This window comes from Camellia sinensis, chromosome 14, assembly GCF_055761805.1.
Source record: "Camellia sinensis isolate YWXY chromosome 14, ASM5576180v1, whole genome shotgun sequence".
NCBI classification, from domain to species: Eukaryota; Viridiplantae; Streptophyta; class Magnoliopsida; order Ericales; family Theaceae; genus Camellia; species Camellia sinensis.
In genome coordinates this window covers 88,067,860-88,139,948 of record NC_138974.1, presented here as the reverse complement: position 1 = coordinate 88,139,948, position 72,089 = coordinate 88,067,860, and the positions used below count along the sequence as shown (strand labels likewise).

At 36.4% G+C, this 72,089-nt stretch overlaps 5 protein-coding genes and 1 long non-coding RNA gene across 6 annotated transcripts; 2 read left to right on the top strand and 4 right to left on the bottom strand.

Annotated features, from left to right (window-relative positions):
* The first annotated feature begins 19,431 nt into the window (after positions 1-19,431).
* LOC114285353 (uncharacterized) lies at positions 19,432-22,558 on the top strand. The gene is made up of 5 exons (XM_028228399.2): positions 19,432-19,573; positions 20,227-20,584; positions 21,128-21,238; positions 21,984-22,064; positions 22,160-22,558. The coding sequence occupies exons 2-5, from the start codon at positions 20,333-20,335 to the stop codon at positions 22,232-22,234; spliced, it is 519 nt and encodes a 172-aa protein (XP_028084200.1). The 5' UTR covers positions 19,432-19,573; positions 20,227-20,332; the 3' UTR covers positions 22,235-22,558.
* Positions 22,559-28,767: 6,209 nt separating this feature from the next.
* Positions 28,768-56,987, top strand: LOC114308814 (uncharacterized). Its single transcript, XR_014350626.1, has 4 exons — positions 28,768-28,990; positions 51,577-51,646; positions 51,747-51,813; positions 56,760-56,987. It is a non-coding gene; the product is annotated as an uncharacterized LOC114308814 (long non-coding RNA).
* Positions 33,762-43,760, bottom strand: LOC145807480 (uncharacterized). Its single transcript, XM_082905795.1, has 10 exons — positions 43,631-43,760; positions 38,200-38,485; positions 38,073-38,102; positions 37,733-37,983; positions 37,450-37,656; positions 37,281-37,370; positions 37,097-37,183; positions 36,660-37,001; positions 36,476-36,559; positions 33,762-34,006 (listed from the first exon to the last, which is right to left on the bottom strand). The coding sequence occupies exons 2-10, from the start codon at positions 38,477-38,479 to the stop codon at positions 33,992-33,994; spliced, it is 1,386 nt and encodes a 461-aa protein (XP_082761921.1). The 5' UTR covers positions 38,480-38,485; positions 43,631-43,760; the 3' UTR covers positions 33,762-33,991.
* Positions 39,217-42,424, bottom strand: LOC145807479 (uncharacterized). The gene is made up of 2 exons (XM_082905794.1): positions 39,568-42,424; positions 39,217-39,479 (listed from the first exon to the last, which is right to left on the bottom strand). The coding sequence occupies exons 1-2, from the start codon at positions 42,279-42,281 to the stop codon at positions 39,368-39,370; spliced, it is 2,826 nt and encodes a 941-aa protein (XP_082761920.1). The 5' UTR covers positions 42,282-42,424; the 3' UTR covers positions 39,217-39,367.
* LOC114308813 (flavanone 7-O-glucoside 2''-O-beta-L-rhamnosyltransferase) lies at positions 52,886-55,360 on the bottom strand. The gene has a single exon (XM_028254482.2). It carries the CDS (start codon positions 54,426-54,428, stop codon positions 53,085-53,087), a length of 1,344 nt encoding a protein of 447 aa, XP_028110283.2. The 5' UTR covers positions 54,429-55,360; the 3' UTR covers positions 52,886-53,084.
* A 7,877-nt stretch (positions 56,988-64,864) lies between the features above and the next one.
* On the bottom strand, positions 64,865-67,539 carry LOC114308798 (flavanone 7-O-glucoside 2''-O-beta-L-rhamnosyltransferase-like). The gene has a single exon (XM_028254466.2). The coding sequence runs from the start codon at positions 66,551-66,553 to the stop codon at positions 65,222-65,224; it is 1,332 nt and encodes a 443-aa protein (XP_028110267.2). The 5' UTR covers positions 66,554-67,539; the 3' UTR covers positions 64,865-65,221.
* Positions 67,540-72,089: the final 4,550 nt, after the last annotated feature.

The window sequence follows — 72,089 nt, the reverse complement described above, 5'->3', positions numbered from 1 at the left end:
TATAGCTCATTTGGACACGTGTGTGCGGTATGACTCGTGGTTAAGTATCGCTCTGATACCACTCTGTCACGACCCAAACCCGGCCCTATGGGTTTAGCACCGTAACCGGCCAGTAATCCGAGATTACCGAAGGCCTGCAGAACAGTAGTACAGTAAAACAGAGTACAGGGCCTGGCGGAAGCCACTACGGTAAATAAATAATGTCCATTGAGCTGTGACAGTCTGTATGCCAAAAAGATTTTTCATGCATTCGTATATTCACAACAGTACAGGCTAGACAAGCATTTACAGACATTCAGTACAGGGATCTAATCCCTTGATAACAGTACAGTACAGTGGCTAACAGTCTATACAGTAATACAAAACAGTAACAGGGACCAGCGGGGGAAAAGACACCCCAAGCCATAACATGGCGAACTCGGAACCTCGCAGTGAGGCACGGTGGTTGGCTTGACAAAACTGGAATAATCCTGATGCCTCTAGCTTTGGTCCGGTGCCTGTACACCTACATATATATATGAGCAGTGAGCTAAAGCCCAGTGAATAACATAAAGCGTAAAGGGGTTTAGAATGAATGTCCTTACAGTAATGAAAACAGTTCATTTCAATCAGTATTTCAGTCAGTACAGTCATATGTGGTACATCCATTAGCATAACAGTACAGTAAACAGTAGGTCTTAAAAGACCGAACAGTAAATGATGGCCATCAATCAGTAAACAGTAGTGGTTCCACGAGGGAACCGACAGAGATCTCTGTAACAGTGACAGTCAGTAACAGTAGTTGCTAAGGATGCCACAATACAGTTCAGAATAGAGGACATACATTCATTCAATTAACAGTAACAGTTCAGAAAGCAGTGCAGTTCAATTGTTCAGAAGATAATCATTTTGAACATATCTTTACACAGTTGTTACTCACAGAGTTTGGGTTACAGTATGCTAGAGCGTGCCTCCCCAGTCGCCAACCCTACACAGTTAACAGATTGAACACACTAAGCTACACAGTTGCGAGATAACACAATTTAACCCTTAATGCCTCGGTGTGTTCTACATCTATCCTCAACAGGATGTCTTAAACTAGGCCTAAGAATGCCTAGAATGGAATGAGGATACAAAGATGTGATCAGAAGACTGTTTCAAGATTTTCAGAAAAACAGGGTCCCGCTCGAGCACAGGTTTCCCCGCTCGAGCAGTCATGTGACAAAGGTACACGCTCGAGCGTCAACTTTCCCGCTCGAGCGTACTGTAAAAGTACTGGATGGGTGAAATCTCCGCTCGACGCCCGCTCGAGCTTGAGACATGACTCCGCTCGAGCGTCCAATCCTCCGCTCGAGCGGACTGTAAAACAGTGCAGAGATACTGGATGCTCGAATTCCACGCTCGAGCGGCACTTCCCCCGCTCGAGCGGAAGTGCAGAATCTGGGAATTCCAGATTGCACCTCCAAGCTCCAACTCACATTCAAATGCATCAAAACCAATCCTCTTGGGCCCATTTTCTAGAAAACATTTAGAAACACATAGAGTATCATAGTTCAAAGCTCAATTTGAGAAATCAAAGCCCAAGGGTGTTTAATTCAAACCCAATTTCAAACCATTTTCATGAACATGGAGAACATGCAAACATGCATGAATTCAAATCAATTCAAAGCTTCAATTTGATGCTCTAAAGAGCCAATTATTTCCAAAACATAATGAAATCATGGCCCACACTCAAAACATGGACGTGCATGCAACAATTAAGCTCCAATTCAACATGCTAGAACTAAATTATGACTTAGCTCCTCAATTAGACATGAACCAAGCATGAATCAACTTAAAGACACAATCAAGAGGATGAAAATACATACCTAGGTTCCTTAATTACTAGTCTTGAGGTTCAATCTAGCAAGAACTCCTCTCAAATCCTCCAATTCCAAGCAATTCTAAAGATGAATCAAGTTGAAACACTCTACTCCTCTTACTCTCTCTCCCTAGTCGGCAAGGCAAGGAGAATGGCTGAGCAAAATGTGTTTTGATTCAAGTGTAAGGCTCTCATATGTGTGAGATAGTGGATCACTAGGGTTAGTTTGGTAAATAAGACCAACTATTGCAATTAACTCAATTGAATCTAATTTACTCATACCTAATCAGTTTTCAGATAAATATACCATAAATTCACATTAATTATGATGATCATAAAACATCAATCAATTGTGGATTCGGCCGCCGATAAGGCCTTCAACTTACAGTCTAAACATATAAGCATGAACAGATAATCATACAGTCAAACAGATAGAATGCAATTTAACTAACATATACTCAATCAATTCGGTTTCCAATTTCAGTCAGCCAGTTCCGTAGTTTATTCAGTTCAATTATCAGTCATAGTCAGTCTCGGTTAACAGTGATTAGCAGTTAATCAGTCATTAATCGGTAAACAGTGTGAGGGTTGTTACAGTGACTGAGTTTGAACAGTTGAAACAAGGTACTATGTCAGTGGCAGAGTATGAATCATAGTTTACTGAACTCGCCAGATACGCGCCACACATGGTGGACATTGATTACAAAAAGGCCAGGAAGTTTGAAGGCGGGCTCAATGTCGAGACACTTGATCGAATTAATGTTCTGAAATTATTGAAATATGTGGATGTTCTTGATCGAGCAATAATAGCTGAGTCAAATATCGAGGCATTGAAACGGACTAAAACACCAGCGTCTGAGTGGCGTCGTAAGAGACGGGGCTTCAAGTTTAAGAAAGGCCGAAATAACTCGTCGAATAAGAAGCAAAATACAAGGTCAACAACCAGTTCTAGTCAGGGAAATAATTCCATACCACCCTGCTCTGAATGTGGAAAAAGGCATAAGGGGGTTTGCTATAAAATCTCTAGTGCTTGTTATAGGTATGGCAAAGTGGGTCACATGGTTAAAGATTGCCCTTCCACTTCTCAAGGCAATAGTAAAGCTACAGCTAGCGCCGTAGCATCAATTGTTGCACCTAAACCCAACCCCAAAGCGACTGGAAAAGAGCCTCTAAGGCAAGGCCGAGTGTTCATACTTGTACCGGGAGATGTGCAGAATACCGAGACCGTTGTGTCAGGTATACTCTCAATCTGTACTCAAAATGCTTATGTTTTGATTGATTCGGGGGCTACACATTCATATGTCTCGCACGCTTTTTCACGAAAATTGAATAGACCACTGGAACCTATGAACTATTTGTTAGCTGTATCTTCACCCGTTGGGGAATCCATGACTTGTGCTTATGTGTATCCTGCATATGAGATTATTATTGGGGATGTACATTTATATATTGACTTACTGTCATTGAACATTGACCATTTTGATGTAATTTTGGGAATGGACTGGTTAATAAAATATCATGCTACCATAGACTGTGTGACAAAACAAGTTATTTTCTGTCCACTTGGATTGCCTGAATTTGTATTTAACGGAGTTGGTGTAGTGCCTCCCCCATATCTGATTTCGTCTATAAAAGCTTTTAAACTAATTAAGAAGGGATGTAAATGTTGTATATTGACTGTACCTACTGATGCTAAAACTAATGTGGACAGTATTCCCATAGTCAGAGAATTCCCAGATGTTTTTCCAGATGATTTGCCAGGGGATTTGATTGACAGGGACATAGGGTTCACCATTGAAGTATTACCGAGTACACAGCCAGTTTCTAGAGTTTCGTACAGAATGGCACCTACTGAACTGAAAGAACTGAAAATCCAGCTGCAAGAATTGTTAGATAAGAAGTTCATCAGGCCCAGTACTTCGCCGTGGGGCGCACCGGTTCTTTTTGTGAAAAAGAAAGACGGCTCACTAAGACTCTGCATTGACTACCGTGAACTGAACAAGGTAACAGTGAAAAACAAATATCTATTGCCTCGAATTGATGATTTGTTTGACCAATTACAAGGTGCCCAGGTTTTCTCTAAAATTAACCTTAGATCTGGATACCACCAATTGAAAGTCAAACCAGAAGACATTGAAAAGACTGCCTTTCGAACAAGGTACGGACATTATGAATTTCTTGTTATGCCTTTCGAAGTTACTAATGCACCTGTTGCATTCATGGACCTTATGAATAGAACTTTTAAACCATTTCTCGATGAATTTGTAGTTGTTTTCATAGATGACATTTTGATTCATTCCAAAAATGAAGAAGAACATGAACATCATTTGAGAATTGCCTTGCAGACCTTAAGAAAACAGAAACTGTATGCAAAACTGACAAAGTGTGAATTTTGGCTTGATAATGTTATGTTTTTGGGACATGTGATTAGTAAGGATGGCATTACAGTTGACCCACAGAAAATTGAAGCAGTGGTGAATTGGCCTAGACCGACTAATGTTACTGAAGTTCGAAGCTTCTTAGGTTTAGCCGGGTACTACAGAAGATTTGTGAAGGACTTCTCCAAAATTGCCCTACCATTGACTCAGTTGACTCAAAAAGAGATATCATTTGACTGGACTGACTAGAGAGAATCAGCTTTTCAAGAGTTAAATACTCGACTTGTGACTGCACTGATTCTTACCCTACCCTCAGGTACGGATGGATTTACCATATTTAGTGATACTTCTTATAAAGGTTTGGGATGTGTATTGATGCAGAATGGTAAAGTTATTGCATATGCTTCCCGACAACTGAGACCGCATGAAAAGAACTACCCAACCCATGACTTAGAACTTGCCGCAGTGGTATTTGCATTGAAAATTTGGCGTCACTACCTTTATGGGGCAACGTGTGAAGTGTATACAGATCACAAGAGCTTGAAATATTTTTTCATGCAAAAAGAATTGAACATGAGGCAGCGGAGATGGTTAGGACTGATAAAAGATTACGACTTGCAAATTTTGTACCATCCGGGAAAAGCTAACACCGTTGCCGATGCACTGAGTCGGAAATCAGTTAGAAATTTAGCCTGTTTACTTACCGGGCAAAAAAAATTGTTATGTGACCTTGAAAAATTTGAAGTTGAGATTGTTTTGCGTGAACAAGGTGGAACCTTAGCCGCTATTTCTTCTCAATCGGCACTAATTGAGGAGATTAAAGAGAAGCAGCAACAGGATGACTTTTTGAAAAAGGTCATTGATGAACGGGGGTCCAAACCGAGGCCGGACTTTAAATTTGAGAACAATGTGTTGAAATTCCAAGGAAGGTTGTGTGTACCGAATGATTCTGAACTGAAAAGACGAATTCTGCAAGAGGGCTACAATTCGAAACTGTCTATCCATCCAGGAAATACAAAAATGTACCAAGACTTGAAAGTGAATTTCTGGTGGCCGGGAATAAAGAAAGAGATTGCTAACTTTGTATCGAAATGTCTTCATTGCCAACAAGTTAAAGCTGAACATCAACGACCCGCAGGCTTACTGCAACTCTTACCAATACCGGAGTAGAAATGGGAATATATCACTATGAATTTCATTGTTGGTTTACCTCGCTCCAGTAAAAGTATGGACTCAATTTGGGTTATTGTTGATAGATTGACTAAATCTGCTCACTTCTTACCTGTCAAGACAATTTACAATGCGGACAAATTGGCTATAATTTATATTGATGAGATTGTTTGATTCCATGGAGTGCCTGTGTCCATTGTTTCTGCTAGGGACTCGAAGTTTACATTGAGATTTTGGCAAAGCCTACAGACAGCATTGGGTACTGAACTAAGACTGAGTAGTGCATACTATCCTTAGATAGATGGCCAGTTAGAAAGAACCATTCAAACTTTGGAAGATTTACTGTGAATGTGTGTCCTTGATTTCCAAGGAAATTGGGAAAGCCATTTACCTTTAGCCGAATTTGCCTACAACAACAGCTTTCACTCGAGCATTGGTATGGCGCCTTTCGAGGCTTTGTATGGCAGAAAATGTCAATCTCCTATTTGCTGGGTAGAAGTTGGAGATGGGCCTTTGCTTGGGCCTGAAATTGTACATGAGACTACCGAAAAAGTGAAACTGATTCAACAGAGACTGAAAACCGCACAAAGCCAACATAAAAGTTATGTGGATGTCCGAAGGCAAGACATGGAATATGAAGTAGGTGATCATGGTTTTGTTAAAGTAACACCAATGAAAGGCCAGACCCGTTTTGGGATTAAGGGAAAGCTAGCGCCGAGATATGTCGGGCCGTATGAAATCATTGAAAAGATTAATCCGGTGGCGTATCAAGTAGCGCTTCCTCCTGAAATGGAGCATATGCATAATGTCTTCCATATTTCAATGTTGAAGGATTATCTTTGGGATCCCTTCCATGTGATCGAGCCTACCCGTGTAGTGCTAAGTGATGACTACACTTATGAAGAACGGCTTATTCAGGTTGTAAATTGACGAATCAAGAAGTTGAGGAATAAAGAAATTCTGTTAGTGAAAGTGGACTGGCAAAACCATGGTGGCGTTTATGCCACTTAGGAAAGGAAAGACTATATGATGAGGAGATATCCTGAATTGTTCCCACTGAATCTGGTATTCTTTAAAAATGAAGGTAATCCGAGTTTGGAGGACCAAACTCTTTTTAAGGAGGGAAGACTGTGACAACCCTCACCTCTAATTAGTACTAATCTCTGATTAAGCATGATAAGTAACTAATTAGGATGAAATCCTGAATTGATTGTAGGAGTGTATTATTTTAAATGCATTTCTATCTGTTTGATTTCTGAATGAATCTGTTCATGTTTTAATTTCGAACTGCAAATTGAAGGTCTTATCGGCGACCAAATTAGAAATTGATTTGTGTTATATGCTAATTAGGATTTATGTGATTTTATGGTAGATTTAATTAAAATTTGATTTGGGACGATTAAATTAGATTAAATAAAGTTAAATTATATTAGTTGTAATATTTACACAATTGTCACTTAGTGGCTTGATTCAAGACCATTCTTTTTCTACTTCACTCATGTTTGATATGCCATCCATTTCATCTTTGAGACCAAACGTGTGAGAGAGAGAGAATTGGAAGGAAAGAATTGATTCAACAAAGTTTGGCTTGGAACTTAGGAGAAATTGAAGAGGGATTGTGTAATTGAAGCTTCAATACTTGAAATTCAAGACCTAAGGAAGAGAATTCATCCTTTGGTTTATGTAGGTAAATTGTTTCTTGCATGGTTCATGATAAATTAGTGATCTAAGTCAAGAATTGGTTTAAAATGTTGAATTGAGAGTTAATCATTGCATGCATGTGCATATTCTTGAATTTTGGAGTTGTTTCATGAGAATTTCCACATACAAGTTCATATTTTTGTTATGGTCCATGAATTCATCATGATTTTAAGCTCAACATTGCATTTGATCTTGTTTTGAAACACTAGAGTTCATGAGAACTCATGCATGTTTGATCTTGCAATGTTCTTCGTGCTTGCACTTAAATTTTGTGTTCAATTGACTTACCTATGGGCTTTGATTTTACAAATTGATCTTTGAAACATGTTGTATTATGGGTTTTCAAGAGTTTTCCAGAAAATTAGCCCAAGAGAATCGAATTTGAAGCTTTAAAAGTTGAATTTCATGCTTGAGGTTTAATCTGAAAATTTCAGATTTTGGACCCACGCTCGAGCGTATACTCTGAGTACATGCACTTCCGCTCGAGCGTGGAAAGTCACGCTCGAGCGTGAAATGCATATGCCCAGAAGTTTATGTGTTTTACAGTTCGCTCGAGCGAGAAAGTTCACGCTCGAGCGAGGACCTAAGTCTCACGCTCGAGCGGGGATCGAGCGTCCGTCGAGCATGAATTGCATGCATCCAGTACTTTTCATGAAGTTTGCAGTCCGCTCGAGCGTAGCAAGTCACACTCGAGCGGAGCTCCTTTGTCTGCATGTCTGCTCGAGCGTAGAAAGCCACGCTCGAGCGTGGAATCCTGTTTCAAAAAATTTTGAAAAGTGTTTTAAAGTGCATCCTTGTATCCTCTTTCCATCCTAGGCATTCCTAGGCCATGTTTAAGGCATCTTAATGAGGATATTGATGTAGAACCACACCGAGTCAAGATAGGGACTAACTTGTTGATTCCCAAGTGTATAACTTAGTGTGTGCTCGTTCTGTAACTGTGTAGGGTTGACACCCGAGGACGCCCACTAGCTGCTTATAGCCCAATGCTCTGTGAGTAACAATATTGTAAAGATATGTTCAATTATGATTATTCTCTGAATGAACAACTGTTCTGCTTACTGAAACGTTATTGTTTAATGAATGAATGTTTGTCGTATTTGTAAACTGTATCCGTGACATCCATAGCCATTTGCTGTTACTGTACTGTTACTACTATTGACACAGAGATCTCTATCGGTTCCCATGTTTGGAACCACTACTGTTACTGTTATGATGGCCATCGACTGACTGTTCAGTCTATTAAGACCTACTGTACTGTTTTGCTATGGGATGTACCACATATGGCTGCTACGATTTCTAAGTGACTGATATGACTGTTTAATTACTGAAAGGATATTCATTCTTAACCTCTTTACATAACTGTTATTTACTGGGCTTTAGCTTACTGTTTATATATATATATATATATATGTAGGTGTCCAAGCACCAGACCGGAGCTAGGAGCATCGGGTTAGCTCTTATTCTGTCAAGCCAACCTTTGTGCCTTGCCTCAAGGTTCCAAGTTCGTTCAAGCTACGGCTGTTTTGGGGTGTTCAGATTCACCCTTCTGTCTCTGTTTTGTAATAGATGTTATAGACTCCTACTGTACAGTTATGGTATAGGGATTGAATCCCTAACTTTTATGTATGTATATTTGATATGTAAATGTGTTTTGGTTACGAATGTGACTTGTTCATAAAAGTCTTTTTGCATTAAGACTGTCACAGCTCATTGGACATCTTTTATTTACTGTTTTGACTTTCGCCAGCCCCTTTACTCTGTATTACTGGCATTACTATTAAGCAGGCCTTCGGTAATCACGGATTACTGGCCGGTTACGGTGCTAAACCCATAGGGGCGGGTTTGGGTCATGAAATGTGCGTTGAATTAGTCACGTTGTGTGGTTTAGGAACATGCATGTTTTCTAATCATTTTTCTCTATTTGGCTTGCCTTGGAGTACTAGGTGAACACTTATTGTTTTAGCATATCACATTGGATGTTTGTGTTACCATATCGAGCATGCTTACCATGAGGCTAAGTGCTTAATTGATATATCTGCTTAAATGCCTGTGGATGAAGGCTAATTGTTTAAATTGGGACGATTTGAGTAAATGTGCACATGAGATCACTTTTTTTTTTCTTTTTTTTTTCAAGTGGTACATATTTGAAACAATTTTAAAAAACAAACATGAAATCAAAATGTTTCAAATTTTGCAAATTAGTTTATACTTGTGTGCGTCACATAGTAAATTAGCTAACAATCAGAACAGGAGCATATAATGTAAACAAGAATCACATCATAATTAGTAGAGGCCGATCTTTGATCAGGCGAGTGGGGTGCTTAATTCATGACCTTCCTCTCCCGTACCTAAGTTCTCGAGCCGAGACAATCTTGGTGATGACGGGCACGTGGCCTTTGGCACGAGTCATGGGTTTCCTAAATTTTTCAAAAATATTTAGGTGGCGACTGTGTATCTGGCAAAGTAGTCCATTTTTGGCATTTTGATTCAAAATCGATTTTCCAAAAGATTTTCTGAATTTGGACTCTTTTGTGTTTTTCTATTTCACATTGCACTTGTAAGATCAGATTCAGAATCATGGGAGTTCGACTGTAGGGCTAGTCATATCCGAAAGGAGCACGAAAAGTCAAGTTACATAATTAGATTAGGTTCCTATTTTCACAATCACTAATCTTCTATGATTTTTTATTAATTCAATTAATTTATATTAAATGATAACATTTTAATAGTTTTTAAACTTAACCCAACCCATTATACATTCAAAAGGAACCAACTACTTCATTCCTTTATTCTTGCCCCTAATGTTTGTGTCCAATTGTAACAATACTACATATTCAGAAAAATGATAAATTATATTGAGCAACTTTTCACATTCATTAAATCTCACTTTCGTCCATTCAATTTAAATTTATAACAGTTAACTCTCTATACTTTAAATAAAGTTTCAATCTCACATTTCTATCCATTTATGAATAATAAAGCTAACGAAAATTGAGAGTGGAGGAACTAAAGTGAGATTTTGATGAGAGTGTAAGACTAAAGCGAGATTTTAGTAAACATGTAAGGGTGCTAATGAGATAACAAAAATATCACACACGCTTCAAATGACAAGTTCCGCCAACTTTATTAACGGTAGACGAATAGAAGGGTTAGATTGCAACTTGACTTAAAATATAGAGATTGACTGTTACAATTGAAAGTAAAGGAACTAAAGTGAGATTTTGATAATAGTGCAAAGGTTCTAACTACTAAGTGTAATTGTGGTAGCCCAAAACATACCAAAAAATCCCCAACTTATTGGGGTTAACCGAAACGAGTCCTAACAATGGACCCAGCCCAAGCAAGGAAGCCCATCAAGCAAATGTCTAGAACAAGTCACATCCACCTCTATAAAAGAAAAGTATCCCATAGAAAATAGGTATGCCTCATCTCTACAATACACACAAACACTTTTTAAGTTTTTTATCTATTCTCTTTGATTCAAGAGTTCTAACTTTATCATTGGAGTGTCCCTAGTCGGCAACCTCGGTTGGATGTCGTCAACCATGTTTATCTTTGTAGATCTACAGGGCAAAACTCATCTCTTCGTTGAATCTCTTCAACAATCCAGGTGAGAGGATTTTTAAGGTCTCACAATTGATGCCGTTTGTGGGAAAGATCGAGAGCATTCAACGAAGTAAATAGCAAAATGTTGTTGTAAGTAAAATTCAGCAATACTTTAATGGTCGAAACATCAAGGTTAGTGATCTTTCTTTTTGTAACAAAAAATTTTAATTATTGTCAAGCTTACACCAACATAGATCATGCTAAATTGATATAGTTAATCTGAGTCTCTAGAAAGTAGGGCCCACTGCTGGACGGCTGGACTTTTATCTTTTTTCTCTCTGATTAAACATATTTTAAAATTACTTTAAAATAAGTTCTTGATGTATATATACGTGTGTCTGTGCTTACAGATTGCTTGGGAACCTTTGTTCATTGTGAATCTTGATGAAAAAGTTTTAAAACAAAATAGAGGTCACAGATCTATTTTTGTATCTTCATTTTCTCTCTAAAAATGGGTTTTACACTTTTCTTTGTGAGAGCAACTTGTCAGTAATACAAGGGCTGCTTGGCCAAAACCACCCTTAGGACTTTGTTTATTTATTTATTGTCTCATAGACCTTATTTAAATATGATTCTTGACATGTACATGCATGTACCTATGCTAGCAATTCTATGGAAAATTATTGTTGATTGTCAGTCTTGCTAAAGAAAAGAAATGATATGATGTTCACATATCCAAAGTTGGATCTTTACTTTCTCTCTCTAAAAGTTGTTTGGCCAGCAAGCTAATATAGGTGGACGACGAAGAATAGCGGAAACGTGGTCCAATCAACATGGATGATTTGTTAATCAAGAGTTATTCAGAAAAAATCATCTTCTCGGCAAAATGTGGTCAAAGAGACTGTTTAACCAAAAGTTCTGACTCAACTTTAGCTCGATAGCTCACAAGCGCAAAGACATCTTGAAAACTCAACATCTTTTTTTCTGAAACACACCTCGAACACTCAATTTAACTTGGCAACGCCACAAGCATTATATGTATTGCGGTTCAATAACAAATAACTAAATGACCAATATAACATCGCCCAGGGGGTACCCCGTGCATATTAAACAGTTTGGACCCTCGATTTTTTCGATCTAGTCTCACGAGTGCAATGTGAAACATAGATGAGAGTTTAGATTTGCCAACTTTTATAAAAAAATCTATTTTATTACAAATTCTTTTGCCAGAAATGGACTGCGTCATCAGACCTCAGAGTCGCCACCTAATATTTTGAAAAAATTAGAAAACCTGTGACTCATACCAAGGCCACTGTTTGTTGTAACCAAAGATGTTTGGCTCGGAATCTTAGGTATGAGAGAGGAAGGTCATTAATTGAGTACCCTCCGCTCACCCGATCAAAAGATCGGCCTCTATTAAGCCATGATATGAATTTTATTAACTTCGTATGTTCATATTCTAATTATTTATAAAATCCTAAAATTTACTATGTGAAACACACAAATATAGACTGTGTGATCCACTTTGGAACAATTTGATTTCATTATTTCAAAAAAATTTTGAATAGTGCAATCATGAAAATCAATTTTATTCTGAATTAAATAACACAACTTTCACCCACTGGCATGCATAGAGTATATCAAATAAGTAACTAGTCACATGGTAGAATGCTAAACATAGTAGAAAAACACGCATAAGCGGAATGCTAAAGCACGAAAACTTATATATTTACTGACGCCTCGCAAATAATTACAAAACAAAGTTAGTAAAACATGCATAATCCTATATACAAGATCCTAATCCAATTCACTCATGAAATACAATTAAAGACTCGGCTTTTATTATATGGCATGTGAATCATCTCAAGATATGAGGTAGCGCACAAAACCACTTAATAATCAATTAAACCCACAAATGCAAATTTAGCCAAATGTTAAGGCATGAAACATGGATGCAAAGTATGGATATGATGACAAGACAGTATAAGATGCATATGTACAAATATGGAAAGCAAATAAAAGAACGAGATAGAAAGACACGGGAGTGGGAAATTATTACAAAGCTTTGAATATTACAAATCCGAATAGGGGGAAGAGGAAAAATATTACAACAAAAAATATATCCTCACAAACACTCTGTAATTAACAGAAAAATGGAAAGCTTCAGGGGGCCTTGGAGACCATCGGAGACTATTCTGCTCGACACCGGGAGACTGCTGGGTTCTGTCTAGGAAAAAGTGGCTGACTGGCCAAAAGATAAGCTGGCTAGCCCAAAAGTTAACCGGCCAGCCAAAAAGATAGCTGGCTGGCCAATCAGGCCAGGCCAAAAACTCTGTTTTGCTTCGAATACCAGAAAAACAAATGGAAAATATGTAAGTGCCTCAACTAATCACTTCCAGTTAGCTTACAATAGGTTTATAACATGAAATTGAAGCAAGAAAAATAATATAAGAAAGAAAATGCAAGAAAGTAAAAGAAAATGAAAGGTGTGCAAAATTTACCTTCCAATGAAGGATTTGATTTCTAAACTTCCTTTTGATCATCCTTAAGTTTAGGAAGTGTGTTATTTCAATTCTCAGTTTGAAAATCCGAAATTCTAGTTAGAATGGTGTTTTTCGGTTGTTTAGCAATGTGTGTGGGGGAGTTATATAACTCTCTGCTTTTCTTTCTTTCAACAACACTCACTCTCTTTTGGATCAAGGCTCAAGAATATGGCTCTCACAGAATTTCTGGGCTGGTTTTGATATATGGAAGATGGTATATCAATGTATGGAAGCTTATAGCTCAAAATGTTGAAGACTTCTCTATTTCTCTCTCTCTCTTTCTCTCTCTCTCTCTCTCTCTATATATATATATATATATATCTCTTTTCTCTTCATTGATTCCTCTCTTCAATCCCATTCCCCTTACATTTTGATCCTCTCTATCTTTATAAGAAATCAGGGAAGGCTCCTAAGTCAAGGAGAAGCTAACAGACAAGGATAATGGGGTGACAAGGGTGGTTGAAATGGATGCCCTGTTTTGGAAAGAAGACATTTCCCTTTTTTACAATGGAGGATAATAGAGGGAGGGTGGGTGTGTATCTCGGGTATGAATCTATCAAGAAACAACTATAATGGCATGACCCACACGCATTCAATAAGAATTCTGTCGAAACTATCCTGCTTTTGGGAAAATTATCCGGCTGACCAATTTATTGGCTAGCTGGCTAAAAACTTGGCTGGCCGGCCAAAAAAATTGGCCGTGGCTTACTATTTTGCACAGAACAAGATTTTTGACAGAATTATCATCCTTTCCTCCTATTTCCACATAGTTCTTTGCTCAATTTTCTCAAAAAAAGTTTCATTTTGAAATTATAAAGCGAGCCTCGGAACACTACAAAAATATTTGGAACAAAAAATAGAAAGAAGGTTTCAAAAGAGAGTTTTGAACAAGACTTAAACAATTGGCCAAAACAGGTTTAGGGTTGGAAATAAAGCACAAATTCCATATTTTTTATTGAGAATTCTACGAGAAACACATTCTTGTTTTCATCATCGGGTAATCAAAAGAAAGCGCCCAAGTTTTACGGCCTATCAAAATAGGGTGTCTACAACTAACTCGCTTCAATTTCAGCTCGGCAACCATAACACTTCTATTCTCGGCAACCACAACACTTCCGTTTGAAAAATCCATTGATAACTACAGCAAGCTTGCCGAATTACTAACATTGCGAAGCTAGCTTTCCTCATGTGGCAATCACGAGATGATAGACCCATGATCAAGCTTTCATCAATACTCTTACTCAGCAACATTGAAGAGCTTAAGCACATCAATAAAGCACGGTGATGACACTACATTCGCACATCAGCCACTACCTTGCCAAGATGTCTCAATTAATTGGCTCTCATCCATGTTCCTTGGCACCAACAAAACCATCAACTTTGCCTTCGATGGTTGCTCAGTAAGCCCACACATGATTTTTTGCACTTTTTGGAAACTATTTCACGATTAAGCGGTCTTTAGAACTTTCATTTACACTCTAATATTGCAAGTTAGTCAAACTAATATCCATGACTCAATCTTGTGGGTTCAACTTGGTGACTAATTCCTTGGTGAAGTTCAACGCAGAGATGATGGCTAGATCAATTCCCGAGCAATTTCCATGCTGAGAAGTAAATCGGCCTCAATTATTCATTGTTGAATGCAAATTTAACGACCTATCGTGAGCTTTATCAAGCTCTTTTGCCGAGCACATTCCTCTGCAAGCACACTCCGCCAAGAGCACCTTTTGCTGAACACCTTCCTTCAGCTAACTACACTTTAGCCGAGGATAAGAGCCGAACAATACCAAAAAAAAAAAAAAAGTGAAACAATCTTATTTTTGGTCAACTTTTGGAGGTCCAACGACATCCAAACAGAGACAGAATGATGGTATGAACACTAGGCCATGAGATGAATCCAACACTGCAAAAATGAGGCGAGTCGGACTTCTGATGAGGGAGATACAAAGGCTCAAAGTCAGGGGTTTGAATCTAAAAAATTCTACTTTTAACATTGTGTTGTATGAAGAAGATAACATGAGGATTTATCATGTGCTTATCGGCACAAGGTACTCTATTGCATTTTAGCACGTTCGGGTTAATTGGGTAGTCTAGTAACTTCGGAGATGACTACCCTAAAGTTTTTCGCCGTGTAGAATCCATTTTTGGAGTCCAATTCTACAATTTCCTAGTCTCAAATTGGGATCAACAAACCAAAAAATCATTGAGGTTAAATGATTGATCAACGGTCAGATCTTGTCTAATTAGTATGCAATTTCAATAGCAGGATCGTGGAGTTAGACCACAATCTCCATCTGTGTTGATCATTCATTCGTCACGTTGGCCATAAACCACCAACTAGGGCGTCTCAGCCATTCCTAAACTTGCCAATGAGGGCAATAAACTAATAATCATACTGCAAAATGGCTTAATAGCCAAAGGGGATTCTACCACACAAATGCACCATTATATCATTGCCAAATCAATATGACACAACTTAGCCCTCGATAAAGATCAATGACACAATTTTTACCTCAACTCCCATTCACCAACTTGGCAATTGTGATCACGACAACAAATGTTGAAGGCCGAGAACTTGAACGTAGCTTCAAGCAAAGTAAACTATGCAGGCTGTAAGATCCAAAAATAATTATTGCAAATTACAATAACAATATATATATATATATATATCTTCCATCCTCATGAGTACTAAGCTATTGTCAGAAATACACGAGTTCATTCAAATCACTCAATAGGTCTGAGTCGCTAGTGTAACCGGTCGTTCAAGGCACTCAACAAGTCTTAGTCCGACCTTACGACTCTCATTCAAGGCACTCAGTAGGTTTGAGTGCCTCGGTAGCAATTCATCCAACGTACTTGGTAGTTCAAGAAACAACATTTCAACCCTCTCAGCTGAGTTGCCTAAAAGCTGAACAAAGTAAGGTGTAATTTTAATAAAGTTATATTTTATAGTCGCATATATTTTTTGTAGGAAAAGCCTCTAAATACGGAGTAATCTCCGTACTCGGCACAAAGTGCCATCAGCAAAAGCAAATACAGAGCAATTTTTTGTGCTTGGCACAAAGTGCCATCAACAAAAGCATTGAAATTCAGAGCAATCTTTGTGCTCAGCACGGAGCACCATCAGCAAAAGCTTTTGAATTCGAAGCAATCTTCGTGCTCTACACGGAGCACCATCAGCGAAAGTCTCCAAATTCGGAGCAAAGCCCTAATTTCCTAGGCATACATACATACATTCATATAGTCATTCATTCATTTATCAAAGATGTTTTTATCAAGAGACCTAACTAGGGATGGCAATTGAAACCTGGCCCGACGGGGACCCGATCCCCCGACCCCGAATTGAGTGGTTATTCTCCGAAAAATACCCCCGACGGGCCGGGGATGGTATTAAAAATTGAATCCCCGATGACATTCGGGCCAGGGACGGGGATACATGTTTCAACCCCGGACCCGGCTCGACCCCATCCTCGATCCTCGCCCCCGGTTTCCCCCGATGTAAAATTATTATTTTGCCCCTTTTATATAATATATGTGTGAGAGTGTGTAGGGTTTGGGCTGTTGGCAGATGCAGAACACCCACACACAAACTTCTTCTCCCTCTCTCTCTCACACACACGGTCATTCCTCACCGCCTTTCCTTCACCGTTTTGGTTGACAGCGGTTCTTCCCTCACCGCTGCTCCTCACCGCAGCTCCTCCTCTGGCGGAACTCCCTCACTGTCCCGTTTTGGTCGGCAGCGGCTTCTTCTTCTCTCCCTCTCACGCTATCGTCTCTCTCTCATGGTATCTCCTCTTCTCTCTCTCTCTCTCTCTCTCTCTCTCTCCCCTCCTTGGTTTGGTCGGCAACGACTCCTCCATCACCGTCGTTCCTCACCGCAGCTCCTCCTCTCTCCCTCTCACTGTGTCTCCTTGTCTCTCTCTCTCTCTCTCTCTCACGGTATCTCCTTCTCTCTCTCTCTCTCTGTTTTTTTTATTTTGTTTTCTATTTTTTGATTTTGTTCTTCAAATCTGAAAATGATGAAGATGAAGATGAACATGTTGATCTGTGTTAGATTTTTTGATCTGTTTGTTGATGAAGATCAAGAAAATGAAATCTGTTGTTGAAAATCTCTCACTCTCTCTGATTTGTTGTTGATCTGTTGTAAAATAATGATCTATTGTAAATGTGTTGATGAAGATCAAGAAAATGTGTGGATTTGTTAGATTTGTTGTTGATTAATTCTTGTAAATGTGTAGAGTTGATTTTTTTTTTTTTTTTAACTTTTTGGTCGGGGAATTTCAGGGTCGGGGAAACCCGATCCCCGTTAGGGGACGGGGACGGGGGAGGTTGTGGGTTCCCCGTCGGGGATCGGGGCCGAGAACGGGGGTATTTCCACCATCGGGGATCGGGGACGGGGAGTGTGATCCCCGGCCCCTCCCCGCCTCGTCCTGTTGCCATTCCTAGACTTAACATCTATTTGAACAACATAGCTCGGCAAGGTGATCTGGGAGTAAGGCCTATATCAACTGCATGTTCTCTATCAAGGATGTTATTTTCATCAAAGATCTAACATTCGTTTGTGCCACTAACTTGGCAGTAAAAACTCTCATTCCTTCTACTGAAGAAAGTGAAAGTTTTTGGGCAATTGTGATAGCCCAAAAATATCAAAAAATCCTAACTTATTGGGGTTAACCGAAACAAGTCCTAACAATGGACTTAAGCCCAAGCAAGGAAGCCCATCAAGCAAATGTCTAGAACAAGTCACACCCACCTCTATAAAAAGAAAGCATCCCATAGAACATAGGTATGCCTCATCTCTACAATACACATACAAACACTTTTCAAATTCTTCATCCATTCTCTTTGATTCAAGAGTTCTAACTTTATCATTAAAGTGTTCTCGGCCAACAACCCTGCTTGGGTGTCGTCAACTATGTTTATCTTTACAGATCTATGGGATAAAACTCATCTCTTAGTTGGATCTCTTCAACAATTCATGTGAGAGGATTTTCAGATTCTTACAGTAATTAACCCCTCAGAAAAATTACTTAAAAAATTGTCCAAAGGACTACATTCTTTGTGGGTGTTGCCCACACCCTACTAGCTTTCAGTTTACATCACAAAACTATTTTCGAGGTCAAATTCAGGATATATTATTACATTCTGGAACCTCTAGAATGTTTTTTTGGATGTACTCTCAACTTTTGACTATTGTACTTTTTTTTTTTTTACTATTGATCCTAGAGTGCTTAATATAATCATATATATTATTAAGGTAAGGGTCTTAAAAATTTGGAGATTTATTAAAATATGGAGTCTTAAACGTTTGTCTAGCAGAAAAGCTAAAGGGAGACGATTAATCATGGAGTTGGAATCATAAAAGTACAGCAATTCTACCTGTTTGGAAATTTCCAAATAAGATCTGGCATATACTTTTTTTATCAGTTATAATTATATGTATTCAAAACTGAAAAAACAAACAGCTCACAAAGTATGGGCTGCGAGTTCCCAAACATCTTCATTCGAATTTTTTATGTTTCGAAATTCTTGTCACTTTGCATAACTGAGACTACATTGGAAATAGATATTTGGGGATAGAAAATCCATGACTGTTTCTTACAAATTGTACTAGTCCTTGACCATACCAAATAAAGTAGTAGATAAAAAAAGAGTATATGTTCTTTCTTACATGCCCAAGCTGGAAGGGTAATCATATGTGATAAAGGCAGCCAGCAATTGCACCTCTCTCTCTCCAACTCTATCTTGGTCCTTAAGGGTCTCTCATTCATGATGAGTCATGACAGTGTAGGTGAGCCCTTACTTTCTACTCCTCATGGAAACTTTCACACAAAGCACCCCCACACACCAAGGAAAACAAAAAAAGAGAAGATTAGCCAATACTCTTTGGGACCTCTCAACAGATAATTATTGTACATATTGCATCATACCCATAAAAAGTAATGATTAAAATTAATTTCAAACTGGATAAAGTTAGATTCTGTCTTGTGGTTTGTTCATATTAAATTTGAAAAATTCAAAATTTTAAGCATCATTAAAGATTTCATCATCGTATAACAATCTAGATTTATGTATTCCCAAAGCCTGGCAAATATGTACGTACTTACTTTGTGAAAGTTATTATAGCAATATGAGAACTGTAGTTGGTTAGCTGAATCTGCCAAATTACCTACTTTAGAAAATAGCTGTTTTACCAGAACAGGTCCATATTGATCCTTTATCAAGTTTTGAGAACATTTTGTAGAAGAATGTGTTAAAGAATTCTACAATGTATTCTGTTGCTGAATATTAAAAGTTTAATGAGGAAGTTGGGAAGGTGTTTTTATCGAGTGGGTGTTGGTGATCTGAGAGTTTTCATTAAACAAATCCTCTTTCAACTTTAGGATATTAAGGTGAGTGGGCATTTTGGTCATTTCACCTTCAAACATTTGAAAGTTGGGAGCATCTATTTGCACACTACAAAGCTTCTCAATTCACACTATTTTTTCATTCAGATTTCAATTGCCGAGCAAAAAATCATTGTTTGAATACCAACTGCTAAACGAAATTCTAATTCGATACTTGATATCTAAGCACTTGTTTTTTCTTCAGTAATTGATATTCGAACAAAAAAAATAATGTGAATCGAAAAAAGGGTAGTGTGCAAATAGTTTCTTTAAAATTTCTTTATCAAATTTGATTCTTTTTAGAACTTATTTAGTAAAAGGGTTGGTTTCTCCGTAATTGGACTAGATATCCCGTCCAAATTTTGTTATAGAAGTAGTACTCACAATTTGGCCCACTGTTGTGCCTACAACTTCTCTCACATAATTTGAACTAGATATCGACTCAAACTAGAGATGAACCGATCCCTTTACTAAAACCAAGTTCTTTTATACAAAATTTACAAACCCATGTATATATTTTTTGTTATTTATTTTAAAGGGACTGCATTTGATAAATAAATTTTATAATAACTTGGGGTTTTATAAAAAACTAAAACATTTGCTGTAAAGAATCTAGTTGGTTTCACACCTTTAAACGTAGCCTTGTTTATAAGCATCAGTCACAGAGGAAAGATCACCATCATTGTAAAGCAGAAAGGCAAATAAAAGAGAAGATCACAAGAGAGATTACAAGGAAGAAAGGAAAAAGGTTTGGTAGAGGCACCAATGGCAACCCAAAAACCAGTATTGGAGCAGCAACAATCACAGATGTTGCGAGTGAAGAACTCGGGATTGATCAGTATCAATGGAAGCCCTGTAATGGAAGACAGGGAAGAGGAGATGACAAGGTCGGCTCTGTCTGCTTTCCGCGCAAAGGAGGAAGAGATTGAGAGGAAGACAATGGAGGTGAAGGAGAAGGTTCAAGCTCAGTTGGGCCGCGTAGAAGAAGAAACCAAGCGATTGGCTGAGATTCGCGAAGTAAGTACAAGTATATCACCACATGATCATGCTTGTGTTTGTGTTTTTGGAAACAAGAACAATGGAAAGTTAGGAATTTCATTTTTATTTTTTGCTAATGCTGTGGTGACTAAATTTTGGGTACCACATAATATGCTGGTGCTTCATTTTTTTGAGTAAAAAGGCTTTTTCAGAAATTTATTCAGAAAACAATGTCCTCATCATAAACAGAAAACAAAACAGCATGCAGCAAAAAAAGATTTTCAAATGAAATTTCCAATTTATAAATAAGCCAACCCCAAAAAAAAGAAAAGAAAAAAGAATATTTGGAACTTGGCTATAAATTGATTTGAAATTAGAAAATGAACATGAAATCCATTTGCCCATTTCATTTAGCTGTTCCAGAAAGTGTGAAACTCCAATTTTTCACTAGTTTCATTTTGCTTCGCTTTGTTTTGTTTTTTATTTTTTAGTTTTTATGAGTAAGAACTGTACATATATAGTCTTAATGACAATTTACTGTGGTTTTCTTTATTTTTAAAATAAAATCTAAAATTCCAACAGGAGCTTCATGCTCTGGCAGATCCGATGAGGAAGGAGGTTGCGATCGTACGTAAAAGGATTGACATTGTTAACAAAGACCTGAAGCCACTAGGACTTACTTGCCAGAAGAAGGTGAAAAAACCTCATAATTTTGTTTCAAAACTACATTTTGCTATTATTTGATCTTCTCATTGTGGCTGTGCATAGTGAACAAGAGTGTTCACTACTTGATTAAAGAATTATGGTTAAATCAAGAAATTTGACCAGTCATCTTTTGCTTTACACTATATTTATTTTGGTGATGACAATAGTGATTTCATCTTATACAACAAAGTCATGTGTAAATCATATCCAAATGCAATTATACATAATTTCATTTTCTTGGCTCAAAGAACTCACTGTTAATAGACATGCTTCTTTTGTCATAGTTTTGTTTACAACAGAAATAGCCTTCCAAGGATGAGTTTCGTGTCACTTTAGTTCTCTATATAACTTTCAATTTTGTCAATTTCATTAATAAAAATAGTCTAAATCATACAAATCACCTATGATCCTAATGCATTGTTTCGTGTCTTTATGGTTCGCTCTGAAACATTATGGGACTATGCTTCGTTTTCTTTATTAGTATTGGTGTTTAGGGATAAAGTAACAAAACTGAAAACTGATACAAAATGTGTACTTTAGAGATTATAAGTGTATTTTGTTATCGTGCTGTTAATTATTTAGTTGGCCCATTTGAAATTGGATTAATTTAACTCAAATTAAAAACCTTAGGCGCAGAATTGGCAAAATTAAATTTTAGGGATGATAGATATATTTTATCCATTTCTTTCAAATGAATATTCAAGTAAGCTGATATTTTTTTGGCTTACCACAGGAAAAAGAATACAAAGAAGCCCTTGATGCCTTCAATGAAAAGAACAGGGAAAAGACACAACTGCTTACCAAGTTAATGGAGGTAAAATTCTTAAATATTTAAATATCATGAGACCATGTTTGTAACTTGTTTTCATTTTTCTCACTCTGCTTTTTCCTCTGTGAATCATTGATCAGCTGGTGAGTGAAAGTGAGAAAGTGAGGATGAAGAAGCTGGAGGAGCTCAGCAAGAACATAGATACCCTACATTAAAACCAATACATTCCAATAATTAAAACTGAGTGTTTGTTTGTTCTATTCGACAATCATTATCTTGAATTCTGTTACATTTTCTGTTTTCGGTTTCACTCGCTCTTTGTTTAGATTTTTTTTTTTTTTTTTTCTTCTGATTTTGGAAACAGACTCTCCCTAACTTGGTTTGTTACTTAACACAACCCTGCTCTAGACCTCTGCCACACATCCCAATCACAAAAACGTTGTGCCATATTATTATTGAAGAGCTTGATATGTATTGTTGGATTCCTTTCTTAACAGTTTAATTTTTTTGTATATGGTATCAGAAAGTCTTGGCTTCAATTCTCTTAGTTTGTATTTTATTCCTTTCCATGTTTGGATGTTCGCATCTCCACTTGTAAGACAAGGTTGCATGTGAGGAAAAGTAGTAGAGAGATTGATACGCATTATCTAGTCACTTTCCTAATAGCTCAAGTTTTTAGGAGTCTTGCTTTTTTGTTTGGTTTAATTTTTGAAAAATGTTTATAATGTTATTTTTAATCATTTTTTAAGTTTTTATATGCACCTAGTCTAGTAAAATATTTGGGAAGTAATTTTAAAAAAATCAAAAAATACGAAAATGTATTGATATACATATTCTATTTCTATGTATATAGTTTTTTTTTTCTTGTAAATATTTTACTTTTTAAATGTATACAAATTAAGTGGATTTAAAAATTAAAAAATTGATTAACATATATATAAAAAAAAAATTACTAAAGAAAAAAAAGATACAGACAACAAAAAACTTAAAAATAATTTTTGAATTTCAAGATCAAATGAAGTTCTCTTCCTGTTTAGATGTTTGCATCTCCACCTTTGAGACAAAGTTGCACGTGAGGAAAGGAATTAAAGAGATTGATACGCATTGTCTATCCTCCTTCCTAATAATTTAAACTTTTTGAGATTAATAGCAATGGATATACATAATTGGGACTAGTGGAGAGATTGATATTCATTGTGGGTTGGTTAGATCAAAGCAGATCTATACACAACTTACTATCACATAAATTCTTTCCTTTTCCATAGGGATGCCACCAGGCAAGTTTGGGGCGGGTTTGTCATCCCCTCCCCGCCCTTGCCCCCACTTTTAAACCCCACTCCCGCGCTATCCCTATCCTCACATATACCTGATACTTATGGATATCTGACCACATTTCAAATTGTCAAAAAAATTGAGAACCATTTAAATTCTTAACACATTAAATATTTTCCTATAACAAAATGAGAGGGGTGACATTTTGGCTTCTTATTTATTTATATTTAAACGGAATTATAGACTTTTAGTATTCATTTTTTCTAATTATATTATATATACATGTATATTATTTATTTACATATATTATTAATTATATGGGTCGGATTTTGACCAGGGCGGCGATACATGCTTCTACTGCGGGTGATCAAAATTTAATCCACTTCTGCCCCGCATAAGTGTCGAATCGGATAAAATTCACCCCATTCAAAACAGTATGAACAACGAATCCCGCGAATCGGACTAAAATAGCCATCCCTACTTTTCCACGTCCACTTCCACTTCACGAACTTTTCACCAATTCAATTTCATGTATCATGATTGGTTAGCTTCAAGAGGACCTTTTTTTTACTTTTTCCTTCCTTTTATTTCACTTTAATGAGGATACCTAGAACACTGGCCCATCAGTTCAGTGAAAAAACAGACAATTCTTCTCAAATGATACATAGGATTCTCCAATTAGTAGATGGTTAGGTAACCAACCTCATAATCAATGGGTTGTTTGAAATATTTACCAGATTCTTCAAACTACCGTCGACAATAAGCAATGAATTTTAAATTTCATTGCAAATACGTTATTTACATGAATCAAAAATTAAATTTCATCACTAAAAGTGATAATGGAAAAACAATTAGCAAGAAAATACTGTTTTTTGAAGCTTAAAAGGACTATCTTTACCGATGAATTAGTTCCGCCAAAATTTCTAATAGCAAGCAAGTTTTAAAAATAATAAGCATTGAAATATAAAATTTTCATGGATTGTTAGACTTGCAGATATATAATCTTCCAGTTTAATGTAATGACTCTCATATTTGTAAGTAATTTCCTATTGATTGACACACAAAAAATACAAAATTTAAACTTGGATACTTATAGAAAGCATTAGAATGCCATACTGTTAAATTTGATTTCCAAAAGTAGAATAATTAAAAGTTGTTGCTATTGCTGGAACATTTAAGATTACTGTTGAAGTAAAAGTACAACCATCTAATACTTAGGCCTCGTTTGTGTTAGAATTTCTCCACACCTACCACCTCCACTATCACACACTCCACTACCATCCACCTCCACTATCACACACTCCACTACCATCTTCTCCTCTATATATAGGAATTGTAATATACAGAAATTCATCAATCAATCAATCAATACATCAATCAATAATACATCAGTTTCTTTACATGGTATCAGAGCCATAAGATTTAGGCATATATTCCTTTCTTTCCGGCGGGCAGCCGGCCGGCAACCATGACTTCGCTGCCCGCTGGAATTTTTCAATACCTCCACAGAGTATGGCTCAATCCCAAGCTTACTTCCATCAAACACAGAAGTCCCAATTGCCACGGATAGCCCACCACAATCACCCCACCTTCTTCAACCCTTACTGTCCGACCCGGCCTCCTCTCCTTCACTTCTCTCGCCGACAACGTCATCTCCCCCTTCTCGAACCCTCAGCTTCAGTTGAATACCTTACCTCATGGGTCGCATTTTGGTGGAAATCTCCCCCAGTATAATACTGTCGGTCTCTCTGTCAATGGCCGACCACAGAACCAATGGGTCAACCAGACTCGTGTTTTTCCCGGAGATCGTTTCAGCCTCTTTGTGCTTTCATACACTCCTCTTCCTTTCGCGATCGCACCAAGGATTTTCTCAGCGTAGTCGGCTCTCTCCTCTTCGGCGTCGGTTGCGGCGCTCTCACCGCCGCCACTCTTTACTTGATTTGGTCTCTCTTTGCCCCTAACCGATTCGATTTCCGTGATTCCGATGGTGAACCCGACGTGAATTTGGATTTACGGGAATTTGTTCTTGTAAGTGTGGGCTATTACACAAGTGCTACTTTATCTTCGTCTGTTAACCTCTCTTGGCCACTGCTCCGTGCGTATCCCTTGTCTTCTCTCTATACTTGATCCCACACACACCACAGCACAGAGCTCTCTCTCTCCTCACGGACAAAACCCATTCTTCTTTTTTATTTAATGGCTTGCACCTCCCAACCAATGTGCACCCTTCTTTTTCCCAGAACCCACCGTCTCTCTCCCTTTCCACCCTCTCTTTTCCTTTTCTTTTCTTTTTTTTATTCTTCACACAACAACCTGTTCCCCATTGCTTTTATATAAACAATAAAAAAAACAAAAATAAAAAAAAAACTAAAAAAAAATAATAATAATCATATATATCTATATATCTATATATTCTGATTCTTTTCACATATATTCTTTCTATTTCTTTCCTTTTTCTTTCTCTTTCATTTTATTTTTCATCTTTTTTTTTTCATTATTATTTCTTTGCACGACAAAAAAAAAAAAAAACAAAACAAAAACAAAAACAAACGAGAGGACGAAGACGAACTGCAAACCATCTTATTTTATTCATGTCGGGGCTCACCCCGATCATCATTTTACACCAAAAAAAAAAACAAAAAAAAAAAAAAAAAAAAAAACCCAACACCCCAAGATTTGTTTTCTTTTCTACAGCCGGCCACCCACCGACCTCACTTCTTCGCATATTCCGCCGGCCTTTTCTTCTTGCCTCCGTCCTGGGCGGCCCTTGCCGGTGTTGCCTCAGTACTTCCTTGTCCACTGGGCATGATCACTACTCCCTGCTCCTCCACTGCAGCATATGGTGGACCTCCAAATCGAAACATCATGGTGGCCTTCCGCTTCAGCTCCTTGTTTTCTGCCCTTAGCACGCTTATCTCTGCTCGCGCATCCTTATACATGCGTTGGAGCAGAGCCAGCTGGGCGTTTAAATGCTGCACCTCATTTGTCCTACTCTGCAGCCGGTTCGACAAATTTGTGACCGCCGTCATGGTTTCCACGCATGACTTCAGAGTATACTGATTAGCCTCAATATCAATTTGCACCGCCATTTTTTGCTCCACCGACCGCATCGGAAAGTTCAATGGAGCAAAACCAGAGGTGTTTGGTTGAGGTTCACTGGCCACCGCACCAGTTATTTCTCCTGTGGGCTCGTTCAGTTCTGGAAAGAGCGTGAGTAGGTTCTGGGTAGCTCGACGGGAAGAAGAGGCCATATTTTGGGTTGCTAAGTGTTTCAGAGCAGGGTTTACAGAGTGTTTCAGACTGCCAAAATTCAGAGGTTTCAAACTGGTTTGCACAGCCTCTGCCTCACCCTTGGTTAAATAGCCAGGGCCGATCCGCGTATCGCGCGCCACTTGCCGACAGCCGACAAACGGGCACGCACGCCAAGGCGCCCACGTGCCTCGCCATCATGTCCGGCACACCTTTTGATGAATTGGGCACGTCTTTTGAAAAATTGGGCACACCTTTTGAGGGTGCAACTTTTACAACGGTCCGACATGACCCTATAAACTGTCCCGACATTTGATTCCGGTTAGCATCTCCAACGGTCCGACATGACCCCATAAACTGTCCCGACATTTGATTTCGGTTAGCATCTCCAACGGTCCGACATGACCCCATAAACTGTCCCGACATTGATTCCGGTTAGCATACAGTGTCCTCTACAACGTTATGACACCACCATACAGTGTCCTCTACAACGTTATGACACCACCATACAGTGTCCTCTACCACGTTATGACACCACCATCCAGTGTCCTCTACCACGTTATGGCACCACCTTTCAGTGTCTTCACCAACGGTCTGACCCGACCATACAGTGTCTCCTATCTTTTTTTATTTTTATGTATTTTCTTGTTTTGTTACTCTCTCCAAACTCAAGTTGGTTAGTTTCTATCCTCCTTGAGTTTGCGGGGGGCTGTTAGAATTTCTCCACACCTACCACCTCCACTATCACACACTCCACTACCATCTTCTCCTCTATATATAGGAATTGTAATATACAGAAATTCATCAATCAATCAATCAATACATCAATCAATAATACATCAGTTTCTTTACAGTTTGGGAACAGGCTAATTTAATAACTTTTTGGCTATTTGGCTAAAAAGGTAGGTAAAAAAACTTGTATGTTTGGGATGACTTTTTGGCTAATTACGAAAAGATGTGCAAAAAGTAGAGAGAAAAGAGAATCTTTAACTTTTTGGTATGGGTTGTTGGTTTTTTGGCTAATTTAGTAACTTTTTGGCTAATTGGTTAAAATAGCCTCTTGCCAAACGAGGCCTTAGAACCTCGATTTTTCTCTCTCTCTTTTTAAGTGCAAACAATTAATGCTTTAATATATTAGGTTTACTATGCATGTGGTATATGTTGAGGGAAATTTTTGGTGTATTTAGAAGTTTCTACGCCAAGAGCATCTATTATAGTGATGCTTGTAAGAAGTTAACCGTTAACAATAAAAAATTATTTAATGGGCTCGGTACACCATGTGTTCATATATGTTCATTTAATAGTTTTTGTATTTTTGTCTATCATGTTGTTTGTTTGTTTGTTTTTTTTTTTTTTTTAACTTATATAATTCATCTTGTTATGAAATTTTTAGAATTCAAGATAGTCACTTCTTTTTCAATATTTGATGATCCAATGATGGAGTTGTTAAGTCAAATGTTAAACATGTATAGTGGTGTTTCCCAAAAAGCAACTTAACTTTTTCAAAATTATTTATTATTGTTTTAAAATTATTGCCCAGTGAAAAAACGTCTTCACAAAGTCGTTGGTGGGGGGTGAGGCAGTTAGGTTAGTGTTAGGATTAGTCACACTCAAAAATCAATTATACATACGAAAAAATGAGACATAAGAGATTTTACACACAGAAAAATGAAACACAAGAAATTTATGTGGTTCGACAATTGTCTATATCCACGAAGAGAGATTACCACTATAGAATTATCTCAGAAGGAGATTACAAAACTCACACCTCACAACCCTCCATAGAACTCTCTCACTCATAGATTACATACACACTCTGTGTTGCTTATGTCTGTCTGTATTGTTTTTGTTCCTTTCCTCCTCACCTCAATTTATACAGAAAAAAGAGGGAAACAAAGTGAAGGAAAAAGTTATTGAGCTTGGTCTGCCACCTGTCCGCTTCCCTCATCCCCCCTACTTCTTGACTTCGAGCCAACCTTCATTAACTCCTCCATGTGGGCTGGAGCTAACAATTCTCCCCCTCTACGCCTATATGGATAACTGACTTCTCACTTGAAAAGATTTATATTGCAAAACATTTATGAGTATTATGACCCATTTTTTTGTGTTTTGTCTTGTCAAACTTAACTTATCTTAGATTTTAATTTATTATCCGTGATTTTTTTCTTCCTAAGGAAACATATAAGGAAATTTATTAGAAAAAAAACTTTTGGGATCATTTCAGATTGATAAATTTACCGTTTTGGAACGTAAGTGTACCATATGTTGGAACTTGCATACCAATAAGTAATTGTTAAGGTATTAGCGTTTTTTGGTAACGTAGGTTAGTATTGCTTCTTCTTGTTCAGTTCCTGTCAAGATACCATTGAATGGTGAGTGGCTATGAGGTGCGAGATGCTTATTGAACTCTATGTTCTATCCATGGTAGAGACAGGGAGCTTATGGGGGAGGTTAGCATAGTTGATTGATATTTGTGGATGCTTTAGTGTGTTTATTTCTGTTTATGTATGTGTTTCAATTTGTAATTATGTAGTTTATGTGGTTTCTTGCCCATATATCTTCCCTAAGTTTTTATCTATTATCTTTGATGGTAGGGGTAACTTGGGAAAAAAATGAGGATATATGGGCAAATTTGGGTTATAGTTGTGGTTTTCGTTTTATTACCTAGGGTGTATCCCTTGTAAATGTGTACATTCTTTGTATTTAATTTATGACTTATCCATCCAAAAAAATAATTTTCATATTTGGCTGGAATTTGCTTGACAAAAACAAAAACTTGTATGCTTATTTTTAAGTTTGCTAGTGAACTACATTGGCATTGTAAATGCACCACTGGCCTTTTTGAGCCAAGAAGACTTGGATTGACTTATAGGCCCAAATGAAATACAATCTAAAACTTATTGTTAATTGATGTTTGTTAATTGCTCAAGTACAAAGTATTGTTTCTAATAAATTTTAGTTTAGACTTGTCAATGGGTTGTGTTCATGTTAGACAAAGCATGGCCCACTAGATTTTTATATGAATCTTATTCCGTTGCTCACTCTATGCCTAACTGGTGTAAGTTACCAAATGGACATTTAGGTCTCATTTGGGAATAGGTTATTTTAGTAACTTTTTAATTTTTTACGAAAAGATATACAAAAAAGTAGATAGAGTGATGTGACAATTTATAGTGACTTTTTAGCTAAAATATGTAATTGCCAAACGAGGCTTAAAGAAGTGATTTTTCTTGTTCCATAGCATAAAGAAGGAAAGTTTGTGTAATTTGGAAAATATGTCCGTATGGTCTTTGTGATTTGCACTTGTTGCATTATTTATTTCTGAGCGTAAAGAACTTGGCATCTTTTTCATTTTTCTAAGATAGTGCTCAAATGGAATGTCGTGCCTAAATATACAAAAATAGAATCATTCATGTAATTGGTGGGTTTAGAGCTATGAATTGTACTCTTTTTTATGCTTTGTGTGTGTGGTATATGGGTAGTTGACCTGTAGGAGTGGAATTAACGAGCCATTCAGACTTAAGATGGGATAGCATCAATTGTTCATGTATGGCTGGCTTCAACTCTGTTTTGTTTCTCCTTGAGTGACATGGACTTCTTTATTTAATAAATAGCAAAAAACAAAATGAATAGTTATTAAATTAGATGCCATTATCTGAATCACTCATAATTTTGAAATGGAAAAATGAAAACATTATTAAAAAATCTGAATGGGTGTACACAACTGATTGTAGATTTGTAGGACTGACTTATGTTACATAATAATGTTTCTGCCTTCATTTTCTATGCTAGTGAGATGGGCCATTTAGCCTCCACAGGATATTCACTATCAATGGGCGGGTGCAATCCTATGGATCTTGTTATGTGAAGCCACCAATTTGGTTATCCAAGCCAATGACCATTTTTTGGTTAATTGTGAATTGTATGTAAATAAAATCCTTTGTCATTGCTTAGCCTTGTAAATTTAGTTTTCTCAATTTTTTTTTGTTTTTTTTTTTTGGTAAATATATTTTTTATTGCTTGATTTTGTTTGCCAAGAGATCTTGAGAAAAGATTTATATTTTGGATCTCAATGCTTGAGATTAGAAAAAAAGGGTTTCTCTTCTTCTAGTCTCCATTGAGACTGAGGCCAAGTTTGGCAACCCAAAAATAATCCATCTTTTTATCTTTTTATCTTTTTTCCATCACATCACCTCTCTACTTTTCTGCACATCTTTTCGTAAAAAAACAAAAAGTATACTTATTTAGGTCATCCCAAACAACTCCTGACTTTCTCTCTCAGATTTTATTGCAATCAAATTATAGTCTTTGTTTGTAGTTAACTTTCTTGTATTTTGTTTTGTTTTCCCATATTTTATTTGTTTAAATTGATATTATTTAAATTTACATAATTGCCTTTCTCCCAATTGCTGATTTTCCTTAATTATATTACTTGAACTGTCGCAAATTTATCAGTGACGGTTTTCTAACTTGATTACTTGATAATTATGTATATACTATGTGATTTTTGTAGTTCTTTTCTTGTCTCACAATTTTTTGTTTTATAGTTTCACTTGATTACCTGATAATTATGTATATACTGTGTGATTTTTGTAGTTCTTTTCTTGTCTCACAATTTTTTGTTTTATATTTTCTTTATTAATTGATAAATTTTCTCAAGTTGTTTGGTTTTCTTTTGATAAATATATTATTTATTGCTTGGTTTTCTTTTATTTTTTGGTTTGTTTGTTTGCCCAGGAATCTTGAGAGAAGAATTCATAACTTTTGAATCTCAATTTTTTGAGATTAGAAAAAACGGATATCTCTTTCTCACAGTCTTCATTGAGACTAAGTTTCTGTTCCAAATTTCTTTGCTCTGTCAAAATTAGAGTATTAGTTTCCAATTAACGTTCTCATACTTTTTCATTTTAATTGATTGTGTTGAAATTTGTATAGGTGTTCTACAAATTTCTCTTTTCCGTTAATTATATTACATATAAACTCTTTTAACTTTATCAATAATAGTTTTCTAATTTGATTACTTGGTAATTTTCTATATATTGCTTTATTTTTTTTTTAGTTCATATTCTAATCTCACAATTTTTTGTTCTATATTTTCCATATTATTTGATAAATGTTATAATTTTTTTTTGGTTATCTTTTGATAAATATATTATCTATTGCTTGATTTTCTTTTGTCTTTTGGTTTGTTTGTTTGTTTGCCAAGGAATCTTAAGAAAGAATTCACGATTTTCAAATCTCAATGCTTGAGATTAGAAAAAAGGGACATATCTTTCTCGCAATCTCCATTGAGACTAAGTTTCTCTCTTAGTTTTCTTTGCAATTAAAATTATGTTAGTTTCTAATTAATTTTTTCCATATTTTGTTTCTTTTTCTCATTTGTTTTGCGTTAGTTGATATTATTGAAGTATATATAGGCGTGTTTCTCCCAATTTCTCCTTTTTATTTATTTATATGACATATAAACTATTGTGAATTTATCAATGATGTTCATGACTCACATTTCTTTGTTCAATATTTTATTTTTTATTTCATTTTTTTCTTCAAATTGTTTGGTTTTCATTTGATATATATATTATTTATTGCTTTATTTTCCTTTGTCTTTTGATTTGTTTGTTTGCCAAGAAATATTGAGAAAAGAATTCATAACTTTTGGTTCTTATTGCTTGAGATTAGAAAAAACGGATATCTCTTGCTGTCTGCTTTGAGACTAAGTTTCTCTCTCAGATTGCTTTGTAGTCAAAATTATTGTCTTAGCTTCAAATCAACTTTCCCATATTTTGTTCTATTTTCTCATATAAACATAATTTTATTTTTAGTGGGTAGAAATAATTTTTAAAAATTCAAAAATATTTGTTTGACATTTATTTTTATCAAATTAGTTTATATTTTATCAAATTGACAATTTTATCCTTGAAAAATCTAATGATATCTTCAATTGTCCTTATTTGGAACAAGATTCAAAATTCAGGGTCAAATGTGTCACAATTGAAAAGTCAGGGACCAAAGTGACACAAACCCCAAACTATAGGGACTATTTGTGTAATTTGCCCTAGTAATTTTGTGTGCACTTTTGGATTTTCATAGTTTTTAGTCCTATCGCGCAATTTCTTGTTCAATATTTTATTTATTATTTGATACATTTTTTCTCAATTTGTTTGGTTTTCTTTTGATAACTATATTATTTATTGCTTGATTTTCCTTTGTCTTTTGGTTTGCTTGAGGTTAGAATAAATGCACAAGTGTTTTGTTTTATGGGTTTTTTTTAATTATTTATTATCTGTTATGTTCTTCGTTTGTGGAAGCCTTCAATTTTGTAAGATTTGTTTTTCTGGCTTCTGTTTTTGTGTTTCACCTTTGAAGGGTTGTTTGCTTGTTCTGCTTCATCCCTGTGTGTTTGATCATCAAGCATTACAGGTACTGTTTTGTTCTTTGTTAGTGCACTCTGTTAATTTAGCTCATTTGTTTCTTTAGTTCACATCATGAATAAAAAGATCCATCCGCTTTTAATTTGGGTATCTCCATTTGAACTAAACTACAGTTGTTATATCTCAGCATAATGAAAAACTATAGGAAGTACAAGTCTTAACAAATTATTGCTTGGCATTTTTGTACTTGTCTACTAGCTACATGTCAAACTCACACTACAAAAAAACTTGTTTTTTGCGACGGTACACGGCCGTCGCAAATGCCCAGAAGCCCGTCGCTAATGTCTTTTGCGACGGTAATTTGGCTTTTTGCGACGGTAAGGGGGGGTCGCGACAGACGGGGTTGCAAAAGACCTTTGGCGACGGTATGTACCGTCGCCATTAGTTTCTGCGACGGTATGCCAAGTTTTTTGCGACGCCATTTTTCCCGTCGCAAATAATGGTGGAAAAATCACTTTTCGCGACGGCACGTAATTACCGTCGCTAAAAGTGATTTTTTGAGACGGGAAAATTACCGTCGTTAAAGGCTCTGGCATCATATAAGTATTGGCGACGGCATGGTTTACCGTCGCTAAAGGTGTCCTGTACATTCAATAAGGCAGCTTTTGCGACTGTGTTGGTACCGTCGCAAAAGCCTATTACTGGTTTTTGCGACGGGTTCTTCTCCCGTCTCAAAAAATAAAAAAAAAAATAAAAAACCCTGTTGATAAATTAATAAAAAAATTAAAATAACCTGTATTAGATAAAAAATTGAAAAATTACAGAATAATATAAATACGTACATAAACAAAAATTGACAAATAATGAAAATTAATAATATTGTTCAATTCATAGCAATACAGAAATAAAAATTCAGAACAATAACGTCGCATAATACATACATAATGTTGCTCCCAAATTTAAATAACATAAATCAAAATCAAAATCAAAATCAAAAGTTTTCGTCTTCATTCGTTCGTGGGTTACAAAAACAAAAATTAGTCATAATCTTGATACGCCCGCATTCCAGAAAAAAGCCAACTGCTACTCAGGAAATATCTGAAAAAAACAAGATAAAAATAATTAAAAACCATATAATGTGTTAATATTTTAATTATAGAAAAATATAAAAAAAAATTGATTACAATATAATTAGAAAGATAGTTTAGTAAATAATTTTGACAAACCGAAATCCGGCTCTAACTCCCAAACCGGGAACCCGATTCGAGCCCCGTCTTCTCCCACAAGTCTCTCGTGCCTAGGCGGTCGTGTGTGCCAAGTTTCGTGCTAAACCGACGCCATTTGGTGATTTTGGGGCGTTAACGCCTCGAATTCAAGTTTCTTAAGGAAGTTGTTTACCTAAAGTGAAATCCGGCTCTAACTCCCAAACCGGGAAGCCGATTCGAGCCCCGTCTTCTCCCACAAGTCTCTCGTGCCTAGGCGGTCGTGTGTGCCAAGTTTCGTGCTAAACCGACGCCGTTTGGTGATTTTGGGGCGTTAACGCCTCGAATTCAAGTTTCTTAAGGAAGTTGTTTGCCTAAAGTGAAATCCGACTCTAACTCCCAAGCCGGGAACCCGATTCGAGCCCCGTCTTCTCCCACAAGTCTCTCGTGCCTAGGCGGTCGTGTGTGCCAAGTTTCGTGCTAAACCGACGCCGTTTGGTGATTTTGGGGCGTTAACGCCTCGAATTCAAGTTTCTTAAGGAAGTTGTTTGCCTAAAGTGAAATCCGGCTCTAACTCCCAAGCCGGGAACCCGATTCGAGCCCCGTCTTCTCCCACAAGTCTCTCGTGCCTAGGCGGTCGTGTGTGCCAAGTTTCGTGCTAAACCGACGCCGTTTGGTGATTTTGGGGCGTTAACGCCTCGAATTCAAGTTTCTTAAGGAAGTTGTTTGCCTAAAGTGAAATCCGGCTCTAACTCCCAAGCCGGGAAGCCGATTCGAGCCCCGTCTTCTCCCACAAGTCTCTCGTGCCTAGGCGGTCGTGTGTGCCAAGTTTCGTGCTAAACCGACGCCGTTTGGTGATTTTGGGGCGTTAACGCCTCGAATTCAAGTTTCTTAAGGAAGTTGTTTGCCTAAAGTGAAATCCGGCTCTAACTCCCAAGCCGGGAACCCGATTCGAGCCCCGTCTTCTCCCACAAGTCTCTCGTGCCTAGGCGGTCGTGTGTGCCAAGTTTCGTGCTAAACCGACGCCGTTTGGTGATTTTGGGGCGTTAACGCCTCGAATTCAAGTTTCTTAAGGAAGTTGTTTGCCTAATGTGAAATTCGGCTCTAACTCCCAAGCCGGGAACCCGATTCGAGCCCCGTCTTCTCCCACAAGTCTCTCGTGCCTAGGCGGTCGTGTGTGCCAAGTTTCGTGCTAAACCGACGCCGTTTGGTGATTTTGGGGCGTTAACGCCTCGAATTCAAGTTTCTTAAGGAAGTTGTTTACCTAAAGTGAAATCCGGCTCTAACTCCCAAACCGGGAACCCGATTCGAGCCCCGTCTTCTCCCACAAGTCTCTCGTGCCTAGGCGGTCGTGTGTGCCAAGTTTCGTGCTAAACCGACGCCGTTTGGTGATTTTGGGGCGTTAACGCCTCGAATTCAAGTTTCTTAAGGAAGTTGTTTGCCTAATGTGAAATCCGGCTCTAACTCCCAAGCCGGGAACCCGATTCGAGCCCCGTCTTCTCCCACAAGTCTCTCGTGCCTAGGCGGTCGTGTGTGCCAAGTTTCGTGCTAAACCGACGCCGTTTGGTGATTTTGGGGCGTTAACGCCTCGAATTCAAGTTTCTTAAGGAAGTTGTTTGCCTAATGTGAAATCCGGCTTTAACTCCCAAGCCGGGAACCCGATTCGAGCCCCGTCTTCTCCCACAAGTCTCTCGTGCCTAGGCGGTCGTGTGTGCCAAGTTTCGAGCTAAACCGACGCCGTTTGGTGATTTTGGGGCGTTAACGCCTCGAATTCAAGTTTCTTAAGGAAGTTGTTTACCTAAAGTGAAATCCGGCTCTAACTCCCAAACCGGGAACCCGATTCGAGCCCCGTCTTCTCCCACAAGTCTCTCGTGCCTAGGCGGTCGTGTGTGCCAAGTTTCGTCCTAAACCGACGCCGTTTGGTGATTTTGGGGCGTTAACGCCTCGAATTCAAGTTTCTTAAGGAAGTTGTTTGCCTAAAGTGAAATCCGGCTCTAACTCCCAAGCCGGGAAGCCGATTCGAGCCCCGTCTTCTCCCACAAGTCTCTCGTGCCTAGGCGGTCGTGTGTGCCAAGTTTCGTGCTAAACCGACGCCGTTTGGTGATTTTGGGGCGTTAACGCCTCGAATTCAAGTTTCTTAAGGAAGTTGTTTGCCTAATGTGAAATCCGGCTCTAACTCCCAAGCCGGGAACCCGATTCGAGCCCCGTCTTCTCCCACAAGTCTCTCGTGCCTAGGCGGTCGTGTGTGCCAAGTTTTGTCCTAAACCGACGCCGTTTGCTGATTTTGGGGCGTTAACGCCTCGAATTCAAGTTTCTGAAACACAAAGATGTATTTTAGCTTAGAATGCAAAGATAAATTGTATACCTGATCTTCTGGTGGTGGTGTATATGGATTCTCGTCTTCTGCAGATTCCCTAAATGCCCGGTGGCCACTCGATGCATCAGGAACCTATGTTAGTCAGTGCATAATGTGTTAATCATATTCGAATTTCATACATAATCTTGAGTGAAAATTGAACTATCAAACAATTGTGATGTTTATATGGAACCTGTCTGTTGGGATCCACACTCGCCCCCTGTGACACAAGGGCCATCATCTCAGCTCTCATCTGCTGCAAATGTGTAGAGAACTCTGCTCGCAGCTCCTCCCTCAACTCATCCCTTAGCTCAGCACGAACCTGCTGCGTGATCTGATCAATAGTCGATGGATGGGGTGTTGACTGTGATGGCCCAGCACCATCCTTATACACCACTCTGCGAGGCACGATTCTCCCGTATGTGCGACAATATCCATGTCTGTCATGACCTATCAACTCATGGAAAATGGCATTCCTAGCCTCCAAAGTCCGACCATCCTCAGGTAGCATAGAGAGTTGACGCTTAAACTCATCCTGTATTGAATAAGACACACAAGTATACGCGAAATTAAGATGGTTGACACACAAAAAATAAACTTTAAATACAATCAAAGGTGTTTGGAAACTACCAAGGTCTGGATAACCTCTGGGTCATCTACTCTACGTGTCATAAGCCAAACATTCATCTTATCAGTAGACTCCCCCTTACTGGTCATCTAAATTTTTTTTTAGAAATATGAAAATTAGAATCCAAATAATTTGCAAATATACAATGTTTATTTATATAGAAAAATAAAACAATAAAATGTAAACCTCATGCCGTATCTGAGAGAAAGTAGTACGCCCTGTGGTATGAGCTATGCCGTGAGCTCGCCGATTTTTAGCGTTCCTACTTGCAATTTTCTATAACAAGTTCAACAAATGTAAGTATGTAAATATGATTTGTATGTTTACATATCATAAATATAACGTAATTGTATACCTCAGCATCGGAAGTACGCCAATACTCTACAAGTTGTTCCCACTGGCTTGGCACAACGTTCATAGGAACATCATCCTTCAGATTAGGATCAGAGCTTCTAGGCTTGAAATACTTAGCCTTAAGCTTGTTCTTGTGATCCTTCCATATGCTGTTGCAGTTTTTCATGCAGATTGGCTTGTACTCCTCTGGACATATATTCAAATTGTCCTATAAAACACAAAGTTTAAGGCTAAGTATAACACAAATTTGGAATTCGAATTTGTGGACAAAAATATACTTTTACCTTCACATCCTTCCAGATAGCATCAACAATATCATCAGGCACACTGTTCCAGTCAACAAAAGTAAGAGGAACAATGTTACCATTCCGAACAATAATGCCAAGTTGAGTAGTTAACTTGGCCACGTTATCTCCTATTGGGCAGTAATTTCCATCAAATTGTATGTGCAGCTTTTTACCAGTACCCCACTCTTTAATGCCCTTGGCACATCCTCTACCACGCCTAGTCGAGGTCGATGAAGAACTAACATGACCTGCGATATACAATAATAATAAACAATATGCAATGGTAACAACCAAATGCAAATTTAAATAATGTGAATACAAATCATATCAAATAAACCTGATGTGGGCTGTGAAGAAGTCGAAGGGTCTGCAAAATACAATGAGAATAAACAAGTTATATATAATGAGCATAAATAAATGTATGTGTAAATAATTTTCATGCAACTCAAAGCAAATTTAAATACCTGCGGATGGCTCATAAGCTGATGATGATAGCTGCTGTGGTGCCATTGATGGTGGACGCACCGATGGTAGGCGTGGAGGCCGAGTACATGGTAGCTGCTGTGGTGCCACTGATGGTGGTCGATACGGTGGTAATGGCCCCTCAGATGCTGGTGGCACTAATGGCCCCTCCGATGCTGGCCGATGTGATGCCTCCTCTAATGGTGGTGCTACTGATGTCCTGTTATGTAGCACATCAGACATCATGCGCCGGGGATGATCAGGCTTCCTCTTCCTTCCCATAATAATCTTCAAGCAATATAACATTAATTGACATTAGAAACATAGACAATGGTTTGTCATCAACTATAATATGACATGATTTGAACTAATACAATTACAAAGACAAAGTAAATTAAGAAATTGATGATTAACTACAACCTTGGCCTTAATTGAATTACTAATGTTGATTACATATCAGCCTATTTGAACATCAACTGTTTCCCCTTCTGCGGCTTCCCTCACCCAACCAACTTCTTCATCACGAAGCATTATATTTTCTTCCAATTGTTGGCTCATGTATGGCTCGATTTGTGGATCAGTTGAACTCATATCAAATAAACCTCTTTGAGACATCTTCACCACGACTTGCCAGTCTGGTTGTAACGGGTCTGCAACATACCAAACTTGCTCTGCTTGGGACGCCAAGATGAAAGGTTCATTGGTAATTCGATCATCTCGGTACAACAAATGATTGAAGTTCACCAACGTGAAATTGAAGACATCTTCTTTCTTTCCGTGAATGTTGTCAATCCAATCACACTTAAACAACACATGTTTCTTCTCATTGGAATATCGAATCTCAACAATATCTGTCAATTGTCCATAATAGTACACAGACCCCAGACGAGGATTCTTGTCTTTTCGACTAGCATAACTTATGGTATCTGCCTTCAAAGCTACACCACAATTTTGTGTGGCTCGACGATCATCCATGGCCTTTACTCGATACCGAAACCCATTCAGTATATACCCGTTGAACCTCCTTGCCAGGTTATGAGGACCATTTGCCAATAGAATAAGCTCTTCAGAAAGTATGACATCAGTAGTCCTTCGCAAAGTTTGGACCTATTTAACACGAAATGTAAAATTTAAAATGTAGATCGACTTAAGTAACTAGAATCTATAGAGTTAAATACATACATGTTCCTTGAACCAAATGTGAAAAGTTTCAAAATGTTCACGCCGAAGTTGATGATCGTCGACACGAGGCATTTTGAGCTTAAGTACTTCAAGGTGTTTGCTGTGTAGATTGAAATTTTAGCCATACAAAAATTTTAGTTGAAAATTCAATAAACATAATAAAATATTGAGTGAGTGACTTAACCTACTTTATGAATGGTTGAACCGCGCTTGTATTGCATAAGATGTACCGATGAGCTTGTACCCAAGAAGTATTATCAAGATAAAAGCTTGTGTTTTCACCAGTAGCATGACCCAAATTATCAGCACCACTATAGTTCCTCACGGGTCGACTAGATTTGGTTTCCACATCACTGAGATATTGTGCACAAAAATTCATGCATTCTTCCATAAGATATCCTTTAGCAATTGATCCTTCAGGACGAGCTCTATTACGCACGTATTGCTTCAAAGTAAGAAGATACCTCTCAATTGGATACATCCATCGAAACTGAATCGCTCCACCCAATAACGCTTCATCAGCTAGATGTATAGGCAAGTGCTCCATTATATCAAAAAAACTCGGAGGAAATATTTTCTCTAGATGACAAAGTGTTACAGCGATACGATCTTTAATGTATTGCAAATCCGTCGCACGATTCACTTTCGAACACAATTGTCTAAAGAAATTGCTCAATTCAATCAAGGGTTCAATTACATTCTTCGGTAACGATCTGCGAATAGCCAATGGAATAAGTTGTTGCATCAGAATATGACTATCGTGGCTCTTAAGACCCCCAATGCTTCTATCATGTAAGCGCACACGACGTGATATATTGGATGAATACCCGTCGGGAACTCTTACTTCCTTCAACACTTTCAAGAACAAATCTTTCTCATCCTTGGTCATCGTGAATTGTGCTGGTGGTAAATAGGCTTTATTCGACCCTCTTAACTGCAAATGTAGGGGTTTTCTAATATTCATATCTTGTAAATCACGCCGAGCATTAAAACCATCCTTCGATTTTCTTGCAACCCCTAATATTGTCCACAACACATTGTCACAAACATTCTTCTCTATATGCATCACATCGAGGTTGTGTCTTATTAGATTGTGCTCCCAATATGGCAATTCATAAAAGATACTCTTTTTCTTCCAACTATGGGTGCGATGTCCAGCTTTCTCCTTCTCTACCTGTCTCCTATGCCTCTCCTTAAGGTCATCCCTATTGTATTGGGTTAAAATACCCTCAGATTCTAATTGTAGCAACATCTCAGTTCCAGACAACAATTTTGGTTTGAGTCTGACTTCCCGACTACCATCAAATGATACTTTATCCTTCCGGAATTTATGGCCAGTAGGTAAAAATCTGCGATGACCCAAGTATGATTGTTTCCTACTATGCTTCAACCAACACGATGTAGTTTCCTTATTGCAACAAGGACATGCATATTCTCCTTTAGTGCTCCATCCTGACAAGTTTGCGTATGCAGGAAAATCACTAATTGTCCACAGTAAAGCTGCATGCATTTGAAACATTTGATTTGTTGATGCATCAAATGTTGACACACCCTCATTCCATAGTTCTTTCAACTCCTCAATCAACGGTTGCATATAAACATCAATCTTGTCACCAGGTCCTTTCGGGCCGTCAATAAGCACAGATAAAATTAGAAATGGTTGCTTCATGCACATCCATGGCGGCAAGTTGTATGGAATGAGCACAACAGGCCAAGTGCTATGAACTATGTTCATCGTCCTGAATGGGTTAAAACCATCAGATGCTAAGCCAAGCCTTACACTTCGGCAATCATTACTAAAGTCAATATTCCGACGGTCAAAATCTTTCCATGCAAGGGAGTCAGCAGGATGCCTGAAGACACCATCATCAGTTCGTTCCTCTGCATGCCATCTCATTAACTTGGCCGTCTTGGATGACATAAACAACCTCTGCAACCTTGACTTTAAAGGAAAATACCTCATCTGTTTTGCAGCTACTTGTTTGCCACCTGTGTTAGGACCATTTGAACCACCATCACCATTTGATTTCCATCTAGAACTGTTGCATATGACACATTTATCAAGATTGGCGTCCTCGTTTCGAAACAACATGCAACTGTTGGGACATGCATCCCACGTCTCATACGTGAAGCCCAAATCTGTTGTGACCTTTTGAGCTTTATAATATGAGTCCGGGAGTTTCACACCCAACGGAAACGCCTCATTCAATAACTCAAGCAACATGTCAACAGACTTGTCCGTCCACTGATTAAGCACCTTCAAATGTAGAAGTCGAACAATGAATGACAAAGATGTGAACTTCTGACAACCCGGATACAATTCACTTTGTGCATCTTGAAGAAGTTTGAAATACTTTGCAGTCTCTGCATTTGGACCGAGCTGGGGTTCAGATGCACGGGGATCAGGCCCCTGTGGTTCATCACCCTCAACACTTGTACCGACATGTGGATTTCCCATAGCCCCTTGTATCATTCCAATCATATCATCTCCAATGTCTAAATTAGCTAATGTTTCATTCTCTCGATTACTATGCAGAGATATGTAAGATTCCCCATGATTAATCCAATGTTTGTATTTTTTAAAAAAACCATTCAAAATCAGATGCTCCCGTACACCATCTCGTACAAAATAGTATCGATTCTCACACTTCCTACACGGACAACTGATCATCGAACCTTCAACCCTATTGGTGTAGGCAAACACAAGGAATTCATCAATCCCATTAATGTATTCACTCGACATCCTATTTGGCAAATCAATCCAACTCTTATCCATCATCTGTACACATCCACAAGAATATCTCACCAAAGTAACTCTAAATATAATACCTACACATAAATATTCACTCGACATCCTATTTGGCAAATTAACAAAATGTCTAAAATTCCTATTTAAGAGCATATGATTTGGAAAAAATAAAAAAATAAAAAACTTGAAGGATTGAATGGTAAAATTGATAATTTATGGATGAAATAGAAAAAAAAAATTGATAATTTAAACTTAAAGGATTAGAGCATATGATTAGAGCATATGATTTTGACAAACTATTTCTAATTAGAGCATATGATTTTGACAAACTATTTCTAATTAGACAAACTATATATATATGCATATAATTTTTACTGATTTTGACAAACTATTTCTAATTAGAGCATATGATTTGGAAAAAATAAAAAAATAAAAAACTTGAAGGATTTAATGGTAAAATTGATAATTTATGGATGAAATAGAAAAAAAAAATGATAATTTAAACTTAAAGGATTAGAGCATATGATTAGAGCATATGATTTTGACAAACTATTTCTAATTAGAGCATATGATTTTGACAAACTATTTCTAATTAGACAAACTATATATATATGCATATAATTTTTACTGATTTTGACAAACTATTTCTAATTAGAGCATATGATTTGGAAAAAATAAAAAAATAAAAAACTTGAAGGATTGAATGGTAAAATTGATAATTTATGGATGAAATAGAAAAAAAAAATGATAATTTAAACTTAAAGGATTAGAGCATATGATTAGAGCATATGATTTTGACAAACTATTTCTAATTAGAGCATATGATTTTGACAAACTATTTCTAATTAGACAAACTATATATATATGCATATAATTTTTACTGATTTTGACAAACTATTTCTAATTAGAGCATATGATTTGGAAAAAATAAAAAAATAAAAAACTTGAACGATTGTCAGATTTATATATTTAGACAGATTTATATATATATATATATATAGACAGATTTATATATATATATAGACAGATTTATATATATATATATATATAACAGATTTATATATATATAAAAATAACAGATTTATAACAGATTTATATATATATAAAAATAACAGATATATATATATAAAAACTTGAAAAAAAATAAAAATAAAAAACAGATTTATATATATATATAGACAGATTTATATATATATATATATATAACAGATTTATATATATAGATTTCAGATAAACAGATTTATATATATATATAGACAGATTTCAGATTTATATATATATATATATAGATTTATATACATTTCAGATTTATATATATATATATAGATTTATATACATTTCAGATTTATATATATATATAGATTTATATACATTTCAGATATATATATATAGATTTATATAGATTTATATACATTGCATATATATATATATAGACAGATTCATATATATATATACACAGACCGAGAGAGAGAGAGAGAGAGAGAGAGAGAGAGAGAGCATACGCAGAGGGAGAGAGGGTCGTCGCCGGAGCACCACTCTTGTCGCCGGAGCCGTCGCCGCCGCACCACCGCTGTCTTCCTCGTGGGCCGTTTGGGAAATTTGGGGGTGAAGTTAGGGATTTGGTGAGGAGGATCGAGCGGGAGGCAGAAGGAAAAAGGGAGGGTTTTTTTTTTGGACTTTTTGCGACGGTATGATGTACACCGTCGCAAATAGAACGAAAAACGGTGCCGTTTGCATTAATCCTTTTTTGCGACGGAAATTTGCCGTCGCAAATGATATATGCCATCTCAAAAAAAAGGTTTTTTGCGACGGTTTTATTTACCGTCGCTAATACTTCCCCATTTCCGACGCCTCCGCTTAGTTTCATTACCGACGGGTCAGTACCGTCGCTAAAGGCTATTATTTGCGACAGTAGAAGTTACCGTCGCAAAAAACGGTTTTTTGCGACGGGGGGCGCGGCGTCGCTAAAAACCCGTCGTTTTTGCTATATTTTCCTGTAGTGTCAGTAGAATGTATTAAAAAATGATATGAAACACTTCGGGGTAAGGTAATAACAAATAGTGTTTCTCTGTATTATATGTCATTGTTATACTTGACCTAAAATTTTACTTAATTTTATTTGGTGGTGGAATCAGTTCTGGATGTTTTTCACCAATACAAACCACAATTTCATTTTGTTTCCCCTTCAATAAAGAAGTTTGTTTGTGATTTTTTTCGGGGGCTAATTGTGTATCCATGTGGAATCGACCCATGTTTTACTATACAATTTAATTGATTGTTTTTTTTTTGGGATTTTTGCCGTAGAGATTAATTTGGTTGGCTTTTTATAGCCTCTACTGATCAATGTTTTCAAACTAGCTCTATTTATGTTGTATCTGTAATTTTTTTTAATGATTACTTCATCACGAAATGTGTGCAAGTATATGTATGATTGCATATCTATTTAAACTCCTCATCTTGCATTATTGTTTGGAATTTATGCATAATGTGGTTTAACAACATGATTTTGTAAGAGGCACATATCTATTTGGAGGAAAATTGTTTTTTTCTTCATGGACACCTCTGCCAAAGCTGCTGCCAATGTCAATAACACATTTTATAAAATAGTTGTGTATCTAATCTATTTTATGCTAGATGGGATTTATTTTAGGCATTTCAATAATAGTGTGATTGTGGCATTCCACTCGCCGCTAATGCGGAAGGATACCAGCTGAAGTTTTAACCTTGATTAGAAGTTTATTTAACAAATTGTTGTATATTCTCTTCATGCTTCGTGAAGTACTACTTTTTAACCTTGATGAATTGCTAAATACTTGATGCTAATGTACCTACCTACCTACCTTGGAATGCTGATGGTGGATTGCTAGCCTAGTTGGCCACCATGTCTTTCCCAAGGCTTAGTCCCTAGGGGAGGTCATGTTCAACTCTCCCTAGTGGGAGTTTTTAACGGGACAAGCACTTGGTGCTTTGCAAAGGATGGGGAGGCTAACTTCCATAGGTGCTAATCTAACAACTAACAACTGACAATCGTCTATAAAAAAGAAAATAAAAACTTGGAGAGATAACTTGGATTAATGTTATTGTAGTTTAGGGTAGGCATGTGGACAAAATTTCCTTGAATTTTGAACTACGAGTTTTTTATTTTGTTGTGCTCTCTAATTTTTTTTCCTATTTTGGAACAAGCCTTGTAATACTATTTGATTTTATGGTTGAAGTTAAAGGGTTGATTCTATAGCTCTGTTACACCCACGAACAGGTCAAGATTTCCAATCTAATCTATGTGTAGGAACTCTTTCGGCCCTAGACATGTTTGTATGGCTACTTTGAATTGGGGATGTGTGGATTTCAGTTGGGTGGGTTTGAATGATTTATGGTAAGGGTTTTTGGTAAAGGGTTTGATGACATTAGTGGTTCAAAGCTAGGAAGTAGAAAGAGTGTGCAACTTCAAGACTAGCTGTGTTACATGGGATTTTTCAGAAAATTTGAACTTGTAGGTTTTGTCCGAAAATTAGTGTGTTGCATATTTTTCCTCTGTTAGGATAAGAAACTTTATACTTATTGTGGAGTGCTATAACAAAATTATGAAAGGTTTAGATAGTGGTAACTGTGGTCGATTAATTTTTTTGGTCTCAATGGTTCTCTGCCTGCCTTAAAAAAATAAGCAAAGAGGAAATTGTGTAATCTATTTTTTGTTCCTTGCAAGCAGGAGTAACTGTGGGTGAGCATGGTTTTTTTTTTGTAATACCCCCTGGTTTAGATTTGTAAGATTTCTAAACAACCTGTATATTAGATTGAATTAATTTGAACAAAGAATACATACATCATTTATATAGAGTACCACTAATTCCTAACCCTACATGAATACATTACTGAGATATATAGAAGTCTAATAAACATAGGACACTGATTCCTAATCTGAGGAGAACACATACACATATTCTCACACCCCCGCTCAAACTCAAGGTGTTTTAGCAGAAAACACGGAGAGTTTGTCAAGAAAAAACCGAAACCGAGCAGTGGTGTGAGTCTTAGTGAAGAAGTCAGCAAGTTGCAGAGCCGAAGAGACAAAAGGAAGCGAGATAAAGCCAGACTGCAGATGCTGACGGACGAAGTGACAATCAATCTCAATATGTTTTGTCCGTTCATGGAAGACAGTATTATGAGCAATTTGAATAGCACTTCGGTTGTCACAATAGAGAGAGGTTGGGGAAGATTGAGGGACGCCCAACTCAGATAAGAGCTGACGAAGCCAGACAATTTCAGCAGTAGCATGAGCCATAGCACGATACTCAGCTTCGGCAGTAGAACGGGCAACAACAGTCTGTTTCTTGCTTTTCCAAGAAATTAGGGAATCACCAAGAAACATACAGAAACCAGAAGTAGATTTACGATCATTAACATCACCAGCCCAATCAGCATCAGCATAAGCCACCAAATCTAAGGAAGAAGTAGAAGAGAACAGCAAGCCCTGAAAGATAGTACTGCGAAGATAACGAAGAATCCGAAGCAAAGCAGCCCAATGTGTAGAGCGAGGGGCAGAAACAAACTGACTAATCACATGGACAGCATAGGCAAGATCAGGGCGAGTAACGGTCAGATAGACTAAGCAACCCACAAGCTCGCGATACAACGTAGGATCATCTAGAGGAACCCCATCAGTAGTGTTGAGCTTTACATTAAGTTCAATGGGGGTATCAGACAGCTTAGTGTCAGTAAGTCTGGCACGATGGATAACCTCGTTAGCATACTTAGCCTGGGACAAAAAGTAACCCTTGGGAGAAGAAGCCACCTCAATGCCAAGAAAATACCGCAATGGTCCCAGATCCTTCATTTCGAAGGTGCGAAAGAGATGCTGCTTGACCTCAGAGATAGCAGAAGAGTCAGAGCCAGTGATGATCATATCATCTACATATAGTAAGAGAGCAACAAAACCAGCCGAGGTATGTCTTAGAAATAAAGCAGAGTCGGAAGCAGAAGGATGAAACCCAAGCTCGGTAACAACAGTCTGAAAGCGATCATACCAAGCACGAGGAGACTGCTTCAGACCATATAGAGCACGCCGAAGACGACAGACTTGGCCAGAGGAATGGTGAAGACCAGGGGGAGGACGCATGTAAACCTCCTCAGTGAGAGTGCCATTAAGAAAAGCATTCTTAACATCCATCTGATAAAGGGGCCAAGAACGAACAGCAGCGACAGAAATCAAAGTACGGACAGTAGTCATCTTGGCAACAGGAGCAAATGTCTCCTCATAATCAATACCATACTCTTGGGAGAAACCTTTGGCCACCAGACGAGCTTTGTAGCGCTCAAGAGAGCCATCAGAATGAGTCTTGACTTTGTAGACCCATTTGCAACCAACTAGATTCTTACCAACAGGTAAAGGAACTAACTCCCAAGTACTCGTTTTCTGTAGAGCAAACAACTCATCCTCCATAGCTTGAACCCAATGAGGATCCTGACAGGCCTCCTTGTAAGACTGAGGTTCTGCAAAAGAGTGAATAGCAGACAAAAAGGTACGATAGGAAGCAGAAAAACAAGTATTAGACCAACCCAACCTTTGTGGAGGATGATGCGCTCGAGGAGGATATCGGTGTGTAGCAGGATCAGAGTCGTCAGAAGCAGGAGGATCAGCAGCAGGAGTAGAGACAACTTGTAGAGGAGGAGCCTTGCGACGAGAATAAACTAACAACGGAGGAGAAGAAGAAAGAGAAGGAGAAGGCGAAGGAGGAGGCAAAGGAGGAGAAGTAGTCAGAGGTGAAGCAGAAGGAGAAGATGGAATAAGCTCAGGAGGAACTGTGGAGATGTACTCATCAGATGGGACCTCAGAAGGAAATGGATCAATATGAACCAAATCCTCTTTGGAAACTGGGGCGGTGAGAGGAGGAAGCTGAAAGTAAGATAGACGTTCGAGAAAGGCAACATGGCGGGAGACATAAAGGCGACGAGAAACAGGGTCATAACAGCGATAACCTTTCTGAGTGAGACTATATCCCAAAAAAACACATAGGACAGATCGGGCACTAAGTTTAGTCCTATCTTTACGGGGTAAAAGGACAAAACACGCAGACCCAAATACACGAAGGAGGGAGTAATTAGGAGGTTGAGAAAAGAGAGCCTCATAAGGAGATCGACCCGAAAGAAGGGGGGTAGGCATACGATTGAGAAGAAAAGCAGCAGTAAGAACTGCCTCACCCCAAAACGGAGCTGGAACGGAGGCAGAGAGGAGAAGAGATCTAGCTGTCTCAAGAAGATGACGGTGTTTACGCTCAGCTCGGCCATTTTGGGCAGGTGTATCAGTACAAGAAGTTTGGTGAATGGTACCCAAGTTGGCCAAATATTCACAGAATTCAGTTTTAAAGTATTCCCCACTCAAGTCAGACCGCAACAATTTAATAGTAGATCCAAACTGTGTAGTGACCATAGACTGGAAAGTACGATATATTTGGTAGAAGTCAGACTTATGAGTCATAAGATAAACCCACGTGTAACGGGTGCAATCATCTACAAAAGACACATAATATACTGAACCCCCTTTAGTAAGAACAGGAGAGGGTCCCCAGACATCAGTATGCACAAGAGAGAAAGGAGAAACAGAAATAGACGTACTTTTATTAAAAGGTAAAGCTGACATTTTAGCAAGTTTACACCCCCGACATTCATCAATTTGACTAGGAGAAACTTTACCCAACAATCCTGACTGAGCTAAAGACCGTAAGCGGTCAACAGACAAATGACCAAGACGAGAATGCCATAAGTAAAACTGACTCGACTGAGAATCTAATTGAAACGAGGAAAGTGCAGCTGGAGAGGTGGATAAGGGGAGATGCAAACTTTCAACCACATAGAGATCTCCAATTCTACGGCCGATCCCAATCTGCTTCTTTGACACCCGATCCTGCACACAACAGACAGAAGAGGAAAAGATAACATCAAAACCAGACGCATCAAGTTGACTGATAGATAACAAACTGACAGATAACTGAGGAACATAAAAGACAGAAGGAATAGTAACAGCAGACATGGCAGAGGGTAAGACAGACCCAACAGATAAAACAGACATACCAGATCCATTAGCAGTATTAATAGTAATAGGAACGGGTGGGGGAATACAATTTTGGAGTAAGGAAAGGTGAGGAGTCATATGATGTGAGGCTCCAGAATCAAAAATCCAAACAGAAGAAGAGATACCTGAAGAGGACCCAAGCAAACCTGAATGAAGAGAGGTAAGAGCGGAGGCAGATTGGGATGACTGAGAGGTGGACAAGATATGCTGAAGTTGTGCAACCTGAGCACTTAGGGAAGCCAAGTCAGGATCGGGAGCCGGAGTAGATACAGTGTAAGCAGCAGGAGGTCGGAAAGTACTCGAAGTAGTACCGTGGAACTGTGTCTGAGAAGACGGAGCAGGCTGACGTCCCTTTTTAGGACAATTGTTCTTCCAATGACCCCTCTGATGGCAGAAAGCACACTCATCTAGCCCTAATGGTCCTCTCTTGGGTTTCGCAGTGGCCTGAAGTTGATGAGAAGGAGGGGTCGATAACAAGGGCGGCTTGGCAGGAGCCAAGAACACAGAAGGAGGCAAAGTCTGACTGGCCGTCTTAAGACGGGTTTCCTCGGAGAGGAGTTCACGAACAATAGCATCCACAGAGGGAAGAGGAGATCGGTGAAGGATGCCACCTCGAATAGCCTCATACTGAGGGGAGAGAGCTGTTAAGAACTGGACTAAACGACCCTGTTCCCGAAACTCAATATAAGCGTCTAATATCTTGAGACTAGGTGGTTCCATAAGAGCCAACTGATCCCAGAGACCTGTCATCTCAATATAAAAGTCCTGAATAGTTTGATCCCGCTGACGAGCACCCTGAATAGTTGTTTCCAACTCATACCGCTTGGCAAAATTGGATTGTTGATAAACACCGAGTAAATAATCCCACACTTCCTTGGCAGTACTGTACTTGGAAAACATCATTCCAATACGGTCATCCACAGAGTTGTGAAACCAGGTAAGAACTTGGGCATTATCACAATCCCAAGTGTCACAAGAAGACAGATACCCTTCTACCTTTGGGTCCGATGGACGAGGAGCAGAACCAGAAACATAGCCCCATTTTTTTTGACCAAGAAGAAAATTTTTCATAACACTAGCCCAATAGGCATAATTACCACCATTGAGTTTACATTTAATGGCTTGAATTTTAGGGTCCATTATTGTAATAAAAGATTAATGGGTCAAAGTATACTAATAACTTAATAAATGGGCCAAGACAGGAATAAGGGTTTTAAATGGAAATACCCAAGTTGAAGCACAGCGATCGCGAAGCAGAGAGAGAGAGAGAGACTGAAGCTGAGATTGATTTCAGACGGAGCTCGCGAAGATCTCAGACAGAGATCACGAAGCACAGAGGCAGACGAACCAGATTACTAGAGAGGCGACCACAGAGAGACGACCCCAGGAGTCACGAAGCACAGAAAGGCGACCACAGAGAGACGACCACAAGAGTCGACCAAGACGGAGACACGATGAGCCGCGAGGACGACTGAGACTGAGATGAGCAGTTCGATGGGTCAACTGAGACGACTCACTCGCGAGACGAGGCATCCAAAAGAAGCCCTTGCAGATGAAACAGATGGGTCACCGAAGTCACGAACAGAGATCGAACCAAAGGAGTTTGATCATGTACCAGATAATCGAGAAAGAGAGAACGCGATCAAACAGATGAATCACGAACAAGTTGAACCAGAGTGTGCGTAACCCTAGCCAACACGAAATCAGGAATCACAAAGCTCTGATACCATGTAAGATTTCTAAACAACCTGTATATTAGATTGAATTAATTTGAACAAAGAATACATACATCATTTATATAGAGTACCACTAATTCCTAACCCTACATGAATACATTACTGAGATATATAGAAGTCTAATAAACATAGGACACTGATTCCTAATCTGAGGAGAACACATACACATATTCTCACAAGATTATGGGTCAATGCAAATCTTATTTAACTAGAGAATTATCGTGTACTTCATGGTAATAAGAAATGACTATCATATAAATGCGAAGGCTTTTAGAACTATAGAATATCTATTACTTTGTTTTTACATTGTACCAAAATGGGCATTTGTTTACTCTTTTGTGGCAAAGAATTTGAAATTGTGGGTTTCTACAAGAAGATAAAAGAAAAAGAATTTAAGGTATTGTTTGGTTTTGAGGAACAAAAAAACAAGAACCAGAAAACGAAAATAAGGAACAATATATTAAAAAAAATGAAAAGTCGAGTCATTGAAAGAAGTCAAATCATTTGAATTATTAGTTCATTTAATTTCTATTGTTACTTGACTTTTAGTAGAATCAATGGTAAGATTATGTTATGAAAAAAAGTTTAAAATGAAAACAAAAATACTTTCTCATTTGGTCTTACAGTGTTGCTTGTTCTATGTTAGCATTCTAGTGGTGTAGGATGTAACTCACCACCAGCCATAAGCTACGTTGTTGCCACTGACCACTTCTCTGGTTAAGCTCTACCTTATGTTGTATTTGTTGCTTTAGTTCATTGGAGTTAATTTTCTGTTTTCATTGTTTCTTATTTACCTATATTCCTCTGTTTTTTTAGCAATCCAGTTTTGTCATCAACCCCATATGACCGCTGCTATAGCAATTAACAACAATTATGGAGGCAGGTAAAATACTTTTATTTGATTTCGAATATCTGCTCTATTGTAGCTGCTGGTTAGTATTTTTGGACTAAAAGATGTTTGTTTTTAAATTAAAAGACTTGCTGATAGTTCTTTGTAAGCCTAATGCCCTTAATTGGTGGTGTTATTAAATGATTTCGTTTAGTTTATTTAGTTGATTAGGTGCATTCTTTTGAAAAAGTTTGCCTTATTTGATAACTAAGAAAAAGCTACATTCAGCATGTGATTGGCTTATATGATATTAAAGTCAAATTAATGACTAACAACTATGTATTTTATGTAGTCACATTCTTATGCATATAAATATTTTTATGTAGTCTCATTTGAATTATTAGACCTGTGTTTACAATTTTAGGTCATGCTATATGTCACCTTTTTTGGCTCTTTCTACATTCGCAATATTTGAAATAGAATACATATTGGATTATTGATGCTTTTTCCTTTTGTTTGACCTATTCAAATTGAGCCTATAACGAATGTTGAAATAGAATACATAGTCGTTTGATTATTGATACCTTTTCCTTTTTTTTAACCCAGTCAAATTGGACCTAAAACAAATATTGAGTGCAACTATTTTATAATTTTATGTGGTGTTAGCTATCAATAAAATATTGCAAATGAGATTAGGTGGACAGCCTTTGTCTCCCACTAATCCAACCAACTAGTCCCTACTATTGTAATATGAAATTTTTGTTTAACTAGTAATAGACATGCGATATTATTGTTATATTTAATATTTACTCTGCACACACCTCGGACTATTGGGATATTGCCCAAGAGTACCATATTCATTCTCACTCCACTAGAAAATGCAGGTATAAATGAAGTAATCTATAGTTTTATTCTATCTCAAAATTTCGATTAAATAAATAATGCATACATCAATCAATATATATTATTATTAGTATCTCTTCTTAGAAGCCAACAATTCTAAGAAAAATATTCAAGAAGTCCAAATTTTTCACAAATTTTTTATTTTATCCTACTATCACCATATATTGTTAATCTATTCTATTATATAAAACACATCATACCTTTGATATGAATACTGCCACAGTTTTGATCCTTAGAAAGTCTCAACAATATTATATATTTTTTTCTTATTTAGCAGTTATTGTAAGGGCCAAAATGTAAAATTGATCAACTAAAAGTTGCAGAATACCGAGTCTCTCTCTCAGTCACGATCTGAACAACAATTCCAACTGCATAAAACTTTTGTGAAAGAAGTACAATTTGTTGAAAAATTTCCCAAAGCTCTATGATTTCCTAACAATCTGCACCAATTTCTCCATCACCAAATCAAACTCTTCTCCACTTTTCTCTCTCATCCTCTCACTCACTTCTTTAACTTTCGTTCTCACCTCCTTCCCATCTTCTTGATCCATCACTTGTTTGATCAATCTTGCCACTTCCTCTCTCTTAAACCTTTCATTCTCATTCTCTCTCTTGACCTCCTTGCCCACACCAATCTCCACCACCAACTTGGCATTGAAGGGCTGGTCAACGTTCATAGGCATTGCTATGATTGGGACACTAAGCATCACACCCTCTAAGGTTGAACCCCAACCACAGTGACTCATAAATCCACCAACGCTTGGGTGCCCTAAAATCTTTGCCTGTGGGGCCCACCCCTCTACTACCATACCCATATCTCCAATCCTCTCCAAAAATCCTTCTGGTAAGACTTCATGAAGAACCCTAGTTTTCTCTCCTCCATGAAACCTAACAACCCATATGAAACTCACTGTGCTGAGCTCTAACCCATGAGCTATCTCTTCAATCTCTTGTTTGGAAAGAAAACACTCACTCCCAAAGGAAACAAACACAGCGGAACTAACCTCTTTCTTGTCCAACCACTCCATAATCACTTCATCATCACCATTTCTTGTAGGGTTCTGAACGAGAGGCCCAACTGGAACAATCTCTTTCCCTACTAAACCACAGAAATGATCAACATACTTGGCCTCGATTATGTTTGATGTCCTGATCAACACGAAGCTCGAAGACCTTTCGATGCATCCTAGGAACCTTTCCTTGTTTGTGACACCATTCGAAGTGTAATCTAGAAACCAAATGATTTTATCGCCCTGATCTTTCGAGAAATTGAGTTCTTGAAAAGGGGAATCCTTGTTTGGATCATTGATGCAGTGAGTTAAAACAGAATAGCTTGCCGCGCTACATGTCAGGAAAAGAACAGCCTCTATGTTTTCTTCATGAGCCACTATTGGGACCCATGGTTGTAGGAAATCGTAGATGACGAGGTCGGGTTTAAGGGTCTTGAGGATGGTGAAGAAAGCAGGTTTGGCGTCGTCAAAGGTGGTTATGAGGGCAGATAGGAGGTGGGAAGGGAGGTTTTTGGTGGTGTGGTAGTGAGGAGGAAGGTCTAGTGAGGAAGGAAGGTGGATGTCTATGAGTTGTATCGAGGATGATAATAGGTTGAGAGAAAGGGTTTCTCTGAAGTGTTTTAGATTGATTGGTGTAGAACATAAGTATACATTAAAGTTTCTCTGTGAGAGTTTCTTGGCTAGCTCCAAGAAGGGTGATATATGGCCATGAGCTAACCATGGCAACATTAAGATACTGTGTTGCTTGCTATCCATGACTCTCTCTCTCTTTCTAAACTTGGTAGCTTGCAAGAAACTCCGTAAAATAATTAGCAATCAGTTCTGCTATGTATTACTTTTTTATTTTATTTTATTTATTATTATTTTTGTCTCTTTTATATCACCAGCTATGTGGAAAGGTATTAATTTTTTTAATAATTATCTTCAAACTAAAAAACTATTCATAAGTATTTATGTAGATGGTGATATAAAATAGTGATAGAAAATTAGGGTGCTTAGGCCATAAATTCAATTTTCAAACTTATTTTTCAGTCACTTGCTCTAAATTCTTGATAGTCCGTTTATTTTTAGATTTAAGTTGGGTGGAATTGTTAGTGTGGGGGGATTATTAGTGAGAAAATTATTAATGTGGTAGGATGAAAAGTTGTTAGTTTGATGACCATCGAACTAGTAAAAATTCTTGTTTGTTTTGTCATTCTATGATGGGATTAACTATATGATATGAAATTTTATAAATACCTTTAGTGTTTTGATATATTTTAATATTAAAAATTATGTTTTATATATATATTACTTTTTTTGGTATTATATTATTAATTTTTTTGGTATAAATATTTGTTATATTATTTATAAATATTATTATATTTTTCTATTAAATTATTTTTATATAAAGAATGGTAGGAGACAAGGAATGGTGGAGGGGGGGAAAAAAAAAAGAATGGTGGAAGAATTAAAAAAGAAACAAAAAAGGTGGAAGAATTAAAAAAAAAAAAAATGGTGAGTGAGTGGAGTAAGTAAATTAGGTAGGAGCAACAAGAAGTTTTTTCAAGTTAATATCAGCGGATTAAAATCTTAATATCTTATCTCAAATACCTTTCCTAATCCCCTCCTTATCTCAATACCTTTTCTGATCCCCTCCGTTTATGGGATTCACAGTCCATTGGAACTAGTAGCAAACAAACAAAATTGTAGTGGCTCCTATTCACAATTAGTCTCAATCTCATGCCTTATTTATGAAAATAAACATGGCCTACATGCATTTTGTGTTAGGCAAATTTATCTTTCTGTTTAGTTTGTGCTGAAAACTGCATAACTTGAGTTTTACAAATTCTTTTTTAATAAAATTGATATTTGTGGAGTTGTTTTTTCAAGGTATTTCAAGCAAGATCAATATTTTGTACTTGTTTGACATGTACTAAAAAAGTGTATTTTTTTGCATACATATACTTATTTGGATCACATCAATCAACATCTCCTCTCTACTTTTCTACCCACTTTCTTTACTTTTCTACATATTTTTTTTTTATAAAAAGTCAAAAAGTGTACTTATTTAAAACATCTCAAATCACCCCTAAAAAAAAGTAAATAGAATGATTTTTTGGTCAATCAAAATAATAAAATAATATGTATATATATACATGTTTTTTGCGTAAGCGCTAGACAATTTTGAATGGATAGATTTTGAAAAAATTATTAGAATAAAAAAATGATTCAAAACAGGCTATTAAGGGTAAAGTTATAATATGTTGGAATTTGAACTTTGTATACGAATATTTTTGTATTCTCATACCATGCTGGGTTTTTATTATTAGAGGTTTTTTTTTTGGGCCTGGCTTTCTCCAGTTCCAAATTGGATTAGAGGGTGTTGTTGGGTCCGTGGGGAACTATCACATGTTCTATTTCGATAATCCGAACCATTTAATGTGTAGAACTCGTTGAGTATTATATGATTGTAAAAAATCACATTGATTGGATATCAATAGCTATCTCATCAGATCATTGTTTTGTCAATCGTTTATTTTTCCACTGTCCTTTTTTTTTTATACAAAATTGATTTGATTACGTAACTATCGATATCCGATCAACGTGATTTTTTACAGACATATAGTACTTGACAAGTTTTACATATTGAATGGTTCAGATTATCAAAACGAGATCCGTGGTAGACCCCCACGGACTCAACAACACTCTCCAGTCCGATCTGGGACCGGAGGGAAGCTACTGCCTATTTTTTTTTTGGTTGAAATGTTTGTAGTGTAAATTAGTCCACTAAAAAAAGAAGAAAAAAGAAAAACAATGTAAGTTTATTAAAAATGTGTAAATTAGTAAGGGAAGTCATAAATCTTATGTGAAATGTTGGACGCAATACTTATGAGTCAAGACATTGTTAACCAACAAAATGATCGAGTAAGCAATTTGGAGTTGATGTTTAAGTTTGTTTTATACTATAAAAGCCGAACAACCAACATGGATTGGCATGTTCTGCGTTTGGCATGGGCAGAAATAAATCACTTTTTTATTTTGATGAAAAGGCAAGTTTACCCTCAATTCATTTCACCCATTGAGCTTCCGCCATTAATGCGACAGGTGTTCCTTGATAGCAAGGGTAATGCATTTGACGTGACAACATATATTATATAACAAAATAGCAATGCTACGCATGATCAAACACATAAACTGTTCTACCTAAAGACAAAATGGCAGTCACAGTCAACATTATGATAGTTGAAGTTGACAAGTTTGTCGATCGTCTGTTTGGCCGATCGGATGTACAATTTCTGTGTTCAATCGTTTATGCGCTTAGACTTTTTAGGCCAAGTTTGGGAAAATCAAATAAGTGCACTTTTTGACTTTTTTTTGTATTATGTATAAAAAAAGTAGAGAGGAGATGTTGATTGATGTGAACTAAAAAAGATAAAAAGATGAAATTAGTGCACTTTTTTAGGTTAGTCAAACTTGGCCTTAATAATCAAAACCTTAAAAGCAAGAATGCTGCTATTAGTATTTTATTTATTATTTTGAATCTCTATTTTTGACTCTTTTTTTTATTACAATAATAATTTTAAATGAAATTATTAAAGAGGACATCAATAATTTTGAGACACTATATCTTACAATTAAGTCCACACTCACTAAATCATGGGATATGATTCATGAGAGTATCCATCTCCATCACCACCCATCAATCTTCAAAACTCACCTTCAAAACCTTGAAAACCCTCTAGCGGTGATATTCCAGTGACAACGGTTGCAACCTATCAATTAAACACATTTCTCCAGCAATGGCAATGAGTTTTTCCAGTAACCATAACTTTATGAGACGAGAGGAGTTGAACAATATAAGTTTAGAAGAGATTCATATCTTTGATGGTGTTCTCAGTTCGGAGGAGGTTGGTCTTGTAAGGGTAAGGTTCTTGAAAAACATATCCGAACATTGGTTATTTGTCTAGGAATACAGGTTCGAATATAGCTTATTTGTTTGGGAACACAGGTTCGAACATTTTCAGTGAAAGAGAGAGGAGAGAGACTTTGGGGGATGGTAGATGAGCGAGATTAAGACTGAGCAAAATACAAATTTGCTCCATTTGAACTATAGATACATATATATATATATATATATATATATATTCGTTGTTTTTAGGGTTTAGGGCTGATAAAAGAAATTGATGGAATTGAAGGAAGATACGCCCATCTAATGCGAAGAAGAAAAAAAAAATATATATCATAGAGAACATGTTCCTTACGACGGTCGATTCACTTTAGAAATATTTTTCTTCTGTCGTCGTGAGAGAGAGAATGAACTTTGTGGAGTTTTTTTTGTTAGGATTTTGGGAGATTATGGCTTTTAGGGGTGTGGGGGGTGTGCATTTGAGTAGGGGTGGAATTTTCATAAAGATAATTTTGGTGTTATTTGGAAGAGAATAAATTTGAAGGATTTTAAAATTTAGGAACATTTGGACACAAGTCCTAATTTATAAACTTATCATAATTAAGATTTTTTGGACCTTCAAGTCCCATTAAATTTTTAATAGTCGGAATTGCCCTTCAAACAATGATTGTTCATCATTTATGATTATCTATAAAGGAACACGATAGTTTGACGTTTATTTTGATTTTCAAAACTTTAAAATATCAACTTTCAAATTGAAGAAACTAAAAAAAAAATTATGTGAAAAAAAAAAAATTTAAATTTTTTTTTTAATATTTTAAGCAAATTTTTTAATTATTAGACATACTTAACATAGATACGCATAAAAAGTATTCTTTTTGTGAAAAAAAAATCTTTTAAAAATTTACTAAATACAAAAATATATAAAAAAAAAAATGAGAATTCGGTAAGTTTTTTAATATTTTTATGTATTTATTAATTTTTTAAAATATTTTTTCACATATTTTTTACTTTTTAGATACATATAAGTAAGGTGCATTTAAAAAAGTAAAAAAATGCTTAAAATTTTAAAAATATTCACTAAAAAAAAAAACACGAAAAACAAAAAATTCAATTTTCAAAGAACTTAATTCAAAAAACTCAAACCAAACACATAATTTTTTTTTTTGAAAAAATTAAAAAAATTGAATTATTTTTTTGTTCAAAATTGAAAATTCTATGTCTATGAAGGAGTATGACGATGGAACATTGATGTGCAAAACTGAAAAAAAAATTAAAAAATAAAAAAAACTGATAATGCTTTCAGTTTTAAAACTGAAAAAAACTGTTAATATGGTTGAATTAAACTAATAAGTAAAAGGATAAAAATGTTTAATCTCATGCTCTTTTTTTTTTTTTATATCAGTTAGTGAAACAATTAGCTACAACATTACTATGTAAAATTGATAATGTTCTTAATTTTAAAAGTTGAAAAAAATTGATAATATTCTCAATTTTATTAAATAAGATTTATTTGTTCAAAAAATCTTAAGTAGGATCTGAGCTATCATAACATTTGGTAATAGGATTTTAGGTAATTAATTTTAAAATTTATAAGTAGGGATCTAAATAAATGAGATGTCCAAAATAATAAATGGGGTGTTAATAGCAACACTCAAAAGCAAACAAAAAAACACATTTCCAAGCAACCATAAAAAAAAAAGAAAAGAAAGCAAATAAGTCAAAAGTCTTTGCTGCCGTTTGGCAACATGATTGGAAGTGACTTGGGACAAAAAAAAGTGCAAAAAGATAAAATAAGTTACACAAGTCAATAAAACAAATGTCATATTCAGATCATAATCATTTCACATTTTTTCTCACAAAAAAGTAAAAAAGTGCTTCCCAAATGGAACTAATTTAGTCAGACTAAATTAGTCAAAAAGTCAGGCTAAAAAATTCTTTCCAAACGAATAATTCTATGTACTCCACCTTAACTTTTCTAAATTTATCCCGAAAGAGATTATGTGGTTTGGATTGAATTTGTATAGTGTGGGATCTATATATAGAATAAATTTAATGTAACACTCCGATAATATAGAGAATTTGGACTTTCCATAACTGACATTTATCCATACAATAAGCGAAACTAAACCATGTTCATATATACATTTGAGATCTCCAAATACTTTACAACATCATAATATTACAAACTAGTTCACATGCATGATACATTCATTGATAGTACATTCTAAATCTATAGCAAGTGATTGTTAAGTACTAATATCTAAACTATTACAAATTCATGTCTTAGTGCCTACATGTTTCCAAGATTATATTTGGTTACAACAAAAGTGGGACTAAAGTCTAATACATAGAAGCCTTAGCTCCAACTTCCTCTCAAGTTATTCTCTTGGTGGAGGTAAATCATCAACACTTAAAAATTGATTTTCACATAGGATGAGCTACAACACAGTAGAGATCACTTTAAAATATTGTATGAAGCTTAACCAAGTCATAGGGTGAATGCACATGAATGTTATTTACCAAAACAATGCACCTTTCTCTTTCAAACAATGCAATGCTATGCTTATAGTTAAATTCATAAACCATTACTTCCAAAACAGAAAAGACGGTAGTGGATACACACTGAGAATCTCTAGATACGTGTCTTCTAGTAGGCTATGCAAGCACTATCAAAGTCATTTAACTGGTACTACCCGGAAAGATCGTCACCTAACCGCACGAGTTTATGACTTTAACCAAGGACACACATGCCAATATAAATAACAACCACAATCATACTCCCTAACCAAATTCATCACGGTATTTATCCATTTTTCTCAAAATGATATATTTTTCAGTACTTAAATATGAAACCATGTTCAAATGAAAAATGCATGAGTAAATGGTTTTAGTTAACTTAGTTCTCATGCAATTTCTATAACAATCAAAACTAAACAGAGATCTCTATATACGAAACAAATTGAAGAGATGACTATAAATATAAACTTTCAATACTTCATGTTCATCTCCACTTTCCAACCCAACATATATTATCAAAATATCACTTCAAATCTCAACAATTCCCTTATCATTTATTCATGTCATGGATACCCAAAGATTTCTAAATACCCCAAACAGATATCCTTTTCAACATTTCACGTTCAAAATTCTCAATACCAAAATCATTCTACTATAATTTTCAAGAAAACTCTATTTTTTATAACTCAAGTTCAAACCCAAATCAAACCAAATCCACCCAAATTAAACCCAAAATGCAAATCATGTAGAAATATTAAAGAAATCCCTACCTCAATACCCGAGAAGAGGAAGAACAACCCCTGAAAACCAATGATGCCGGAAACTTGAAATTTCCAGATCAAAATGTAACCCTCAACTTACTCTACCTTAAAGCCTTGAGCACTAGGGGTAAGAAATGTATATAATTAGATGGATAAGAGTTTATAGCTTAGAGGCTAAAAATGGCAGTCTGGAGAGAGAAAAGAAGAAGATGAGCTCAAAAAGTAGATATTTGTAGCTTTTTGGTGATATGTATATATAGAAAGACGCATTGCGGGCATGAAAGAAATAGTCGCGGCTGCAGACAACCACACCACGAGCGTGAATCCTCAAGTCGCAGCCAACACTCGTGACCCCTCATGGGCCATGCACTTTTCATCCATACAAAGACCTGAAGGACACATATGGTCGCGGCCATCGCGGGCGTGAACGTACCCTAGTCGCATGCTCGACCTAACCATCGTGGGCATAGACATAACCCACACACAAAAGTACTGAGAGGTATTTTTCATCGCGGCCTGGTTGTGGCCCATTGCGGGAGCAACCTAGCACCATCGTGGCAACCAACAAGATAGTCACGGGCATGACCTTAATAATAGAGAAGAAATTTGCCAATATGTCACGTACAAAACAGGGTCTCCGGAGACAACAAAACCCAAAGATGCAATACTCATATCAAAGTGAACACCAACCCATAAATAATAGTATAAAAAGATCGGGTCGGGTCTCAATCCGGGCCACTATAATCCCACCTTAAGAAATTTTGTCCCTAAAATTGGATTATGTCACAAAACAAGTGTTCCACCACTACAATATCAACATAAGCCCAAAGGCATAAAAGTACAATATTACAACCTAACACGTTCCTTACATAATTTATGTATTTTCTTCTTAATCCAATCACAACATATTTGTATTTAATATTTTAAATAATTTTTTTTGTAATTCTATTTCTCTATATATTTTTTTCTAAATAAATGTAAAAATAAAAATAAAATTAAATAATTAGAATCATTTTTAGTTTTATATCACTAATTCTTTTTCTAATTTTATTTTTAATATCAAAGTGAGTGTTAATGTTAGTATCTTATAATATATAATATAAAATCATTATATGATAATTATACTTTTAAGTAGTGTTTGTTTTGAGAGATTGAGCCATGAGATTGGACTAATAGTCTCTCCGGACTAATAGTCTATTATTTGGTTCAAAATTTTTGCTGGACTATTAGTCTCAAATATGTTGGACTATTGTGTCCCATTTGGGGGTAGGGGTAGGGGTAGGGGTAGGGGGGGTGTTGGCACACAAATGGGGGGATATGGGATTAGGTGGTGAAATGACAATTTTAACTCTCTACTATTTAATTATGTATTATATTTATTAAAATTCAACAAAATTTAAATGTCTCAATTGAAAAATAAAATAAAATAATTTAATTTTTATTGATGTTTTATTTATTTAATTTTTTAATATAATTTTTATAGATATTTTATTGATGTTTTATTTTAAAATTTTGTTTATATTTTATTTATTTTCATTATTTAAGTTTTAATAGATGTTTTATTTAATTATTATTATTTTTTAAAATAAATTTATTTAAAATTTTAATTAAAAAATAACATATTTTTTTATTGATATTTTATTTTTTTTTAATTTTTTAAAAATAAATTTATTTAATTGTGCAAAAAATAAAATAAAATAAAATTTTATTTAATCTAGCTAAAAATAATTAAAATATTAAAGATATGTTTAATATTGCTATTACTTAGTAAATAATTGAAATGGGTAAAATAATCATTTGAGCATTTATCGTTCTCCATAATATCCCAAACAAACATAGGATTCAATAGAATAGTCCAATCCAGACATCTAATCTCATGACTAAATAAACGTAGGATACAAATCCAGTTCAACCAAATAGTCCGGGACAATGTATCCTAGGACAAATAGTCCGGTGAATTCTAATCTCCTCTTATCAAATCCGTCCAAACAAATAAACAAATAATTTAACTGAATTTATTTTATATAAGTATTCAAATAACATTTTAATAGAATGATAAGACTAAAATTATTAAAATAAATAATTTAAATTTAAATTTTATTTTAAATTAAAATAAATGTTATTATTTTGTAACACATATCATAATATAAAATATCATTACATTAATTAAAGTTAATTCTATTGTAATTTTATATCAGATATCATATTTCTATAAATGATTTACATACGTGTAGTGTCTAATTTGATATTGATTGATTAAAATAATGGAACTCAATACTTTTTTTTGTTAAGTTTTTAGAAAATAAATTGACAAATATCAAATGATAAATAGTGTGGAGTATTATAGAATAATGATTCATCAAAAATAATTGTGTATATTTAAGGCAACCTATTGATGTTTCTTGAGTAATTTTGAATAAAAATTTTGAATTTATATTATTACATAAAAATTTTGAATTTATATTATTACTGATAATGCACCTTCATGAGCTCTGCCATAAAAGATATTCAAAAATAATTTGGCTGGAATAAAATTTTTGCGGGTATTATGATATGTCACATAATTAATCAGAACCCCTTTGAGAACTGAAATTATTAATGTTATAGAGATTTTGTGCCTGATTTCCTTTGAGAACACTATTTATGATTTGAATTTGTAATTTTTTATGCATCAATGTGAATAATTCTTACGATCTTACTAATACAAGTATAAATCTTACTTTTGAGTCAACCAACTTTAAGTACTTTTTCGTATAATAAAATACTTAAAATATTATTATATAAAAATATTATAATAAATCATAATCAAACACCACCTAAAGTATAATTAAAGATCTGATGCACCATTTTAGACATAGTAAAAAATATAAGACATTAACAAAGACCATTTTTATTAATAACCAAAATAATACACTATAATCAAGTAATAATTTGTATATTATAGAATTTTCTGTTATTTTTATTATTTTTTTTAGAAAAAACTATTTTGAGACCAGCGGAATTCATAATTTTTGATAAATTTGATTAATAGAAATGAGGATTGATTTCAGGTTGAGCATACCTTTTTGTTTTTTTTGTTTTTTTTTTTAAATTTTGAGAGAAATTATTTTTATGAGTCTATTTTACATAGGATCACACAATGACAAAATTTTATCAGTCATTAACAAATTTATTTGTATTTGACTTTTAATTATTAAATTTTTGACACATAAAATATTAGACTTAAAATTAATTTTTTATTTTAAAAACAAATTCTCCATTAAAAGATGTATGATGGATTTAAAAAAAGGAGGAGCCCACAGTTGGTATTTTATTCCTTTTGTTTGATTTATTTAAACTGAACCTAAAACAAATATTGAGTGAACAATTATATTATCTGAAGTGGTGTTATCCATCAATAAAACATGACAAATGATGTTACGTGGACACTTTTGTCTTCTACTAATCCGATCAGTTAGTCCCTCCTATCACATTGTGAAATTTCTGTTTAATCAGTAATAGTCATGCAATATTATCATTATATCTAAAGTAAATTATAAAACACACCTCTTAAGATTTGTTTAATATATAGATTGACTCTTGTGATTTTCGAAATTACATTCCATTCCATCCCTTCACATTTTCAATCACATTACAAATGATTCCTTTTATTAATATATCATCAAGTCAATTAACAATTTTTAATGATACCAGAAAAATATTTCAATTAACAATTCATATAATTTTATTATTGTATAAAAGAGTAGTTAAAATTTTTATTTTTTTTATTAATTCTGATAAATAAATATTTATAATTTCTAAAACTATAAGAGCAAGTCTATATTTTAAACAAATTTTAGAAAATTTATTTGTAGTTTGCCCTTGTATTCTAATATTCACTCTGCACACTCTTAGGACCGTTGGGGTTTTGCCCTAGAGCAGCAAATTCTCTCTCCACTACAAAATGCCTGTATAAAATCAAAGTTACCCTATGGTATTATTCTATTTCAAAATTTCGATTAAATAAAAAATGCATGCATCAATCAAGCTATCAATCATACATATTTTTATTAGTATCTTCCTAGAAACCAATAATTCAAAAAAAATAAAAATAAAATTAAACAAGTCCTAATTTTTCACAAAATTTCTATTTAGTCCTACTAAGGCATCATTTAACCCTACAAATAGGGTGTTAATAGGATTAAATGCAACTTTTTGCGAAAAAAGTATAATTTATTGTTGAAAAAAAGAAATTAAAATTAAACAAGTCCTAATTTTTCACAAAATTTCTATTTAGTCCTACTAAGCATCATTTAACCCTACAAATATAGTGTTAATAGGATTAAATGAAACTTTTTGTGAAAAAAGTATAATTTATTATTGAAAATTTTCTCAAAGCTCTATGATTTCCTAACAAGCTGCACCAATTTCTCCATCATCAAATCAAACTCTTCATCACTTTTCTTTTCCATCCTCTCACTCAATTCTTTAACTATCCTTCTCACCTCCTTCCCATCTTCTTGATCCATCACTTGTTTGATCACTCTTGCCACTTCCTCTCTCTCAAACCTTTCATTATCTCTCTTGACCTCCATTCCCACACCAATATCCACCACCACCTTGGCATTCAAGGGCTGGTCAATTTGCATAGGCATGGCTATGATTGGGACACCAAACATCACACCCTCTAGGGTTGAACTCCAACCACAGTGACTCACAAACCCACCAATGCTTGGGTGCCTTAATATCTTTGCCTGAGGGGCCCACCCCTCTAGTACCAAGCCCTTATCTCCAATCCTCTCCAAAAACCCTTCTGGTAAGACCTCATGAAGAACCATAGTTTTCTCCTCTCCATGAAACCTAACAACCCATATGAAACTCACTTGGCTGAGCTCTAACCCATGAGCTATCTCTTCAATCTCTTGTTTGGAAAGAAAACACTCACTCCCAAAGGAAACAAACACAGCTGAACTAACCTCTTTCCTGTCCAACCACTCCATAATCACTTCATCATCATCATTTCTTGTAGGGTTCTGAACGAGAGGCCCGACTGGAATAATCTCTTTCCCTACTAAACCGCAGAAATGATCAACATACTTGGCCTCGATCATGTTTGATGTCTTGATCAACACAAAGCTCGAAGACCTTTCGATGCATCGTAAGAACCTTTCCCTGTTTGTGAGGCCATTTGAAGTGTCATACATAAACTGAACAATTTTCTGGCGTTGAACTGTTGGGAAATTGAGTTCCTGAAAAGGGTAATCCTTGTTTGGATCATCGGAGCAGTGAGTTGAAAAAGAACAACACACTGCGCTGCATGTCAGGAAAACAACAGCCTCGATGTTTTCTTTGCGAGCTGCAATTGGGACCCAGGGTTGTAGGAAATCGTAGATAATGAGGTTTGGTTTGAGGGTCTTGAGGATGGTGAAGAAGGCGGGTTTTGTGTCATCGAAAGCCGTTTTGAGGGTGGCCATGAGGTGGGGAGGGAGGTCTTTGGTGGTGTGGTAGTGAGGAGGGAGGTTTTGTGAAGGAAGGTGGATATCTATGAGTTGTATTGAGGATGAGAGGCTGAGAGGAAGGGTTTCTCTTAAGGGTTTTAGATTGATTGGTGTAGAGCAGAAGTATATATTGAAGTTTCTTTGAGAGAGTTTCTTGGCTAACTCTAGGAAAGGTGATACATGGCCATGAGCTAACCATGGCAACATTAGGATACTGGGTTGCTTGCTATCCATGATTCTCTGTCTCTCTGTCTCTCTGTCTCTCTCTCAACTTGGCAGTTTGCAAGAAACTAATTGCTATGAAATATTTATATGAAAAATTGGTAAGAAAAACTAGGATGGCTATATATGACTTATTTTTTAGGGTTAATTAATAAGGCCCTTGACTATTAGTAAATATTACTTATTTATTTATGAAATCGTAAATTTTGTTTCCTTTAATTTGGAGTGTTCATGGGTCGGGCAATTTGAGTTTAGTGGTGGAACCGTTACTCAAATTGAGTCTTTCAGGTTGGAGATTCTGTCAACCAATGTCGACCAATGCTTTGTTTGAAACTGTTCATTTTTTCTATTCGGTTGGCGGTCAGATATTGGTCAAAATCGAACAATAATGATCAAGGATTGTTAAGCCATAGAATCCTCACTCACATGCACAGATCAAAAAAAGAAAGAAAGGAAAGAAAAGAAAATGATTCAAACACAACTTAGAAACACAAATCCAAATCTAAGAGTAAAAAATAGTGGAGAAAATAAAATGGAAGAGAGAGAAGGCACACCGATTATGCCATGGTGGCTCATCGCTATCGCCACTGCCAACCATAAATAGAGGAGATCGCGAAGGAGAGCAATTTTTGCAATTACTGTTTGATTATCGGAAGCTTGATGCTGTAATTTGAAATAGAGGGAGACTGAGAGAGAGGAGAGAGAATAAAAAGGATTGTTGTGAGGAGGCTTTTTAATCTTAAGTTAAAAAGTTAATTCACTTTTCAAACAAACTCATTGTATATTTCTCACACCATGCGAAACATTTGAAAATAATTTTGAGACTTTAGCCTTACTCAAATGAGAGACATACAAATGGAACCATACATGAAACAGATGAGTCCTAATGAGGGAGACTCGAGCGAAAATGGGATGGGACATGTTTGTGACCTTTGGAATCAAAATAAAAATAAAAGAGAGGTACAAATGAAGCAATAAATGACAAAGACGAGTCCTGATGAAAGGGAAAATGAAATGAATAATATTATATGTATTGATTAGAGTATTAATTAATATATCAATTGATGATGTGATATAATTTAAGTAATTTTTTATTTTTATAATATAATTAATGAATAAAATTAATAATAATATTATAGTTAATATATGTAAAACCGCTTAAATGATACAGACTTGTGATTTTCAAAATCTATATGTGGTTTGCTGAGAAAGAGAGAGATACAAATGGAGTAATAAATGAGACATATGTTAATATTTTTGGGTCAGCGTGACTAACATTTTCGGTCAGTGCTAAAAATATAAAATAATTATGACAGGTGTATGTCGCTGTATAATATGGTGAAGCGTGTAAAGCTAATAATAAATTTAATTATAATAAAATAAAGCGATTGGATTGGTTTTTCAAAGTTCTCGAACTTCAGACTAGATTACTGACCGTCTAATCGAGAAATACCGGATTCCCAAATCGCAGTTGACCAAAACATAGAACGAAACCATTTGTTCTTTGATCAAGTTGGTCGAATCAGTTGGGTGTATCGGCTGAATCGGTTTGATGAACATCCCTATCTTTAACTATAAAAATTGTAAAAATATCTCTCTTTTTAGAGGTAGTCTAAAAAGAATTAAAAATGGTATACTTTTATAATTGAGGGGTTAATATATACGGGTTAATAGTTGAGATGATTTTGGTGTAATTAATCCTATTTTTTAATAACTATCTTTAAATAAAACGAAAAAAACACCAACTTTATTATGAATTTAATTTATACCCATTAAATTTGAATTTGTATTGTATATTTTATTTTCAAGAGTTATAATATATCAACTAAGAAGTTTACGTATTTAAATTTATTATTTTAAAACAAAAATGTCTACTAAAATAATATTTATTACTAAAAAATGATATTTTTATATTTTAGACTTATCATTTTAAGATAAAAGTGTCTGCCAAAATATTAATTATTACCAAATTTTTTTTATATAAAAATATTGTAAGAACATTTATATTTTCAAGATATTTTTGGAAGTAGATGTTTTTAAATTTTATTTTATACATAGTTTTTTTATATGCTAATCAGTAAGAGGGTATACTTGATATATCAATGACTTAGGCTATGTTTGTCATGAATGGTTTGAGATAAAATAGTTACAAAAAGATAAAATAGATTAAAAATTTATAAGATAAAATGTCATATTTAAATCATAATCATTTTATTTTTTTCTTTCACAAAAATTAAAAAAATCCATCCCAAACATGACTTTTTAGTCTTAGGCTAAAATAATCAAAAAAATTAAAAAAAATCAAAAAGTCAACTCGCATCCCAAACTGAAGCTAAGATAAATTTGTGACATCTGTATAAAACTTATACATTTTAATGACTAAGATAAGTTTGTGACGTGATTACCTCACTCTCATTAGTCATAAGTTACATTAAATAATTCTCCTTTGGCCGTCTGCAACAAGAATCTTCTTGATAACAAAGCATCTAAGCATTAACGTTTGGTTACTTCTCTTACGCACAAATACAAAAGTTCCTTTGCAATAAATTCTAAGGGTCCGTTTGTTTCCGAAATCAAGGGTTGTGTTAGTGTATATTAGTGTATCATCATTGTGTTTGTTAGTGTAGTGTAGCATTATGTTAGTGTATCATTATTTAATTGTTCATAGTGTAGCACCTTTCGGTGGGCAATCATCCAAGGCATCCAAGGCATCCTCTATAAATAGAGTGCCTTCTTTGTGTAATTGATATATACAATTTATAGAAACAATTGTGCCTCTCTCTCTCTCTATTCGCTCATCTCTATCTTCTCTCACTTTCTCCAATTATTATTTCATGGTATCAGAGCACAGTGTTACATTTCTGGCAATTTGCGATTTTGGTGTTTAGTCCCATCCACAGCGGCACTACATCAAACCACTCGGAATTTCCTCACGATTCCAACGGCACCAAGCCCGGCCTCAGAAAACCTTTCACGCGCCCACACGCGCCACCAGTGTCCACTTCGCGTCACCATTTCCGCCACCACTCTCACACGCGCCCGCACGCGCCATCCGTTGTTTCTCCCTTCCGACACGCGCCTACACGCGCCCACACGACCCGCGGCTGACGTCAGCCCTGCCTCTCCCGTACGCCGCGCCTGCTATTGTGCACCCGCGTGCGCCGAATCATCTACCGTGCGCCGCGTTTGCGCTTGACTGCTACCATGCACCGCCGCTTCCTGTTAACGTGTTCCTTCTTGCACTCTGCTAACGTGCGCCGCTGACATATTTGCTGACATCATCTCTGTCCAGCATACCTTTCCTGGCTATTTTCGACCTTCCGGACTCACTGGTACACTCTGTTTTACCTAATTTTGCTCCTACAGGTCTATCATATTACTTTAAACCCTATTCAACTAGTATTATGGATCGTCATGATGCCTCCCATCCTATTTCCGTTATTTTGAATGGTTCAAACTATGTTCTGTGGGCCCAAGCCATGTCCTCCTTCCTAAAAGGAAAGAAGCTCTGGCGAATTGTCACCGGGGATGTGACTAAACTAGTGAAAGACAGTGACACTAATGAAACTACTGTTCCTACTGCTACATTTGAAGACCGACTTGAGGAATGGGACAGTAAGAATTACCAAATCATTACCTAGTTTCGTAATACCTCTATTACATCTATCAGTCTTCAGTTTGGTCGCTTTCAGCTTGACTCTGTAACTACTCCTGCAAAAGACATCTGGGATTTCTTGAAAGAACGATACCAGACTACTGGTCTTGCCCACCAATATCAACTTCAGAACCAACTTCACCGCATGCGCCAAGAATCCACTCAGTCCATTAATGACTTCCTTTCTCAAATGTACTCTGTTTGGGATCAGCTTGCTCTTTCAGAACCAACTTGGCATACCCCCGAAGATGCTATTTTATTTACTATCTATCGCAACCAGCAAAGGTTGGTGCATTTTCTTATGGCTCTTACTTCCTCCTTTGAGCCCATACGTGCCTCTCTGCTTCATCGCCATCCATTGCCCACTTTTGAACAAGCAATTTCTGAGTTGCTACCAGAGGAGACGCGTCTCGGTACTCTTCAAACTCATCATGTGGACTCTGTTCTTGCCACTCCTCCGTACCGGCCATCATTTACCCAACGGACCACTGCTTGCCTCTATTGTCAGAATCGGGGTCTTCCTTCAACCCATCTCCTGGTCAATTGCCCCGTCAGATCCTGCCGCTACTGCAACAAACTTGGTCCTGGTCATCTGCAACAGGATTGTTTTCGCAATCCATCCCGCTCATCGTCCAATAGCCACTCCTCTCGCGGTGGCTCTGCCCGGGGAAGCTTTCATCGTTCCGGGAATCAGTCTCATCACACTGCTACTACTGCTTCTAGGAATCAGCCTCATCCCACTGCTGCTGCTGCTGCTTCCGGGAATCAGTCTCCCCACACTGATGCTGTCACCTCTGCGGGGTTCTCTGAGTCTTCTGCTCCGTCTACCCCTCGCTTTTCTCCAACGGATGTAGAGGCCATGCTCAAACAACTTCTCTCCCCATCTGGTACACCTCCTCCTACTGCTTTGTCTGTAATCCCAGGTAACTCTTCTTGGTATTTTGACTCTGCCTGTTGTAATCATATGACCTCCAGTTCTACTATCTTTTCTTCCTTCTCTTCATCTCCTCATATTCCCTCAATACATACTGCTGATGGTTCCCTCATGTCTGTCCGTCCGTCATGTTGGTACTGTTTCCACCTCTTCTTTATCTATCCCTCAAGTTTATCATATCCCTGCTCTTACCTTAAACCTTATTTCCATTGGTCAATTATGTGAACTTGGTCTAACTGTCACCTTTTCTGCTACTGATTGTTTGGTACAGGACCCTCAGACAGGGCAGACTATTGGGATCAGCCGTAAGCATAGACGTCTCTATGAACTCATTCACCTTCATGTTCCTGCCTCTCCTCCGATTGCTGCTCCTACATCTATTTCCTCATTATCTCCCTTTCATCTTTGGCATTGTCGTTTAGGGCATATTTCTGTTAATCGCTTACGGTCTTTGGTTTCTAGTGGACAGTTGGGTCATGTAATTCCCGATAATTTCGATTGTATCCCCTGTCAACTTGCCAAACAACCTGCTTTATCATTTAATAAAAGTACTTCAGTTTCCCTTGCACCTTTTGATCTTATACATTCCGATATTTGGAGGCCCTCCCCTACTACTACTATGGGGGGATCCCGCTATTTTGTTGTCTTTATTGATGATTTTTCCCGGTTTACTTGGCTTTTTCTCATGAAAACTAGGTCTGAACTTAAACACATTTATTATAGATTTGTCCAAATGGTCCACACCCAATTCTCCAAAACCATCAAAATTTTTCGCTCTGACAATGCTATGGAATATCGGGATTCTGATTTCCTTTCCTTTCTTCAGCAACATGGTACACTGCCTCATCGTTCTTGTGCTGGCACGTCCCAGCAAAATGGCCGTGCTGAACGGAAACATAGGCATATTCTTGACACTACTCGCGCCCTTCTTCTCTCTTCTTCCTGCCCTGAAAACTTTT

What these genes read in the sequence shown, in the direction of transcription:
- LOC114308813 (XM_028254482.2), bottom strand. Translation starts at nt 54,428, where the DNA reads ATGGATAGCAAGCAACACAGTATCTTAATGTTGCCATGGTTAGCTCAT.
- LOC145807479 (XM_082905794.1), bottom strand. Translation starts at nt 42,281, where the DNA reads ATGCTCTTAAATAGGAATTTTAGACATTTTGTTAATTTGCCAAATAGG. An exon ending in GCGGTTCAACCATTCATAAA is followed by an intron (nt 39,480 to 39,567) that starts GTAGGTTAAGTC and finishes CAATCTACACAG; the next exon opens with CAAACACCTTGAAGTACTTA.
- LOC114308798 (XM_028254466.2), bottom strand. Translation starts at nt 66,553, where the DNA reads ATGGATAGCAAGCAACCCAGTATCCTAATGTTGCCATGGTTAGCTCAT.
- LOC114285353 (XM_028228399.2), top strand. Translation starts at nt 20,333, where the DNA reads ATGGCAACCCAAAAACCAGTATTGGAGCAGCAACAATCACAGATGTTG. An exon ending in GACTTACTTGCCAGAAGAAG is followed by an intron (nt 21,239 to 21,983) that starts GTGAAAAAACCT and finishes GGCTTACCACAG; the next exon opens with GAAAAAGAATACAAAGAAGC. An exon ending in TGCTTACCAAGTTAATGGAG is followed by an intron (nt 22,065 to 22,159) that starts GTAAAATTCTTA and finishes ATCATTGATCAG; the next exon opens with CTGGTGAGTGAAAGTGAGAA.
- LOC145807480 (XM_082905795.1), bottom strand. Translation starts at nt 38,479, where the DNA reads ATGGGAAGGAAGAGGAAGCCTGATCATCCCCGGCGCATGATGTCTGAT. An exon ending in CTATCTGGAAGGATGTGAAG is followed by an intron (nt 37,657 to 37,732) that starts GTAAAAGTATAT and finishes TGTGTTTTATAG; the next exon opens with GACAATTTGAATATATGTCC. An exon ending in GGCGTACTTCCGATGCTGAG is followed by an intron (nt 37,371 to 37,449) that starts GTATACAATTAC and finishes AACTTGTTATAG; the next exon opens with AAAATTGCAAGTAGGAACGC.